The sequence below is a fragment of the Sceloporus occidentalis genome, unplaced genomic scaffold, assembly GCF_023333645.1.
Source record: "Sceloporus occidentalis isolate IW3139 unplaced genomic scaffold, rSceOcc1.0.p SCAF_195, whole genome shotgun sequence".
In the NCBI taxonomy this organism is placed as follows: Eukaryota; Metazoa; Chordata; class Lepidosauria; order Squamata; family Phrynosomatidae; genus Sceloporus; species Sceloporus occidentalis.
Window position 1 is genome coordinate 955,231 of NW_028317175.1, and position 72,089 is coordinate 1,027,319.

A 72,089-nucleotide genomic window follows, 5' to 3' on the forward strand; every position below is an offset into this window, starting at 1 on the left:
TTTAGAACAGATTGGGGAAGAAATGTAATGCAGGTAGGGAAGAAGAGATTTAAACTTGTATTTGAACATCCGTGCCAATCTCAGATTTATCCACTTGGCAGACACCCTTCTTGGTCTAGAAAAAGTTGTGGGGGCTTAGTGTTCTGCAGATGTTTTCATATCCATACACCATAGGGCACTGAAATGAATATTTAATTTGACGGAACAGTCCTGTCAAAAGATTATTTGTTTTATACAACAATTCCTATAAATCCCTTGAAGAACTCGGTTACTCAACAATTGGGAACATTATAGTATTGTGTTATTCATGATGTTCTCTGACGTGTACCATGTAATCATCAAGAAATGTTTCATGTAAATTAAATAAGTGATTCTCTCAAGTCACTGTGATGCAGTATCTTACTGCAGTGACCATTAAAACAGCTGTCAACTCCATTTCTTGTATATTACATGTTAAATTACCAAACTCCCCATGGAATACCCCAGAGTCTTTCCATGAACGTCAGCGATAGACATGTTCCTCAGAGCATCTGCACCATTAGTCAGAAGAAAATAAATTAGTCTTAAGAAAATGAAGGCATACAAAAGAAGTGAAGGCATTCAGAAGAAGTGAAGGCATACAAATTGTGTGTCTGGTATACACACCCAATGGAAGTACATAAGCAGATACCTGGTTCTCTTGGTTATTTGCATTGATTTGGTGTTGCCTGCTCCACCATCCTGGTGCCTCTCTGTATGGGTACAATACTCTACCATCACACTAGTTCCATCCGTTTTCTGCAGCAAATTATCTTTTTACATATACATGTAAAGTAACTCACAGAGACAGACATCACTTTAATTTGTTTTAATAGCAAGAGGCATTATCATCGCCCACCATGCCATGGTTTCTGTAAATGCTGATCAAATGTAATGTCTATTTGTTGATTGCGTGTCTTGGCCACAGGCTGCTATTGAGTCTCTGTCATTGACTCTGACAGTCTACTTTTCTCAGTAAATACCATAACAGAGTGATGTTCTGTATGCTTCTCCAACACTGGAAGGATTAAAACAATAGAAAAAGTATCAAAGTAAGACAAAAAGACGAAAGATACAGAGTGAATGGTGACTCTTTTTATTCATGAAACAATAATACTAAGTGCTTTGTGGGTGTAAACTGTTGCTGAGTGATGGATGAAGCTTTGTGTCCAACCTGTCTTGTGAATCAAAGTAATGGCAGACAGATCATCCTTATCTGAAAGTTTGTGGAAAATTTTTTATTAAAATAGTAATAATAGTGGAAACTGTAAATTTCTTTTGGTGGGGGTAATGCCAAATAAAAAAGATGAGGGTAACTAAATCCGGGGATGAAACTGGGAGAGTAATAAAACTAAGGCAGATGGGAACAATGGATATGGGGGTAAGGACATGTGGGAACTATTTGGGGTAACATATATTAAACAAAAGGGACAATAAAGAGGCTGCGTAAGAAAAGAGATAGTAATATTAGGGGTAAGTGGGAGAGCCCTGTAGGAAAAGAGCAAGAGAGGGAGTGGAAGAGAGAGAAGGAAACAAGATTGCAGGCAGAAGCAAAAGAGAGGGAGAAAACTTCTTGGCAGTTGAAATAATTCCCCTTCCGTTGCATATCTTTCCGACATTTAAAGGATTAAATATGTAAAATAAGCGTAATTAAATCCTAATGTATTGGTATGTTAAATGATTTTATGATTTAAACTACCCTGTACCCTTGTACAAGCTATAGGATATTATGGAGCTTACTTAAAGGGACACTCCAGTGCCTCATACATCCCCAGCAATAAAGAATACATGTCAACCCCGTCAGTCCTGTGAGTTTTCATAACCAAAGGACCAAAATATTTTTCAGTAAACCATGATGCCGCTTTTCCCTATTTAATAAACATATATTTCATTTTGTTTAGGAGTAGCAGGGACTTATACTAAAAAAAAAACATATTTTTGCAAACTTGCATTACATTTTCTTCTATACTGCAAGTGCCACAGCTGAACAATGACCAAATTCATGTTCAGCAACATCTCTTGATTACAGTCATACCCCTCATATATATTTTTTAAGTTCCAGAGGGCCACATCCATGCATTACATATTACCCCATATTATATATTTTTTAATACTATTGCCTTAGGGGTTTGGGGAAGTGATCATAATTTATGTTTTTTACTAATAGCGTAAGGGCTAAGGTGCACTTTTTAGAATCTGTTTAATTTTATTATTTTCATTTTTTGTGTGTATATTTTTTTGCTTTTGCACCGACTCTCATGGTGACATTACTGGGCTCCCAATCAATTTGTTTCATTTACCGTATTTGCCCCATTATAGGCCACACTTTTCCCCCACTTTAAGACTTTAAAGAGACAGAGCTCTGCAACGACTGAACAGATATTTTCTGCTGTGCTGGACTTCATCTATTGCACTAGCCAGCCAGCCATTAAGTCTAACAAGTTACAAATCATCTAGTATGAAATAAAACTTTACACAGCTGCACATACATGAATGTCCACTGACAGTAGGACATTGTAACCAGTTAAATCTATCTGTATCCAATCTTCACGTTACCCCCCCCACACCCCTGGTCCATTTTGACAATTAGAGTGTTTTAAACAGTTGTTATTTGGGTTTAAAAGCATGGAACTAGTGGTAATAGTAGAAAGGTACTGGAAATGCTAGTTTAGGACAAAGTGACTCAGGAACATCTACATCATTCCTACATGTTAACACTAAAGCTTTTCCAGAGTGTTTGAGGATATTCACGGAACTGATGTTCAATGGGATGGAAACTGGACAATGAGAAGAAAAATGGCCTTGGCCCCGAAAAAATTATTTCAAAGGGCTTCTGTAATCTTATTCATACACACTTATGCTCCTAGAAGCAAAAACAATGGGAAGAATAGATGAAAAGCTTTGTTACACCTTTGTCTAGCATAATCATTACTTTAAAAATAGCATTAAAGTGCAAATGCATGATATTAGATTTAAAGATCTTCTAAGCACCAGAGCACCACATTTTCAATACAGATGTAATTATCAGCATACACCTGTAGTCAACGGTTTACTGCAGCATCATTAGATTTTCCCTGCGTTCCATGCATCATAAAAGAAAGCAGTACATCATGTTTGGAACTAATTGTAACAGATTGCACTGAATAAATCTAAGATAAAAATCAGACGGGATATTTAAATGGTCCCTTGATCATCAACAAACGCTCCATAACTTATTTAACCAATTTACTGCTAATCATGTGAGCATTTCCCCTACAAATATGAAAATTATGTCATCGTTCACAGCCACAAACCTGTTGCTGATTAACAGATCATTTAGATAATTAAGTTTAGTGACTCAAACACCTATATTGAATTTGTCTATGTACTGTAATCATTTCAAAAACCACCTGCAAGTGAGAAACCTTTTTTTTAATTGCTCGGCTTTGTGGCCAATTACAGGGGTATTGATATTTATTGATAAATACTGCCTTTCTTTTTCGTTGAAAGGGGAGAGTAGCTTGCTGGATGATGATGATGTTTGGGTCTAGCCAAACCTATCCCTACGGCTAGGCATTCATATGAAATCACTAGCCAAGAAAAGGGAGGGCTCTGGGTAGCCTACCCTGCGAAGTTACCAGGTATGTTCATAATGTGCCGTGTACCTCAGCGATCCTCTATGATCATTTTTATGTTAATTCATAAATATGTCATCACAAAGAAAGTAAGTACATTATTTTTCCTCATTTTTCCCCAACTCACAAATGCTGCAACATTGTTTTGCTTATTTAAGAAATAGCTTCATAATTGGTAACAAATATGCATTACGAAGATTCACAAAATGAAACAAACAAAAGTAAAACACTGCATAGTTTTTTTGGTTTTTTTTCTATTTCTTACCTTGGATAGCATTTTCCCCCTCGTATTACATAACTCAGCTCTGATATTGCCATTTCCTTAGCAGCAATGTTTATTTTGGGCCGTGATTAGTGATTTATGAACGCCATTGAGCTGAATATTGGACTGCGAGTGAGTTTTGAAGGTGAAAAACAGTTACATGTCACTTTAAGTATTTTTATGATGGCTGCATAGCGTAAGGTCAATGTTCCTGTTAGATAAACCGAATGGAAAAAACATTTGAGACATTTGCATTATTGCCTCAACACGGCATGTCCATCCCATTGTAATAGTGATGGTGCAGAGCATTAATGATTTCAACAGGAACTGTCACAGCTGAGGTAAAACCATAATTGAATCTAGGAATGAAAACCATATATCACTTGTGTTGTTATTGTATATATTTGAGTTATTCAGATTTATGTATTCCAGATCTGGCAGCAAGGAATGTCATGCAAACTGTCCCGCCATTTTCCATAGCCTCTCAGCGATTCCTAAATTGCCGTCCTCGTGCCAGCCTAAATAGGTGGTAACATGCTGCTATTGTAGCTGAAGGGCATATGAGTCTATTATTCTTCCGTAAAGCTATTCTTACGATGACCTGAGTGAGAAGAAACAATTTAAAATATGTGGAGCTCCAAGATGACCCCCTTACCGCACAATAGAAAAACAATACAAGTATTTTTTTTATTAATGTTTTTATTTAATAAAAAAATATATTAATGATAACTGCGCTGTACATACAATAGTTGTGAGAGCCAAAAACAGGCAAAGAAAATTTTGCCCCATTAGTTGTAACTTCCACAGTAGATCTGACTTCTCATGAAGAGGATGTAGGAACACACGTGACTTTCTATACAAATTCCGAACTTTGTGTCACCCAATGTTGTTCATGGGCTAGCCATGTCTGTACCCCAGAATGCGCTTTTCCCAATTTCAGCAGGGTCAGTATGTACCCGGCAGGCATTTTGCTGTGGGAAAAGTGTCACAGTTTAAAATGCCCTCTCCATTGGTCTCCAAAAAATGACCAAGCTCTTTTGGAAATTACAACAATTAAACGAGCTTGAAGGTGGGTCAGATGATGCCTGAATATTAACAATGATTGTGTTAATGGCTGTGTTTGAAAGGCCCACAGGACGCCAAGATACAAAATCAAATCTGCACCACCTGCTGGGGCTCTCTATTCCCATCCTGTGCGTCTTGGAAGAATAGGCTGGCGGTTTTGGCAACTGAAGGCCGACATGGGGGAAGCGGCACCCCGCTGCACACCCGTGTCCCTCGTTCCAGATTGACATAGGGGGGCCAGATGTGCCTTACATCTCCACACTGCCGCTGGAAAGACTTTTTTCAGAAGAACTACTTATCAACATACTACATTTCATTCTAGTCATTCCCATTCATGTCAGAATAGTCAGATCTGAAATTCCTGTCCTTTTATCTTCTTTTTCATGTATGATGTTTAAAGTTGCATCCCTGGTTCTTTTGGTCTCATAAAATAGTCTCCAGTAAATCAAATGTACAATGCTCTGGAAATTCATCACGGTACACATACCTTTCTCCCTGCTTCTTCCAGTTTGGTGGCAGCAGAATTTCTATATTAATTCATTTGACTGAATGTGAGTTCCTTTCTTTATTATAGCAAGGAGCTTTGATTTTTTTTTTGTACAGTTACTTGCACAAGGCTTCTAAAATTGAGATTATCTAAAATATTACCTGACCTGTAGGCTTATACTATTTACTTTGTTCTCTGTTCTTTTGAAAGTTCTATCAGTTCATTTTTAGTTTCATGACGAGATAATCATCTCCCCTTCTGATGATAATTCATCCAGTCCTCTAAGGACGTTTCAATCTTTGTCAGATTACCTTGATGTCTTGTCTTTCATAGAGGTTGCTGCTCTTCTACAAGACAATTCACAGGATACCTGTCCAAGATTGATTTAATCTAGTATGATTTTTTTGTAAATTCCACACTAGTTTCACTAGTTTCAGCAGTCAAAAGAGTGATCTGGCAAATATTATATATACTGGTTTGTGGACATGAATAATAAAATATTTTTAAGGTGGTAAAGAATGAACACAATGAGAATTAAAATGGGATGTCATCTTTCTAGATATATATATATATATATATATATGCCTAGAGTTACTGTTTTTTGCTTTTGTAGGTCTGAAGTAATGGCTGGTAAAAAGCTGTAACAGTTATGGAGAAGGTCTTGCACACCATGGTCGTCCTTACCATGGGTCCAGATAGGTGTATATATATATATATATATATATATATATATATATATATATATATATATATATACACAGTATTTCACAAACGTGAGTACACCCCTCACATTTTTGTAAATATTTTATTATATCTTTTCATGTGACAACACTGATGAAATGACACTCTGATACAATGTAAAGTAGTGAGTGTACAGCCTGTATAACAGTGTAAATTTGATGTTCCCTTAAAAATAACTCAACACACAGCCATTAATGTCTAAACCTTGGCAACAAAAGTGAGTACACCCCTAAGTGGAAATGTCTAAATTGGGCTCAATTAGCCATTTCCCCTCCCCGGTGTCATGTGACTCATTAATGTTACAAGGTCTCAGGTGTGAATGGGGAGCAGGTGTGTTACATTTGGTGTTATCGCTTTCACACTCTCTCATACTGGTCACTGGAAGTTCAACATGGCACCTCATTGAAGAACTCTCTGAGGACCTAAAAAAAAAGAATTGTTGCTCTACATAAAGATTGCCTAGGCTATAAGAAGATTGCCAAGACCCTGAAACTGAGCTGCAGCACGGTGGGCAAGATCATACAGCGGTTTCACAGGACAGATTCCACTCAGAACAGGCCTCGCCATGGTCGACCAAAGAAGTTGAATGCACATGCTCAGCGTCACATCCAGAGGTTGTCTCTGGGAAATAGACGTATGAGTGCTGCCAGCATTGCTGCAGAGGTTCAAGGGGTGGGGGGTCAGCCTGTCAGTCCTCAGACCATACACCGCACACTGCATCAAATTGGTCTGCATGGCTGTCGTCCCAGAAGGAAGCCTCTTCTAAAGATGATGCACAAGAAATCCCGCAGTTTGCTGAAGACAAAAAGACTAAGGATATGGATTACTGGAACCATGTCCTGTGGTCCGATGAGACCAAGATAAACTTATTTGGTTCAGATGGTGTCAAGCGTGTGTGGCGGCAACCAGGTGAGAAGTACAAGTGTGTCTTGCCTACAGTCAAGCATGGTGGTGGGAGTGTCATGGTCTTGGGGAGCGACAGTTCATTGAGGGAACCATGAATGCCAACATGTACTGTGACATACTAAATCAGAGCATGATCCCCTCCCTTCGGAGACTGGGCCGCAGGGCAGTATTCCAACATGATAACAACCCCAAACACACCTCCAAGACGACCACTGCCTTGCTGAAGAAGCTGAGGGTAAAGGTGATGGACTGGCCAAGCATCTCCAGACCTAAACCCTATTGAGCATCTGTGGGGCATCCTCAAATGATGTCATCATGGAGGAGTGGAAGAGGACTCCAGTGGCAACCTGGGAAGCTCTGGTGAACTCCATGCCCAAGAGGGTTAAGGCAGTGCTGGAAAATAATGGTGGCCACACAAAATATTGACACGTTGGGCCCAATTTGGACATTTACTCTTAGGGGTGTACTCACTTTTTGTCACAAGCCGCAACGCAGCTGCTCTCCGGAGTACCCGTGTCTAGCGGGTACCCACAACTTACCCGCACCGGTGGCGTCCCACGTCCGCGCTTCTATGCGCCCTCGTGTAGAGGGGGCTCGCGATGCCTTACCCGTCCACCGGAGGGAGGGCGGCACACACGCGCGCTCACCACGCCCCCCCTCTTATCCTCTGCATCCAATAGCGACAGAGGGATGCTCACGGAGTGACGTCAGAGGCAGGGGGTGTGGGACATGAGAGCGTGGTAAGTTTAAAACCGAGCACTGACTCTCATTCAGTGCTCGGTTGTCGTGTTAGCCACATGCTCAGTGCCTGCAGCAGGATACATGACGCCAGTGCCTTATTGACTAAGTGAGGCTTAGCATTTCTGTTCCTGTTACTATATGGACTTTGCCTGCTCCAGTGCCTTATTGCCTAAGTGAGGCTCAGCATTTCACTTTTGTGAGATACTGTAGCGCCATCATAGCGCTGTATAATGGGTAGACTGTACATAACAAGTAGTATATAACATAAAAATCTGACATAACAATTTGGCAATCTACAATCATATCCAGGAGAATATTGGAACATTGGATAGGGTTCACAGGAGGGATACAAAAATAGCCAATTATTTGAAAAATAGAAATTAAGAGGAAGGACAAAGGGATCTTAATATGTACGACTTGGAGGAAATAAGAGAGAGGATAAGATAGAAACATTCAAATAATTAAAGGGATTTAAGTATAGGAGGGAAGCTTATTTGAACCGAGGAGAAATGTTAGAACAAGAGGCCATAGTCTAAAATTAGAGAGTCAGAGACTGTAATGTAAGCAATCTATTCTTTACTAAGATAAATGGGCCAGTCTCCCAGCAAAAGTGGTGGAGGCGAATACAGCGAGGAAATTTAAACCGGAATGAGCTATCCTAAGTATCCAGACTAAGAACTAATGGGGTTTGAGTCCTTCAGGAAAAAAGGGCAGACTACATGGACTGAATGGTTCATAAATATGCCTCAACTCAAATTCTGTTTTTATGAGAGGCACTTTAATAAGACATCTGCTCTGTGTATATTATTATATTGGCAATAGGAACGGCTACGGCCAGTACAGATGTGGAGTATTTACATGACGCTATGTTAGTTCTCGCAATTTATATTTGGGATCAGGAAAGCCACTTAAAACACATTCACTGGTGAGAGGGGACAGGGACCTCTGGTCACCCCAGTTAATAGTGGATTGGACAAATGTGTTTGTAATATTGCAATTAATATAACAGAAGTATATAAATATATACATATATTTATATATATCTTCCTTACAGCTAGAGATCGCAATAAATAATGTAGTTACATCAAGTACGGGTGTGATAATAAGACTAATAATAAGACTAATAAATAAGACTAAATAGTCGAAACCACAAACATCGATCGTCTTTTTCCCTACGGTAGGAATAGATTGTTAGGCAATGCTAATCGCCTGACGATGTAAACCGGAAGTGGGGTAACCGCTGGCGCTGGCATAGCGGGTAGACGCGTTTAGTAGCGGGCTTCCTATAGTTTACTGTGGGCTCGTAGGGCTTTCGGTTGCCAAACCCGCAATGTCGGAAGAGCGTGAAGTGTTTTTGAGAGCCAGAGGCAGGACATTTACCTCATTCCGCGAAGGTAGAGAGATTACACTGTTACTTTAAGCCTCTGCTGAAAGTGACTTCCTTATTTCTGTCATCCCACACGAATAGTATATATGTGCTGGAAGATATGGCTATAAACCTTGTATACCTAATCATAAAACACAACAACTCTAAATCCAGACCGTTATTAGGATTTAGCATAGCATTACAATACCCAATCCGGACCATCCAATACTACATGCAAGGCTTAGGTTTGTCATTATTATTCTAAATCCGGATCACTGACACAAACCCTGTTCATAGCAAGTCTGTCAGATCTAAATCCAGCCTATTAATAGCAGTCCCACACGATAAAGGTAAAGTGTCTGTGCTTTTAGTGCTGAAATAATAAAATATTAACATTTTACTTATAAACAAATTCTAAATAAATTACCTGTTCAGCACTGCATAATATTGTGTTGCGCAATATATATATTAGTAAATAATACATCAAAATACTAAGAAAGTAATTTACACTCATTCCTTTATTACCAGCCACAAACCCCTGATAACTGATTATATGTAACAAGGCTTCATATTATTATGTTACGTAAGTTACGTCTGACGTCATGTATGTATGGCGTCATACGTTAAAACAATTCTAGTTTAAGCTAGTTTTGTTACTTGAACCTACCTGGTATAATCTTATTATTATCTTTATTTACAAAGTGATAATTTGTCACACAATATGTGAAAATCCACACATTATTGCACCAGCTCTTGGAAATAAAAAAGGTTTTTGTATTTTTTTATTCATCGATAGCATACTTACTTGTGTGAATGTATCTATAAGTTAGAAGTCATCATGAGTATGTCATCAATATAAGTAATGATCCCATGATGAAGTGTGATGGTGAAGGGGAAAAGGGAGCTGTGATTTGTGCTACCAAGTCAAAGATCTCTTCTACAGTGCACCCTTGCATGGTGTAGGTTATAGTTGTTGGGCGGACCTTGTTTCTAATGTGCTGCTTCCCCCCCAAAATGTGTTCATCTCCCCGTGATCCCCTATGATTAGTGTCTATCTCTGTATTACCCCCTTAACTCCTCCTGAGCCCTTTTTAAAAAGAAAATGAAGGGAAAAGGGGAAAATCTCCATCTCAGCCAAGAACTGAAATGCAAAACAAAATGTGGGTATTTTCACTAAAGGTCAAGCATATTGACTAACAAATATACTGTGTCTCTTCTAGTTTGGTGTGTTTGTTTTAGCAGCTTTCATTTAATTGATTAACTGCTAAAATGAAAAATGAACTCACTGAAGTATAGGGTAGTGTTGGCTCAAAACACAGAACCAGAACTAACTAATGAGGCAGCCATATGATTTAGCCGCTATCACTTAGATGGGCAGTTGTACGGTATATATGTATGTACAGCCTGACTTTGGAAGGAGGTGGAGTATGTATAATTCATTAAATTTTCTGCCAGAAATCCTCCCTCCGTTCCCTTTACCTGTATCCCCTGGAGGACGAGCCCTCTATACAGTCTTCGCCAGCGACACTTCACTAGAATGCAACACATTTTTCTTCAATATTTCATACTGTCAGATACTCCCAAGGTTGGTAGATCTACAGCATATGTCTGTAATCCAAGACCATATAATTTTATGGCCCTCGTATACTGCTTTTGTTTCTGGTCAATGTAGCTATTTTTCTTTATGTAAACAATGTTGTATATGTATAACAGTATCTAACTGATAGGTTCACCACTTAAACCCACCCAACAGAGGAATTTTTTATTTGGTTTCCATTGGAAATGCCCGGAGGGATAGTGCAGAAACCCCCCACCTCATGCATTTGCTTCTTTCCTTATTCCCAGCTCCTAGGCTTGCAGGAGATGTGTTCAGGTGAAAGTGTCTCCTGCCAGCCGATGTCCATGCAGTATACTCCCCTCCGTCCATCACTGGGTTGTGTATGAGTTCCAGGGGGTCCAACAAGACCACTACATGCCTGTGCAGGAAGCTCTACCATTGCTTTAATACAAAGCATTTCCTGCCACTGATTGCTACAAGCAGCCACAAGTGGCAGGAAAGCAGGACCACAGAGGGGGGGGGTGCACTGCAGCTTCTACTTAAGGAAAGTAGTTGTACTTTTCGCTACAGGTTGAAGAATTCATATTAAAGCACTTAAAATACATTGTTCATTTGTATATCTGTATGGTATGCTAAAACTGTTCCTTAAATAAGGAGAGGGCCTACATTAGGTTCTGGCACTCAGCTTGCAATCACATACACAAATTATTATTAGTATTATTTATTGTTCTATATAGCGCCATCAAATTCCGTAGCGCTGTACAATGGGTAGACAGGACATAACAAGTAGTATGTAACATAACAAATAACAGGTCTGACTTGAACTTGTACATTCACTAAGCACTACAAGAATGTTTACTATTGAGATAGTTTATAGAGTGTAGAAGTAAAGAAAACTCTGGAACAAAAAGCAGGTGTCTACTGTGCTGTTCTCAAAAATGGCAGTACCCATATTGCAATTTCAAGGGCCTGTATTGAGCGCATCAATGTTTTCCTTTCCCTATGGAAACCACCGAGTTAAATAAAAATTACATTGCCTCGTTATGAGTTTAGAAGCTCATTAGGGAACATTACAACATCCCATAGCAAGCTCGCTTTCTGCAATCTAAGACAATTTTTGCTCCTACGCATAAAATATAAATGCAATTACTTTCTAATAAACCCATAATGAGAACTTTCACCAAACACTAACATGTTTTCCTAGAATGCTGTAATCCTTACCTTGCCAGAGGGTTTTGCAGTGGGTTGGATTGTTGTTGCTGACCCTCTGCCATAGAAAGGGTTATTTTCTAGGCAGAAAAAAAAATAAGACACTCGCCTTTGTTTAATGCCCCAGGAATTGTTTCACTTTGTTTAGCAGAAAGGTCAATCATTTCTCTTTCTTTACAAAAAAAAATTTGTGCTGGAAGTTCCTTGTCAAAAAAGTAGAATAACAATAATTTGCCTTTTTAGACTTGAAAGCTTAATAGAATTGAAAATGTTGAGATATTTGAAAGGCGCTTATTTACCAAAATGCATGGATTATGGATACCCAACAGGCTTTCTTAACGTCTTATATTATTTTTTCCAAGATGAAGAATCAGAATGGAAAGGCCCGTTCTACTTCATACAAGGAGCAGACCCACAGTTTGGCCTCATGAAATCCTGGGCTGTTGGTGACTGTGATCTTGGAGGAGATGAATGGGACCAGGAGATCAGATTAACCGAGGAAGCAGTGCAAGCCATTAATAAGCTAAACCCCAAACCAAAGTTCTTTGTGCTGTGTGGTGACCTCGTTCACTCAATGCCAGGTAAGAATTAAACAACTTTCAACAATATTTGACAATGGAAGAACGCTGATAGGTGAGTGGCTCAGCATTACCCAGTAAAATAAAGAACTTGTTAGTAAGAGCTTCAAATGATGTTATATCATAAAAACAATATTGTTGATCCACCCATAGCCAAAATATTCAATTTTAAAAATGTATTATACTCCAGAGTCACATTGTGCTTTGAAATGGGTAGAACATGAGATGAGAGAAAATTGCCTCACTTCTCCTCTCTGATGAAAGCTTTTAAACTAAACATCTCCAGAACAATTGAACCAAATGGCATAAACCATAAGCTCCAGGTGGTTTTATAAAAATTATGCTAAATTCTCATTTCAGGATTAATAAGTGATGGACCTACTTTAGGATATCTGTTTACAAATACGTTTTGTGACTCATAGTTTAGTGGTAACCCGAAATGAAATTATGTAAAATAGTGTTTGGACAAATTAATGAGGATATTATATCACTACTTATAGGAACGTTTATGAAATATGTTTCATTATATCCATAATACTGGCAGTTTAATTCAGCATACATTAATGTGCGAGGAAGTGGAACTGATAAAAAGGAAAATTGAAAACAGAAAATGTAACATGTCCGTACTGTATTATGAAATGCCAGCTTGAATAAGCAAGTGTGCACACAAGCAGATAACCAGTGAGCGTTTAATGTACTTGTCATACAGATGTTCAGAATGCTATAACAGGACATCAAATAACTTTGGAAAGTCGGTGTAGCTTTTTCCGAGTCCCCTGTATACTGAAACCCCTTCATCGTTCCTCAGGGGTACAAAATACAGTTCAGATTTTTTTAAATGTATTTATTAACCTCATGCTGTACGTAATAAGGGATTTGAAGGCTGAGGAGTAAATGACCTACATATGGAACAGATGTTGGTGGACCTTTTATGATTCATCCCCTCGGTATGGTTCTAAGTGCTGAGAGGTTAATCTATGAATCCATTATGCATTGTTAATTGTTCTGCTTCAGAGAATGCGGTAGAGAGAGATAAAGTTGTTGAGTTAGTATTCTATGTTGACACCAGAATGTATTCATAGTCTTATGACCTGTACGCAGAGTAAATAAATATTGCTAGATACCAAATTTACAATGTTATAACATTGGGATGTGTTTTTACTCTATGTGGTTCTTTTTCTCTTTGTCTTTCATATAGATGATATATATAGATATATACAGTTGTAAGAAGAGCTACGTAAATTATTTTCGCTCTTTATAAATAAAAGATAATAATGTATACACGACATGGCCAAAAGTATTAGGACACCCCTTCTGATTATTGAATTTGTGTTTTAGCCACACCCATTGCTAAGTATATATAGGCTGCCATCTCCATAGACAAACATTGGCAGTAGAATGGGTCGTACTGAAGAGCCCAGGATCGTGGCTCTGTCATAGGACGCCACTTTTGCCACAGTTTAGTTAATGAAATTTCTGCCCTGTTAGATCTTCCCTGGTCTACTATACGTTCTATTCTTGTGGAGTGTGAGTGTCTAAGAGTAACAGGTCAATGCACACTCACAGAATGAGCAACATTGGCAAACCTCAGACGGGCTGTACATGTGCTTTCTTGAGCAGGGGCACTGCAGGATTTCACAGCTTTGTGTGTTACCAGTTGTTTTCTTGGTGACTATGGTCTCAGCTGCCTTGAGATCATTGACAAGATCCTCCCGTGTAGTTCCGGGCTGATTCCTCGCCGTTCTCATGTTCATTAAAACTCAACGAGGTGAGATCCTGAATGGAGCCCCAGACCGAGGGAGATTGACAGTTATTTTGTGGGGTTTTTTTATTTGCAAATAATTGCACCAACTGTTGTCACCTTCTCACCAAGTTGCTTGGCGATGGTCTTGTGGCCCAATCTTATCCCTTACATCCTCGGACAGCTCTTTGATCTTGGCCATGGTGGAGAGTTTGGAATCTGATTGATTGCTTCTGTGGACAGGTGTCTTTTCTACAGGTAACAAACTGAGATCAGGAGCACTCCCTTGAAAAGAGTACTCCTAATCTCAGCTTGTTACCTGTAGAAAAGACACCTGGGAGTCAGACATCTTGCTGATTGATAGGGGATCAAATACTTGTTTCACCGAGTAAAATGCAAATTAATTCATAACTTATTTGAAATGCGTTATTTTGGATTGGATTTTTGGACTGGGTCAGAGCATCTCCAAAACTGCAGCTCCCAGTCTGCAGTGGTCCAAGGAAGGAACAGCAGTGAACCAGCAAGAGGGTCATAGGTGGCCAAGGCTCACTGATGCACATAGGGGGTGAAGGCTGGCCCATGTAATCAAATCCAACAGACGAGCTACTGTAGCTCAAATTTCTGCAAAAGTTAATGCTGGTTCTGATACAACCAGACGCATTGCATCACAGTTGGGGCTGCGTAGGCGCTGACCAGTCATGGTACCTGTGCTGACCCCTGTCCTCTGCTGAAAGTGCCTACAATGGACACGTGAGCACAAGAACTGGACCACGGAGCAATGGAAGAAGGTTGTCTGGTCTGATGAATCATATTTTTTCACACTATTAGGCAGGTGGTCATAATCGAATGGCTATATAGCTGTGTTTATGTAAATCAACATACTAGTGGTTAAATAAATTTGACACTTAATTTCCTCCAGGGACTGATAAATATTTAAAAATCTTTTTCAGTTTGGCAAAAACCTATATGCATCTAGTTTTGTGTCAGATGATAATTACCGTATTGACTCGAATATAGGCTGCACTTTCCCCGCCCCACTTGAAAGACTTAAAGTGGGGGGAAAAAGTGCGGGGGACATCTACGCAATACGCGTATGCAACTTCCGGTGCCGGCACTCAGCGGATGTTGTATACGCGTATTGCGTAGATGTCCCCTGTCAGCCCTGCAAGACACCCGGGAGTCTGCTCTGGTAAGTCGGGGGGGCAGAGTGGCAGCATATCTCGGGGGGGGGGGGGAGGCAGTGGCAGCATGTTTTCTTTAAAAAAGTACCAAACTTTTAGGGTGCGGCCTATATATGGGGGCGGCCTATATCCGAGCCAATACGGTATGTGTTCCCAAATAATTAGACATTTACTTTTTTTCTGGAGAGGGTGTGGGTTTGGAATGATGTTTATAATGCAGAGTTGGTGTAACATTATCTTTAAAGGATGATCACACTTCTGCAACAGAAAGTGAAAACAGAAAATAATAAACATTCAAACTAGTAAATGATGCAGAGGGGCGCTGGATTGTGGTGGACTTTTGGTTTCAGGGTGAAGACAGTGGAGACTTTGAAGGAAGAGTAAGCGTTTATATATTATTCTGCACCAGACTAACAGCACTTTGCCGTATGCTGTGCTATCTTAAGCCTTCAGAGTTTCTAAATATTACCTAGCTCATTAGCACAGAGTTCACAACCTTTCTTGAAGTGATTGTTTAAATGTTAAACCTCTAAATGCTGAGCCGTAGTTAAACTCAAGGAGGTTAATATGAAAATATAGACATTGTGATTACTTAATAGCCGTTAATCTCTCGTGTAGGCTCTTCATATCTGATCAAAACTACCTGTAGTAGTTTTCAGACAGAATACTTTTAGAGCTTCTGGGAATCTTGCCATGATGTGAAGTTTGGTGTCTTGATCAGCTTAGTTACAGTGGTGCAAATTAAACTCAATACTCCATACTAAAAAAACAATTAGTGCCTTTATTTCAGAAAGTTTTATGCTGAATTAGACTTTTGAGGTTAACAAATATCTGGTGCAAACGAGAAAAGATGCTGGGCTACATGAATTCTTTCTGATGTCCTGGATAGCCCACTATGAATCATTGGCTCCTATACTTGAACTGCATGGACAAAAGATAATAGAAAATATTAATTTTGCTCCCCCTGGCCCTTTCTGAGAATTAATAGCATATCTAGTGAAATACTACTTGAATATTTATTTACTAGCTCCCTCTTGACATCTGAGGTTACTGAAGAAACCCATTTGGTCAGGATTGTCAGGAATCTGTACGCAGAATTCAACAGCAGATATTCTTTTTCTGCTTTAAAAACCCATAACCCTATTCAGTCCTTGATCTTGTGTTATCTTCAGCATAGCGTTATGCCCATACCATGTATATTCAAATTCCCTCAATGTATTAATCAAATATAAGTTAATGCCAGTACATTTCACCCTGGCAGCTTAACCAACAGGCAACTAGTCTGTATAGGCAAGAGTTTGGATATCCTCATTTCTGTCCCCTTGTAGAATATATGAAGAAGAAAAAAAACATTTCAACCAGTGATGGCACTAAAATATCGGAGTAGCCTTTAATTCAGCTATAGAAAAATGTTAACAGCAGTTTTATGTGATAGTTGTTTGTTAAATTCAGCAAACTACATCAAATGGCACCTTTTATTTAGCAAATTAACAAAAATGTTTTTATGTAACAAACAATGCCAACATACAGTATTAATTTATTACCTGTGAAATTAATTATTTAAGGTGTTTATAATGGCTGATGAGACCTCAAAGACAAGATTGATATAAAAAAAAGACCAAAATATTTGTCTGTAAAAAAAACAAATGCATGAGAAAAAAATGTATATATTTTATCATGTATATTAAAACATCCTACTCAAGTGCCAAGAATCCAGGTAGAGGTATGCAACTAGGGAATTCTGTGTTAAAGAAAAAACCAAACCAATAGTATAAAATATATATATTTTTTTTTTACTATGATGCCACTTGACGAACACACCTTGTTTCTAGAATCAAACATTCTGTGCTCAGACTGAATTTGTGTATGAAGCTGGATTGAAACTAAATTTAAGAAAAGTCTTGAATTCTAAATACATCAAAACAGAATACAGCGAGCTTCCGATTACTTGATTTAGAATAAAAATAAGAGTTGCAGACTACATACTTTGTGTAGTGATGTTTTTGAATCATTTGCTTGTGGTAGAAAACAATTTATCCGGTTTTTTTTTTTAAATGAAGGCTTTCCTTGTTTGAGTTTTTCTTACATTTCAAGCACAAATTTCTCACAATCAAGGACAATTCATATGCAAAATGTGTTTTCATTCTCAAAATTAGGCATCATTATATTTTTATTGAACAACAGACTTCTGAAATCACACTACTATGTTATGTATGCTAAGTAGGGGGGAGATTAAAATACAGTTTTTGCAAAATCATAGTTACATAATCAGGTTGAAAAAACTTCCAAGTACCCATATCTGTTGATTCAGAAGAATGTATTTTTTAACAACTGTGTATCTATTAAAGATTAAGCACCACTTGGAAATACAATCACAGATTGGACCCTGAGTGAGGAGAGGTTATCTACCTAGCTCTTCACTGACAACAGCCCCTTTTCTCCAGAGGTTCAGCCTCTGGGTACTTTGAAGCAAAAGAACTTGTAAGACAAAGGATGAGACCGAATCTTAATAAGCACACCCGCAGTATGGGACAGAAGCTCATTGAATTAACAAGTAAGCGCTGGGGGCTCAAGGGTGTATACTCAAAATGTAGTGTCTGGATTGACATGCATTGCCTAACACGACATACGTGAGACTATGCGGTGAAGGCAACCACATGGGGGACCATTATTTTAATCATGCAAGGAGTCAGAATAAAAATTAACAAAACACATAGTGGTAACTCTACAAGACAGAGGTTATAAATGGGAAGATATACACCTGCTATTGAATGGTTGGGTTCTTATAGTAAGAAGCCAGTCTGCTTGGTCAATATTCTGGTGGAATTATTTTTTTTATTAGACATGTTCTGTAAAGACCTTGACTTTTTTTTTACCATCAAGTCTACTGAGCCTTATTTATGTCTGAAATGCAAAGTACTCTCAGACATAAAACAGTAGTGATCTATATAATTGTAACTGGAATTCTGAAGGATGTACCTCAGTAGAGTAAGTCATCAAATCCATTCATCCAGATAAAAAGTAACTTCCCTTTCGGCAGGATGCACCATAAAATGAAACTGCTTAGAATATGTAGTCATTTGTGTTTATACAATGTATTTAACTAAAATAAGTTTGCACCCAGATTTATCAGGTTTACATGTATGTTGAAGGTACTGTATATTAAACAAAAATTATGAAAGATAATCAGCCTCTGGATTATTACACAAAAGCATGTTTTTAAATAATGATGATGGCGTACAAGTAGATTTGGCTGGCTTTCAGAAAACAAATGCTGCAACCATTTGGCATATACGAAATAATATAATACCATTCATTAATTCATACTACTCATGTTAGAAGCATATTGTAATCCATTTCTCATAGACTCCAGTGGCTTTTATTGCTTGCGTATAGGTGTAGGCTAGAGCCCATCGCACACTACTTTTTTAATCCCGCTCCCGCCCACTCCCGCGGTTTTTAATCCCGCTCCCGCAATGTGGGTGTGCCGCTCCCGCCCACTCCGGCCACATTTGTGGCCAATCCCGCCCGCTCCCGCCACATTTGTGGCCAATCATGCCCGCCTCCTTACCTGATTTCCCGCGCAGTCCCGCGCGGCTGCCCTCGAGTTGTTCCCTCACGGCGTCTCTTCTCTTGCTCCGCCCAGTAACAAGGCGGAGTCACAGGAAGTGACTTCACATCACGGGACTCCGTTTTGGGCGGAGCAAGCTAGGAGACACTGTAAGGGAGCAGCAAGAAGGCAGCCTTGCGGGACTGCGCGGGATTACCGGGACCCGCAGGTACAGTGCCTGACCGCCCGCTCCCGTCCGCAGCCCCAGCAAGACCGCCCGCGCCCGCAAGTTTTTTGGCGGGTCCTGCGGGACCCGCCTCCCAGTGCAGTCCTCTAGTGTAGGCATTCTTTATTTCTCCTGTCTTATTTAACTCCTCCCCCAGCAGACTCATTGCTACTGTGGCAGAATACCATGGTATGTTTTTTGCACATGCTCAGTAGAACCCCCATAGTCTAATGATAATGTTGTGCTAGCATACATGGAATTGCACACTGCTTAATGGATTTAAGTGGGAAGGCTATTGAGCATGTGCAAGAAGTTTACTTACTAATGCTTCTTGGTTTTAGTAGAGGCAGCCAGGGGAGGGGTTTACTGATACAGACATCGTATTTGCTAACTTTAATAAGTAAAGAATGCATACTCCAATTTACCCACAGTGAAATGTATTTGGGTGTATGAGAAAACAAACCTCTAACATGCATTAAACTTGAAATACAGTTTTGGGGACTAGACTCTTAGGTGAAGAAAATATTGTTTGGGCTATATTTATTCCTAAAATCTTAAAAATGCCTTCAGTAAGTCTAAGTAGCATGGATAAAGATTGACTCCACTAAGGCCTTCTTCCCCTGTTTGAATTTCAAGAGGGTTGTTTCAAATGGTTACTATGCTCAAAGCTTTGCAGGGTCTTTTCTCCCAAAGAAAGGCAAGAGACCATAAAGAGAACATATAGCTAGTCTTTTTTTGTTTTTATTAAAAAAATAACTTCTATAAATAAAAAAATGTATGTATAACAAAAGTAACAAAATAGCATAATACATTGTTTCTATATTAAAATGCACTATAAACACACACACACCCAGGTAAAAGGAATATAAATGCATTGCACAGATCTGATTTTGGGAAATCCCCTATATGCTGTAAACCAAAGGCACTGTAAAAGCGCCATTCCAATTTATCATATTGGCTAAGACTTCCCTTTCTGCCTGGCTTATCACGGAACTCGCATGATGTTCAAAGAACGTCTGCTCTCTGAGGGGCTTTAAAGTTATCTACAAAGCCAAATGCTCACATCCGTTTCTTGGCTTATTCTTCCTTTTAGTTATTGCATGAATACATTGGACGATGGTCTGACTTACGATATTCTTGTAGAATGTTTTAAAAGATATATGGAGGTTAATGTTTATTAACTTACATAGCACTGTCATATTCTGCAACTTTGTACAATGGGTAAACAAGACATGTAGTACTTCATATAACAATATAGACATACATTAACAAAAGGTCAGGAAGGCCCTGCTCAAAAGACCTTACAATTTAGACAATAACCTTTGTCGAAGAAATATAAATGTTTTTGTAGCTCGGGTCACTTCAGATGTCCTATTCTTTTTAGGAAGCCAATATTAGGTTCCTGATTAGATACCGGATGTCTAACCAGCATTATTACAATACATTTGTGAAAACACACTCTTTGAGACTACACAAATATCAACCTTTTTTAACTTAATTTAACCCCTTGATGACAATTGCCGGTCCGGGCACGTCACGGAAAAACATGTCGTTAATGAGAAATGACGTGCCAGGACCGTCATTTGTTAAAACGGGTTAAAAAAATCGATCCGTGATCGATTTTTTTTTTTTACTCAAACGGCGTTGCTGTAATGCCTTGACCTCGAGGCATTCAACAACGCCATGATCGGAATCAGGGGCCATTTCTGGCCCCTCCCCGGGGCGTCAACATCCACCATACAATGTATGGCGGCGGATGCCCCTTTTAAAAGCGTTTAGGAGGCGATCAACGATCACCTCCTAAACTTAATGGTGTCGCTGGAATGCCTAGATCAGGAGGCATCCAGCGACACCAAACACTTACCTCTTGATGGACTGTGACCGCTCCGGAAATGTTTTAAAAAAGGCAAAAAAAATTAAAATATATATATAAAAAATATATTTTTGTGAGCAAGTCCTAAAATTAGCACATTAGCTTAAAACAATTCTCGCATGGAAAGAGTTAAAATACTGGCATATTAAATGCCCATGGGGTGTCTACTTTTAAAAAATGTACGATTTGATGGGGTAAATTGAATTGGCCGGGTTCAACAATGTCCCAATTAACACGGGGGGGAAGGATGGCCACACATCTAATTTCCAATTAGAAAAATGCACACGTACCAAATGTGGCCTTTTAGTTCCCCCCAAAAATGACAAACCCATGCATGTGGGGTATCACTGTACTCAGGAGATGTTGCTGAACACATTATGGGGTGTCGTGTGACAGCGGCATAAACCAGGAGCTGTAAATTCATACATAAAGTAGGTGTGTGGGAGAAAAATACACACACAAAAATACTACTGCAAACTTTGAAAAAATGCTGGTGGTAAAATGTGTGCATGCAAAGAGTTAAAATACCAGCATTTAAAATACCCTATGGTGTCTAGTTTTCAAAAATATATGGTTTTGTTGGGCACACTGAAATGGCCCGGCTCAAAGATGTACCAAATAGGGCATGGGCAGTGGATCCCCAAATGCCAAAGTTCAACATTGAAAAATGTGCATACCCCAAATGTGGCCCTTTTGCCCCCACACAGCCAGGCAAAATCATTCATGTGGGGTATCACTGCGCTCATGAGATGTTGCTGAACACATATTGGGGTGTTTTATGATAGTGACATATACCAGAACCTGTTTATTCATACCTAAAGTAAAATGTGTGTGAAAAAACAAATGCAAAAAAAAATGACTACCATAAAGTTTGACAAAGGCTGATGGTAGAATTAGTGCTTGGAAAGGGTTAAAATACTAGCATTTGGAATACCCTGGGCTGTCTAGTTTTCAAAAATATATGACTTGAAGGGGTAAATTGCATTGGCCGGCTTCAAAGATACCCGAAATGGCACATGGGGGAAGAATTACCAGATTTGGAAAAAATGGCTTTGAAATAGCAAAACGCTACCTGTACTTTTTGCCCCATAATGTGTAGAAAAAAGCAAAAAAACATTGGGTATTTCTAAACTCAGGACAAATAGTAGAATCTATTTAGCAGGTTTTTTTTATTACCTTTTATAGATGAGTAAAAGATTTTTCAACTATAAGTTAGAAACAGTAATTTTTTTCTAAATTTTTCACCATATTTTATACTTAATAATAAATAATATGATACAATCAAAACAATGTCATCTAAAGAAAGCCCTTCTTGTCCTGAAAAAAACAATATCTAATGTGTGTGGGTTCAGTAAACGGGAAAGAAGAAAATTATAACTAAACACGAGCAGCGCAGAAATGTTAAAACGGCCATTGTCACGAAGGGTACAAAAAGTAAAATCAGCCTTTGTCACGAAAGGGTTAATGAGTAAGAAGTTCACAGTTATTGGAGTCATCTTTGATTTAGCTTATGCCCCAGTTGTCTTCATTCGTAAAGTGGATCTGTCCTTTCACAAAGCCTACATACTACTGTTCGGTTGATTAAAAACCACCAAGATTATATTATTTACTAAATAAATTTAAGCAACATTTGGATCTGAATCATTTAGCCTTCCTATTGCTCTACTTAAGTTATTGCTCACACACAGTTTATTATATGAACAGTTAAGCAGGCCATCTCATAGTCTAACTTACAGAAAAAATGTGTTTGATGTCTATAGTAATAAATGAGTAAAAATAAATAAATTTTCACTTTTGTTTCTGTGATAAATTACACACCTACTTCAGCTGAAGTAAAATGCCTCTTAAATACTAACCTAACAATGCCCCCCAAAAACACAACAAAGGCACAAAAGCAATATACACACTACAGCAAATATCATTGTAGAAATTGCTTTGATTGTATCCCTTAATTTGACTAAAATAATTATTTCATACTATTTACCATAAAAGGTCCTGCAAAAAGCATCATCATGTAGATTAACATAGCAGAGATATGCCCCTTTTCCATAATTACTTTGGTTTGCACTACTTTAACAATAAATAACTGGTAGAAAAGAATAAGATACATTTAATTTAAACTGTTTACATGGCATTGTATTTTATAAAGACTATTCCTACTGAATGTAAAATTCTGTGTTGGCCATGGGGATCTTCATATACCTTCAGGACCAGTGGTGGCTATTGAAGATACTTGTACATAAACATGCTGATACCATGACATTTTAAGAACAAGAATAGATGCAGAAATGTAGCTGCCGGGACAATTAGATATTTCAAAGACAATGCAGAAAGTATAGGCTAGACCCTTAGAAATGTCACTTTGTACAAATCATTCCATTTTGACAGCGCTGAATATCCTTTAACTGTCGTGGCCATAGCTAAGTCTCCTTTTTATATTCCGTGATGTACAGGGGGATTGCCGGTACATAAAGATTGATGATGTCAGGGCATTTTCAGTACCTAGAAATGTAGACGTCTCTGGATTCTCTGCCTGTATCAACCGTAAAGTCTAAAACATAATGGGCAGACATGTCAGATATACATTCTATCACAATAACATTATTTGCATAGATTACAATGAGCACAGCGTTAAAGCAATACTGTATATTGGCTTTTATTTACTAACTGAGATAAATGCTCTTAATTTTAGCTCATTTTGTTTTTCATTGGGAAATAAGTGATGCTTGCTATTTAGTTACTTGTGATTTATCTCTAGCTTTAAATGCAGCCCTCTATGTTCTTGTATGTAACGCATAAAATGTACGCAGTACTATGCATCCTATGCATAGATACTTCACAAAACCTCTGAATTTTTAACATTTTCTGCAACTGACATTTCTTTTTCTTTCTTTCTTTCTCTTGGCGTGTTTTTCTTTTTTAAAAACTGTATTCATGGGAAATTGCAGAATGATTGTGGGGAGTGATGGATGAAGCAATACTTTTTTTGAGGAGCATGTTCTCAGTTTGGTTTGAACATGTGCTGAAATGAAACATTGAGGTTATTTTCGCAGTGAAAGGTGAACCAATAATCCTCACAAAAAGGAAGCTAAATGGACACTGGTGTATTTCAGAGATTAGAAAGATGGCTCATCTTGAGACATTGTTTAACTGTGGAAATAAACCCTGGGATTTGAGCTGTGTTTTCCTAGTTGCAGTATAATTTATGTCCTGTGATTTCCTGTCCTACCTGTTTGCACCGAGTTCTACAAAGTGATTTGTCTCTTTTTCTCTGTAACCAAACATTTCATCAAAGAACTATGCTTGTTTCCTTAACTTGCAATCATACCGTGCAGGGTGTATGCACATGCATGCACAGAAAACACTTGGTATGGATTCTATCCCAGCTAGGTTCAGCTAGGATTGAACCATCAGTACTGTCTGCACACCTGCTAGACAGATTAGTGTTCCAGTATAACAAAAGGGCTAGCTTCAAAAAAGTCTTACTCATAAAAAGACTATGCTTATATGGAAGATACACTGATCGGCCATAACTTTATGACCATTGGCAGGTGAAGTGAATAAGACTGATAATCTTGTTATCATGGCACCTGTCAGTGGGTGGTATGTATTAGGCAGCAAGTGAACAATTCGTCCTCAAAGTTGATGCGTTGGAAGCAGGAAAAATGGGCAAGGGTAAGGTGTTGAGCGACTTTGACAAGGGCTAAATTGTGATGGCTAGATGACTGGGTCAGAGCATCTCCAAAACTGCAGTTCTTGTGGGGTGTTCCTGTCTGCAGTGGTCAGTACCTATCAAAAGTGCTCCAAGGAAGGAAAATCGGGGAACCGGCTACATTGTCATGGTCGGGCCAAGGCTCATTGATGCATATTGGGGTTAAGGCTGAGAAAAAGTTAGACACATCACAGTTTGTTGCGTATGGGGCTGGGTGCCCATGCTGACCCCTGTCTACTGCTGAAAGCGCCTGCAATGGGCATGTGAGCATAAGAACTGGACCACAGAGCAATGGAAGAAGGTGGCCTGGTCTGATGAATCACATGTCTTTTACATCACATAACTGGCCAGGTGCATGTGCATCGCTTACCTGGAGAACACATGGCACCAGGATGCATCCATGGAATACACACCTCGCAACTTAAAAGATCTGCTGCTAACATCTTGGTGCCAAATACGACAGCTCACCTTCAGAGGTCTAGTGGAGTCCATGCCTCGACAGGTTAGGGCTGCTTTGGCAGCAAAAGGGGGACCTACCAATATATTAGGCAGGTGGTCATAATGTTATGGCTGATCGGTGTATATCAATATTATATATAAAGAAAACCTGTTTTGGGAATACATATAAGGTCTCCACCATTTAGTGTTTTATTCACTTAAGTAAGTGCACACCAAAGAGCTCAATATGCATTATAAAGGACAAACCATAACAGTGTCTTCAACACAAAGAACTTGACTGGTCTTGTGTAATGCAAAGTTAACTCTGTAAGCTGAGATGTAAGAAATGTACCTAATTGATTGAGCTATGCATTATGCAAGACAAGTTCAGCTCTCACTGCAGGAGAATCTTCCCAAGGTTTCCCTTTTATTACAGAATAAAGTGTTGGTAAGATGCAACTGCCACTTTCCTGCAGAGTTCCATACACACTAACTCTTACCTTGGTGAATAAAGTAAGAAAGTAGACAAACTTGATTAATAATCACATCAATTTTCTAATATATGTTTCTAACTTTTCAGGTATCGATTTTAAGGAAGATCAAGAAAGAGATCTAAAAAATGTTCTCCAGAAGACTGACGGAGATATCCCACTGGTGTTTGTCAGTGGAAATCATGACATAGGAAATGCCCCAACTCCTGAAACCATACAGACTTACTGCAACAACTGGGGAGATGATTACTTTTCTTTCTGGGTTGGGGGTGTTTTATTTCTTGTGCTAAATTCCCAATTATTCTTTGATTCTTCGAAATGCCCGGAACTAAAAGAGAGTCACGACAGATGGCTTGCTTCTCAGCTTGCCATAGCCAAGCAGCAGAAGTGTAAGCATGCGGTCATATTTCAACACATCCCCTTATTCCTCCAAAATCCAGATGAAGATAACAACTATTTCAACATAGAGAAGTCGTTGCGGCAAGACTTATTAGAAATGTTTCATAAAGCAGGTACAGTGCTTTAATACTGATAAGTAACTCATATTGACATGTTCTTTTTTGGTATAGAAAAAAAATATTTTATCATGAGTATATTCCTATGATATTTACAGAAATATATTTCTGGTATCTGATTGTCTCCCCATCTCAGAGGAACAGTTTCCCTCAAGAGTTTTAATGTGACCTTCCCCGGCTGTCACAGATCAGAGTTCCCCGCACCGGTGCAGGAAATTATCTCTGACACTTGTGGAAGGTCTGCACGATGAATGCAGACAACCCCCGCTGCTAACCGCACCTCCCGGCTGCAGCGGAAGTTGTCTACACGAAACGCGTAGAGCTCTACACGCTGCCCGGACCACGCGCCGGGGACTCAGAAGCTCCGGTAAGTGTGTGTGTGTGTGGGGGGGGGGGGGGAGACAAGAGGATCCAGGTCCCCTGCATCGTTGCGGGGATCTGGATCTTAGTCTCATAGTCAGACCTATTTGAGGTCTGATTATAAGACTACCCTGATTATAAGACGAGGGGTATTTTTCAGAGCATTTTCTCTGGGAAAAACGTCTTATAATCGAGCAAATACGGTAATTGGTTAATTTAGCCTACAGATGACCACCACAAAGTATCTACATTAGCAAATCAACAATTTTCTGCGCTATGGTCCATGTTTTCCTTTATGTAAAATTGTTTTTAATTGGTACAGGTATCTTCTCAAGTACAAAGGGCTGTGTAGAGCCATTGATTACAAATGTATCATCTACACTAGCTATTTCATGGGCCTGTAAGCACGATTCTGGGGTAATAGATAACTGTATGATTGCATTTCTCATTTGAGTTAGAAAGGCAATTTACCAAATGTATTTATTAGCTTATATAAGTAGGATTGGGTCACCAAAAGAGTGCATTTAAAAGATTTGTGCGAAAGCAGGTTACTCTCTTTATTTTTACTTGTTTCCTTAGAAACAGCTGGTGTGTATTTTTTTTCACTCCGTCCTCTTAAAAAAAACCTTTGTCGAATGCCTAGAAAATATTGTGATAATGTACAAATAAGAAGTTATCACGGCAGGACAGATACGCAGATGTGCAGTGACACCAGTTATTTTCTCTTTTAGTGTCTTGCCCAGCGATAATCAATTTTCAGCACATCCTTGGTTATGAAATTGGCTTTTTTTTTTCCTTACATCAACTCCTGCATACTTAGAGGACGAGAAAAGACAGACAGTAGATAATGAAATCCATCTCATGACGTTCAAATTTTCTTTCCCGTTTTGACTTTTTGAAGTTTAAGGAGCTTAACCTTTTGAACGTTTAATATTTATTCCAATTTTGTGAACGTAATGAATACAGAGAAAAATTATTCTGGCTCTTTGATGAAAGTTTTTCTCCTTACGATCTGTTGCTTCCTTGAATCTCAATATGCTTAGTTGAAGTGTGTTCAAAATGCAAACTAGGTCAACTGGTAATTATGTTACAGGAAAGGTGGAATAGATTACATTTGTAAGCTGCATCGAGAAATTGTTGGAAGTGCAGTTTTTAGACATGTCTGGCTGATGCAAGCATCTGTTTAAACACAAGACAACTCCAAAAATATTTTGAATACGGACAAATTTCTTAAATGAAATTAAATAAGGAAAATAGATCTAGGCGTATTAGCCTGAGAGAAGATGGAGTCTTTATTGAACATTCAAATCTTTTTGGTCACATAAGCTTTCAAGACCTCAGAGGAATTGCATCTGAAGAAAAAAACCCTGATGTCCTGAAAGATTGTGACATCACATGTTTTTCTACGTTGACTAAAAGGTATCACCTTCGACTACATCAAAATTTATACTGTATTTACTCGATTATAAGACAAGGGGTTTTTTTTAGAAAAAAAAAATCATCTGAAAAAACTACCTTGTTTTATAACCGAGGTCATCTTTTATTCAGACCTCAGATCCGTGGCACCACCACACAGTCAACTCTGGGGGCTTGTCTCTCACTTACACTCCCACTCACTCTCTCGCTCTTTCACTCCCTCTCAATGTCTTCCTACCTTCTCTGTCATCCACTTCCGTGTCCCTGTCTCCTTTTCCACAGCTCTGTTTCTAGTCTTGCCTCTTCTTTGCTCTTCTGTCTTTTTTCTTTGTCCACTTCTCCCCGTATCAGCTGCATTATCCAGGTACTGCTGCACCTTCTCTGCAAATCTGTCTGCGATTTTCTGGCCTCTTGGAATACTTCTGTAAAAGAGGGGAACAACGGCACGCACCTCTGGGCCAGCCCCGTTCCTCCAGTTTCTCCAAATCCAAATTTTGCTTGCATTCAATATCACTATTTTATTAAATATCCTAACATTTCAGGTGTCCAAACCAAGTCACCAGTGTTTGAGGGCTAGAGGCAGAATGTGCTAATGGGTTGAGTGTATGGAAACCACAATATTTCTAGTTTTCTTCATCACAGGCAGATAAGTCAGTGCGAATTTCCAACCCTTCGTGTCCATGTTGGCTTAAACAAAAGCCATCCCTTTAAAGTTAGCAGCATTTGGAAATAAAAATAAAATTTACAAGTCATAAAGGCACAAGTAACAGGTATAAAGTAATCAAGCTGACTTATTTTTTTATAGTAGGTTCACACCAAAATAACAAGGCATATTTCTCGTGAAGTTCATCCTTTTCTCCAGTCGCTTATAAACAAAATGTATCCTGTTAAAACTGCAGCTTTGATTTTTTTTCTCCTAGTTTTATTATTATCTCGCTTTATCAGATTTATGGATGTAATTTAAACCCTTTCTCATTTTGCCACAATGAAGCCACACAATTTATATAGTTTGATATGATTAGTACCACTTATGCTTAGAGAATTTACCATGCCCTCCTTAATCGGCCTAATGATGCAAAGATAAAATATCTGTTTTTTGTGAACTATAAAAGTACATTTAGAATCTGTTGGCAGTACCTAACAATAAAATCCAGTCCTTCTTAGCATACTGTTTTGCTAATGTGCTATCATTTATCCTTAGCTTAGATGAAAGGCCAACTGCAGATGCTACATCTGTTGTTCTGTAATGAAACACATTTCTCATATTTTAGGTGCATTTAAAAGCTAACTTAATTGAATAGAGAATAATACCCTATATTATAACAGTATAGGAGTTTAGAGTGATGGGATGGGATGGGGGGGGGGGTTGGTGTTTTTAGGCTGTTCAACCTACTACTGAATTAACTTTGTAACTAAGTGTAGCATTAGAAACCGCATTCCTTGTACCCCTCCCAGAGGTAATTCTTTAATCATGTAAAATGTAGTTGTTGCAGAACCTAGAAGTACTTTTTGGGTGCTTTAATGTGATTAAACCTTCAGTGAAAAGAATAAAATGACGAATCTATGATACTGTTGGGGAGAAGATCTTTGAAGAATTTGGCACACACCTAACAGTCATAAAGTTTTTTTTGGTGATTTTTGTAGTGGCACTAGTGGCTCCAGTTCTGGTGTTGTAGGCAGGGGCAGTTTAATCTGGTGTCACCCTTTTGCAGTTTATAGCTACTGCTATTGCCTCTAAATCTCTAGAGGCTTGTAATGAACTCTTGCACGAAGTAATCAATAAATAATATCAAACATATTGACTGATGTCAGTGTGCAAACACAGCACGTCTTGGTGTCATGTCACGCTGCTCCATGCAGAAGACAATTGTTGGATTGAGTGTGCATTACATGCTTTAGCTGGTATCGCTGCTGGTATATGCTGAATGTTTATTCCAATTATATTGTGCTTACAAACGCATCTGCAATTTTTATATCGGCTACGCTTCTGATTTACTTATTTACACTACTTCCTCAGGACTATGATCAGATAGTTTCTTTCTTCAGGTATGATCTCTTGCACTGATCCTGCGCCTCCTTATTAACTCTCCATCCTACATCCTACAGACTTGCCTTACCACTCCTTGATCTTATTTTCCGCAAGATCGAGTATCTTTCTTTCGGCAACCAAAGTTCATCATTATGACGATCTCATTCCTGACCTTTTCCTCTTGGATGACACTGAATCTCATTTTGAGATTTTCTCTCATTCCTTACTTATTTAATGACAGTGGGACATTTTACTCTTTTAGCTCTCCAAGCCATCCTTCTGTGGCTTGTCACTTGTGTTTTCATTTTCTCGTCCTCCATGGGGTCTCCAGTTCATTTAACAGATAAAATGACTGTTCACTAGATACATTAGAGGCATGACTAGGGTCAAGGCTTTACATACATTTTTCATGTCACTATGACTTTTTTGTAACACAATCGGAAGAATATATTTTATTTACACAATTTAATTTGTAAACAGATTTTCTTTGCTATTTATATACATTTTTAAAAATCGTGGTTCACTAGTATCATTCAAACAGTGTTTTCATTATTTAAATTTTACCTTTATTTGAACACCATTCCAGATATTTGATACACTATATGACCAAAAGTAAGTGGACACTTGACCATCAAACCTATATGAGCTTGTTGGACATTTATAAAACTGTGGGCATTAATCTCACTTCATGTTAACTGGCAATTACATTCTTCTGTAATTTTCTTTGGGCGAATACAAGCATATCCATTTTTGTCGTGTCTAGTTCGCGTAATTGCAGGGTATATACATGTACTGATATGTAATCTCAGGACATGTGATATTAAAGCATTGTGTAAATCACTGGTTCCATTTCTGGGGCACCCAATGGCTGTGTAAAGCCAATTAGTGGCAGGAAAGCACTCCTATTCAAATTAATGGGAGAGCTGTTGGTGCTTGTCCAGAACCCTTGGGGTGCCAGTGCTGGAGATGACTGGCGGTTGCATATACCATGTGGGGGCATATACCATGTGGGGGCATGTTCCACTGAACACATCTCCAACAAGTCATGGAGCAAAAAGTGAGGAAAAGGGCAACTGGATCTGCAGATGTGTGCACCTGGGATCATGTAAAAATTTAAAGGGACCACTCCACATGAAAAAGTATATGTGATGACTGGAGTGTCCGCTTAAGGCAAGATATTTTTGTACCAAAAGAGGGCCTCAAGAGTGTTGGTCTTAAAAGAATAATAAAGCCCTAACTGTTTTTCTGTCATATCTCTTGAACTGACTATAAGCCGACACCTGAGAGACTACCTGCTCTTGGAAGTTTAAATAATTACTTTCACATTTAAGTAAGATGTTGCAACAAGCAGAATGTTACCCATGTAGGACTGTCATTTTCTAACACCTGTCATCATATTTAACATATTGTTAAATGTTAATTCCAGACAAACACAGATTTATTTAAAACTTTCTAAATTTCATCACGATAGAAATGAAAGCATTTTTTTCTTGTAATATCCTTTATAGACAAACAGTTTCCAATAATTGATTTCCCCCCCTGCTCTGGCCTTAAATATTCTAAAACAATAAATCAATGCAATGTTTAATGCAGATATGAAAAGCTTATGGCCAATAAGACAATATTAGAAACCCAGCTTCATTTTAATATTTAATAGAGGATACTGACACTTAATGAAGCTGGCACTACAGAATTCCAATACAAATAAATTGAACTTTAATTGCATTTTTTTTCACAAATGCTGTATATAGAAATGCCAGCTCGAGTAATGCAGAAATAGTATTCCCATCTTCTGTGTTTCTTATTATTTGTAGTTAGTGTAATCGTATCAGCCTTGCCATTGGCATTAGTAGTATTGGGCAGAATCTCTCTCTCTCGGTAATACAGAAAACTAGAAAATACATGAAATGTTTTATCTTCAAGTCTAAAATGTCCAGAATAAAGGCATATTTGACTAATTTTACACCAACCCTTGCTTGTGTAAAGATGCTTGACACCATTTGCACCATAAATATCGTGCTTCGATCCCCAAACAGCTTTCCGTTGTCGAGAACTAGCTTAACATATAGCAGAGGATCGTGTGCAGGTGAGCGGTCACCTGAAACAAAGAAATAAATTATAAATACATGAGATATATATATATATATATAATGACTTTTCTGTGGTTTTTTCAACATATGATAATAACTAGATCATATTTAACAATGATGGGAGTTCCTTTAAATCCAGTAACCATAAATGAGAACATAGTCCAACTGTTGATGGACTACTAAAACATTTATTGCAAGAATACTAAACTATATACCCTTACAATGCCGTGGTTTATATATAGAGATAAGCTTAAGGCAACCTGTTTTTCGACAGGCCAGCTTACACAACTTCAATAATGCCCTGCATTGGAATTCAAGCCATACATTATCTGGATTCTCTTTCAGGGTAACGTTGGCAGAATACCAAGTTTTCTATTTAGCGCTGCTTCTTCTTTCTTCCCAAATTCTGCTTTAATCCTAGAAATATGAAAAAGTTTTGCTAATACTTTTTCTTTTTTCCTTCTTCTTCTTAAAAATACTTTGTTGGAAAGCTCTAGCTCTGCCAGGAGAAAAAAAAAGACTTTTGAAGTTTAATGTACTGAATTATAGATGTAACTTGTACCCTAGGTAGATATTCACAGCTTGTACAGAATAAAGAAAACTTTATCAGGGAATGAAAAGCAGTGAATCACATTCAACTGACAGAGGATTTGCTGTAGAACCAATCAGTTTCATATTTTAGTAATTGTTTTACCTCTTGAAATTCTTTCTTAAGTCAGTTATATCAAGTAGCTGTTCAAACAAAATGCATAATGCTATAACACTCACTGAATGATTTTAATCATAATGAAGGGCCTTAAATCCTGAATTGGAAGACATAAAGGGGCCAATTCCTTTAGAATATGAGATGCAGAATTATAATACCTGTACAAAGACCCCATCAGTCCCACTCATAAGAAAGCAATTGGGGCTTTGATTTAAATTTCATTCTACTGTTAAGCCTGGCTTTTTTGTTTGCCGTGTATTACCGTATTTGCTCGATTATAAGACGACCCTGATTATAAGACGACCCCCCAAAATCTGAATATTAACTTAGGAAAAAAAGAAAAAGCCTGAATATAAGACGACCCTAAAGGAAAAAAGTTTTACCAGTAAATGTTAATTCATGTAAACTATTTTTTTAAATAAAAGCTATGATTGAGAAAAATATTTTTTTTGTTTTTATTTCCTTGTATTTTCCAACCTGTCCCCCAGTTACGCACATCTGCCCCCAGGCTTGCCACACCAATATGGCACTGTGGCCCATGATATGCCTTTTAACCCTCTATATGCCACTGTGCCCCATGGTATGCCTTTTGACCCCCTATGTGCCACTCTGCCTCCAGAAATGCCTTATACCCCTATATCCCATTCTGGCATTTAGGGGGTTAAAATGCATATTATGGGGCAGAGTGGCATATAGGGAGGTATAAGGCATTCCAGGAGGCAGTGGCATTAAGGGAGTTAAAAGGCATTGTATAGAGCACTCTATAAGGCATTTCAGGAGGCAGAGTGCTCTATTAAATGCCCCCTTAACGCCACTCTGCCTCCTGAAATGCCTTATAACTCCCTATATGCCACTCTGCCCCATAATATGCCTTTTAACCCCCTAAGTGCCAGAGTGGCATATAGGGGTATAAGGCATTCCAGAAATGCCCTATGTCCCCCATTTAAAACACACGCACACACACTTACCGGTGCTTCCAAATTCCTGCTGTATTGCCGGGGCAGCGGGTTGACGTCTCCTTCCGCTGCAGCCGGAAGGAGGTGGAGTTGGCAGCGGGGGGTTGTCTGCGTCCGTCGCGGATACCTTTCCCGGCTGTCAGAGATCAGAGTTCCGGCACCTGTGCGGGGAACTCTGATTTCTGACAGTCGGGGAAGGTATCCGCGACGGACGCAGACAACCCCCGCTGCTAGCCACACCTCCTTCCGGCTGCAGTGGACGTTGTCTACGCGGGGGATCTGGATCTTAGTCTCATAATCAGACCTCTATTTGAGGTCTGATTAGAAGACGACCCCGATTAGAAGACGAGGGGTATTTTTCAGAGCATTTGCTCTGAAAAAAACCTCGTCTTATAATCGAGCAAATACGGTACTTTGCTCCAAAGTTTGGCATGTAGAATACCCTCAAGATGGCTGCTATCACAAGCGTGTATTTTGCTCACATGTACTTGTATGCAGCCCTTGTATACAGTGGTTGTTCCTTATTCATCAATTGTGTTTCAGTCACTATAGAAGAGGGTTATTTTTTCATCCAATATATAGTTCCAGCACTCAAGCAACAGTGACACTGTGGGGTATATTCATACCTGACAACTTCCCAGTGCTGGCTGTCTGGAGCTCCTTGTCTTCTGCTCGTTACAGGAGGAAGGGAGTTATTCTCTGATAACAGAGCAGGGGCTATCCCCATTTACACTTTAAAGAGGTGCGCATTGGGCAAATAATAGGTGGAAAGTGAACAGGGCGTGGTGGGACCAAACACAGTTCTTCTTCCTTGAGATCAACGGCAATAATACTGAGTCTTGGAGAGACTCCAGGTAGAACTTGGTAAGTTTGTAATATATACAATACACATATACACACACACACATATATATATGTATATATATATATATGTGTGTGTGTGTGTGTGCTGTATTTAAATAGATACAGTAACAGCTTTAAAATTCATCTTCTAAAGGAGTTTAAACATTGGCCCTATTTTATTTCTGAAAATAGACAGAATTTTGATATTTTGCTCCCGTGATCATGGTTTCTACATGTTATGTAAGAAGTCTGAAAGACAATTTATGTTTATAGATGAACTCATGCTCTGCGTGGCTGCTGTAACATAATCATAGATCCAGTATACAAAATTCAAACACAAAATGTTTCATTAGGAAACGCCACGGTAAAGATTTCTGTAGACTTAAACAAGGTTTCTCTTTGAAAATGACTGGATGAAGGTTAAACGGCCTCTGTTTACTAATAGGAAATTGGCCCAATTTATAACCCAGCGCCAGACAAAACAATTGGATGTGAATATAGCTTTGTTGGCACATTGTGTCTTTATTTTCATTTGCTGTTATAAATCAACAGTGGGTGACCAATTTACTTTACAGAGCATACATCTCCAGAAAATACTGTATGTTTCTGATGATCATTTTTAGCTAGAACAACTGCATTTATAGTTTAATGTCAAAATGGCTTTTATTATCCACAATAAACCAACAAAGACTGGCTGTTAAAGTATACAAAACCACAACTCATCATTTTGGAAGCATAAAGGTAGAAATATGGTTATCACAATCGTCCTGCACTGGCATCAATGTCCTTCACTGTACATTGATGTGACCAAGCCTTTGGAGGTAAGTTGAACGTTTTACTTCATTAATTTCACAATGGATTACAAACTCAGCTGATCGGCTTAGTTGACAGCATTTCTAAAAAATAATTTCCAAAAAATAGTAGGCCAGCTCAGCCTTTCTTTCAGGTGAAGCCCACTGAAGTTGGCCCTTTATATTGGACAGTGAAGTTAATGATTTGAAATACTCGACTCGTCTGCAGGCCATAGCTGGGAACTTCCTGGAGTCCTTCTCCTTCTGGTGGAGTGACTATTTGAGTGGGCGGGACTAGCCCCAGGCAGCCTTGAATGGTCTGGGTTGGAGGGGTAGTGTGTGTGGCCGAATGCTGCTCCCCTGCTGGGAGAGAGAGACCCAGAAACTCTGGGTCAAACCTGGATAGTTCCTGAGAATTCTGCAATCAACTGAGTTACGTTGCCGGATGTAATTGTTTTAAAGACCCTTTAAATACAATAACATTTCTAAACCATAGAGGGAATCTGTTTTAGCAGTCATTTTGTTTATAGAAAAAAAACATTGTTCCAGCTATTCAGGTTTATTACTCAATGGAACACTTACGTGCCTTAAATCTCCCTTTTTTGTTGATGCATAATTTGTGAATGCCATTATTACTAACATTGTTAATGTGGCCTCCATAACGCAATAAAGAGCACCAATGAGGTCTAAATCCGTTTTTGGCATTATTCCTCTGTGTAAACATTATTCTTTAGTGAAATTTACTTAGTAAATCTAGTTGTTTAATCATTTGTATTTTGAATGGTTTTGGTATTTACAATATTTATGTGTACTTTTCTTTCTTGCAGGCGTCAGAGCAGTGTTCTCTGGACACTACCATAGGAACACTGGAGGCATGTACAAAGACTTAGACATGGTGGTGACCTCTGCCATTGGATGTCAGCTTGGACAAGACCAACACGGTCTTCGCGTGGTGGTTGTCACTGAGGAGAAGGTTGTTCACAGATATTACAGCTTAGATGAACTAAATTCCAAGGGGCTTGATCAAGACCTTATGGATTTAATTAATCAGAAATAATATAATCAACATGTTACATACACTGATATCAACATACTATTGTTGTGGTGGAAAGTCTTTTTTGTTTGTTTAATAGAAAACACTACAATATCAAAGGTGCTACTACACCCAGGTCTGATCAGCTTCATCATCGGTCTGTGTATAATTTTTTGATTAAGTATTTTATTTGTGAGAAACATGCATCCAAAATGCTAAGACTAAAGATTAGTTCTTTCTCCTAAAATATCATGATCTTTTTTTTCTATCATGTATCATTATGCACATACACTATATATTCTATTGCCCACATTGAAGCAAAACACTTACTGGTATGATAATTAATCTAAAGGTACTCTAAAATTGACATTTTGTGCAAAAAAAAAAAAGTTGTTCTATAACACAGAGGTATATTCTTCAGCCAGGCAATATGCCAGACAGTTCAGAATTTCAACACTGTATTTGCATTACGAAAGCCCAATCCTACTGATCTTCTCCAGGAAGGAAGCCATCGCAGGCCCTACATAATGCCAAGGTAGTGTAGGAAGTTCAGTAATTTCACTGAATTAACTATGTATTATGCAGAACCTTGTGGAAGGGGATGCCAACTAGCGCACAATGATGCCAGGTTGATGAAATGCTGAAAGGCTCCCTCCATCCATCATATGCACTTCAATGCTTATAATAGCTGCGTGAGCCTTTAGCCTTTCTGCTGTGTCCCTTGCATGAGAGGATTTTGCAGAATACACCCATATGCATTTGCCCCTTTGCAATATATGTGTTCTGCCAGAAATATCTTCCTGCTTGTGATATACTTACCGCTCAGCTCTTGCCCAGTACTCAGAGTACTTTAATGTGAATCCTCCACCCACTCACAAATGAAGCTGAATGTCTGGTCTACATTAAAGCAATACCTTTGCATCTTCCCATTTTTATATCACTGTTGTGCTTGTATGTGAAGCACTTGTTCATTTAAAATCTTTTTTGAAGAGTTATTTTAAACCAGTTGTAAAGTAGTTTTATTTGAAAAAAAAAAGTTTAAATCATCTGCAAACCTGAAGGCTATTAAATATGACCCCATATTTTTGAGCATTTATATGTGTCATTTATTTCCAAGGACTGTTGTGTTGACAGATTGCAAATTGCTACTGGTTACTATATATATACACACTAGTAGAATTGTATATTGGTACAGAAAGCAAAAACAAAACTATTAATAGAGTTATTCCATTTTAGAACAACATATGGGTTACTTGGAAATATTAAATTTGATTTGAGGTTTTTTTCTGTAAAGTAATTAACTAAAATAGACTATGAATGTTGGGAAAGTGCCATTGTGAGGTTATATTTAATCCGTAATGCCTCTTTGTTCAATTCAAATTGAATAATCAAATGTTCTGTATAATTTATACAACTTTGTAATTATATGTTTTTTATATGCAAGCTAAACCTTTCAGATAAATAGTGTTAAAATAAGTTCTCAATGCGTTACTGTTGCAGACCGTATTTCGACAAAGACAGAATAGGAAGTTGGTAGAATTGGAGAATAAAATCAACTCGGCAACTTGAATATTAGAAATTAGCTGCACAGACTCTGATGGTGTCTACAACCATCTCAATAAATAGAATAAAAAATATAGGAGAATTAGAGACCTTAGTGTCAAGCTATCTTGGAGCTGGTGCTGAAATACATATACACCATAAATATCAATGATAAAAACACAATACAAAAATATGTATAATAAAGACAATGAAATAGGTATCAAAAACGTATTAGCCAATAGAATAAATAAGGCTTAATTTAAAATAAATAGATACATCACTTAATATCTTTCAAGACTGTAGAATTCTTGTTATGTTATATGTAATATAAAAGGGAATTAATAATTAAAGCAGTGAAGGGAATCGTCTACCTTAGATTCTTAAGAAGTAATGAAGTTACTTTGTAACGGTTTTATGGCATCTGATGTAGATTTTAAGCAAAAAGACCCTTTCCTATTCTAAAGCTCCAAAAGACGTAGTATTTTAGAATTTTGTTGTAAGGCATAATACGCATGCTCACAGCACTATGATAGTCCAATGAGACAGACTCGCTGATGTAATTCTTAAGAAGTATGTTTAATATGCACTATGAGAGACTGGAATCTCAGATCAGAGCTGATATATGCAGGACCTAAGCACTAAACGTTAATTTTTTTATAATTTTTCACAAATGTCATTTAAATCTGCATGTTGGTTTTGGGTTAGGTGTAAGCTTTTTCTCTGTGAATCACATTTTCCTTTTTATATTTCTGTTCTATATTTAGATTTTTGTAAAAGTTTTAAGGTTAATAAAATTTTTGCATATTAAACATTGCGAAAATAATCTTTGTTGTTTTCTTAAATAATTTCAAAGATTTGGATTGTAAAGTTTATATAAATTTTAAATACACATCCATTCATCTAGAAACAATAAAAATGACAGATTAGCTATTTTTAGACCTATAATCCACTGTGTTCAAAATCTACATTTTACAAAAAAGCCATATCCGTTTACAACCCTCTCTCAAAGGGCAACCATTTGTCTATTTATAAATAGATTGCATCAGGTTTCAATATTTCTGGTTTATAGTTTAGTGGAAATAAGTAAAGTGCAATAGGAGTGCAAAGCCCAAATACCACCCAAAGCCAAAATCTACATTTTAACACTTATTATAGACCCCACACTCCATCATGTTTGTTAACAGACAATATACCTACATCCACAGTTATTTCACCATTTTTTTTGTCTATAATTTTGATATATATTTTAATATAATAATATAATTTAATTGGTAAATAAAATAATGAAATTGTTTCATTTAGAAAAGATTAAGATCCTGAAAAAGGCAAGTATTAATTTTTCTAGTTTCTTTTGTTGGCCAGCACAATGTATAGATCAGTTGGGGGGGGTTTAGATAGGATGGTCGACTACTTTTTAAGTTTTTTGTTTTTTTTAAATAAGATCCTCTTTTGTTACTGATTTCTTAATAATCACACATGCACAGTAGTTATGGAATGTTTATTCACTGCAATTGTTGCATGCAAGGATGCTTAATGTGTCTATTATATTATTATATTAATTAATGATATATTAATATATTTCATTGACTAGCAGGTCCTTCATACAGGATTAAGCTGAATGCACGTAAGCGATGTTTGGCAAAATCAAATGGAATCCCTGCCATCTGTTACAACGCAATCCCATCTGCTTTCCTGTAACTCTCTGCTGAACATTTTGTTAAAGTCAAATAAAGATAGCATTAAATATATGATGGTCTTAAAATAAAATTCCATTTTGGTAAATACAAAATGTGATTCTTAACATGACTTGTAAAAATGATGATTTTGAATACCTTTTCTAAACCTTGCAAACTACAAACATTCTAGCCATTTAACTGACTGGCAGTTTACATAACACTGCCTTTTGGGTCTCTTTCTCAATATTTTCATACTGTATCCAAAATAATGTTATGTGTATCCATAGAGAGTTTTATTTTTAATTGAGATGTTTGTGCACATTGTGACATTTTTGTGGCCCTCGGGACAGGAGCTATCCCGATGGTACCATCCATGCCCTTAGCCTGTTGCACTATGCAAAACTTACTTCTACTCCTGCCATCTTTCTCTCCACAGACGCGGAGAAGGCCTTTGATAGGATGGACTGGTAGTTTATGCTAGCCACTCTCTGGCATATGGGTTTTGGCTCGGGTTTTTTTCTTGGGTCCAATCCCTGTATACGACCCCGTCAGCACGGCTAGGCATCAATGGCTCCCTCTCTGACTCTTTTCTCAAGAAAAGAAATGGGACTCGTCAGGACTGCCCCTTGTCGCTGCTGCTTTTTGTGCTTTCTTTGTGCTGAATCTGGATATCACGGGGTTGCAAGTCGGGCGGACTTTTCCCAACATTACGCATTCAATTTCACGCCCTTACGGTTTCCAGGCTGGGCAGAGTCAACAATATCAAAATGATTATTACGCCCCAGCTCCTATATCTCTTTCAGACTCTCCCTATACATATTCCTCCTCCCTTTTTTGCCTCTGTTCGCTCTGCCTTTTTGTTTGGGGCCGCCCCTCCCCGTGGGGATCTGCGCCTACTTGATGTCTGACGGCCTTAAGCCAGTGGAGGGCCAGTCCTCTTGAGAGATTCAGATATGCACAGTTATGTAACTTTTTTGGTCGTTGGAGCAGACATATGTTTTGAGGGTCCTCACCAAATTTGAAACTTTATGCGCTTCCGAGACACCTTCAGCTCATGGTATTTCCTTGCTATATGGCCTGCTCTTGTCCATTTTGAATCCTGCTCCTCCACCATATATGGGCAAATGGGAGGCACTTTCTGATGGCAACAAAGGCACTGATTCCTTTGCATTGGGGTGATCCGGCCCCCCCTTCGGATCCAGAATGGATCTCACGTGTAGAACAGAAGCAAATTCTTGAGTTAGTACACACAGCTACTGATGCAGTTAGTATCACTGGCTGCAGTTCCTCTCTAGCTCTTGAATCTGCTCCCTGTTGAGAGCTATGCCCACATACGCCGAGGAAGGCCTAGGGACCTTCCTCGGCATCTCTACTGTTACCCCTTCCATTTCTTTTTTCCCCTCCCCCCTTTTTTTCCCTCTCCCTCTCTTCCCCTCCCTTGTCTGCTTTCTTCTTCCTTGCCTCTGTTCCCTTCCCTTGAGGGCAGTTACTGTATTGTATGAGATGTAGTTTAGTAAATCCTTGCTATTTGCGTGGTCAGTAATCATGGGTTAGCTTATTCGCTATAAAGTATTTTTATTCGAGATAAAGTAAAACTCATTTTTATTCGAGATAAAGTAAAACTCATTTTTCCTATTCACATGCACCTCGCAGATATCCCGCGACCATGTGCATTGAGACGCATATTGCGCGATAAAGGGGTTCAAGCGTAGTGCATGTGTGTTGGCGATGAGGTATAGTGACAAAGAGTGTTAGATAAATGTTTTAAGTGTTTTCTTGGCCTTTTGTAATAATGTATGTGTGTGTGTTTGCATGTGGATGAGTGAATGAGTAGAGGCAATGTGAGTGAATGGGTGACTGAATATTGGTCCACCAAGAGATTATTCATACAGTACTATAACAAAGAAAACAGTGTATATAAAATACATTTATACAATGCATAGTACTGTATAATAAATAAGCTTTTTTTTGTTTGCATGAAATGTGTTTATGGTCAGTAGCAAAAACGTGTATGGTGAATTGGGTCCAACAGGAACCTGTTATTCCCATAGCATCAATGGTTCAGTACTCATTCATAAAATTTTCAAGGATCCTAACCACTGCGAATAAAGATTGTGTGCAATAATTTTTGTTTGAGATATTTTCCTTTCAAATGATCCTCTCTGTCCAGATTTTGAAAGTATACAAAACAGAACAAAAATATGACATCCGCATACTTTATGTGAACATTTATGTCCCTACGGGACAGAAGAGAAGCAATTGTCATAACATCAAAGGCATATTTTCCTAAGTAATGACTGAATTCCACCTAGGGGTGCATTATTTAATAATCTGGCCCAGTATGATATATTTTCTCATCTCATAAAACTCTGTCCACAAGGAATAATGCCAGGGCTAATTAAAAAATCCATCAATATTCCCATCTACGAATAAGCAAACTTATTTCTTCTATGACAATGTATTACGAATAGGAAAAATACTTTAATAATTAGAAAAATGCTGATACAAAATTCTTACTACCACATGCTGCTTATTTAAAATAACTAACACAGAATAAGACAGATATATGTTATTTTTTTTTACAGGGGGAGTCCCACCATATATTTATACTTTTGTTATTGTGCTGTGGTTGTAAGGAATATGTACTATATGGACAAAAGTATTGGGACACACCTCTTAATTATTGAATTCAGGTGCTTCACTCAGACCCATTGCCACGAGTGTATAAAATCAAACACCTAGCCATGCAGTCTGCATTTACAAACATTTGTGAGACAAATGGGTCCTTCTGAAGAGCTCAGTGAATGCAAGCATTTATAGGATAGGTTTTAGGCTATCCTGATTATAAAAAAGGACCAAAGGTCAAATAAGGTTTAATGTTTTTACAGCAGGAACAAAATGGGCAGACTAGTTCTTAATCTACCATCAAGTTTTGTATTTCTATGTCGATAGATATGTTTATACTCCTGTGCCCGATACAATATGATAATCATTGAAACACGAAAGGGCAGCAGCTGTGCAAACAGACAATCAGGGTCTGTTCTGGCTCTTAATGCTTTATAATGAGAATCCAGACTGATACTTGGTTAATGTGCATAGTAACTCATGAAAATATGAAACTTCCCATTAAAACACCAGCTTTCACCTTGAAATCAATGCATCACTAATCAAGGTACGGATAACAGCAGAACTATATGTACAAGGGTTATAAAGTTTTGTTTCATGTTATGTTGTGTGTGTGACCTTTTTATTTTATTTTTACAATTCTATTTTCTAGTAGAATCTATAATTTGCTTTGGTCAGAATGGATCTTACCTTTCCAGATTCCAATTATAAGGACAAGTAAACCCCAACATTCTAGCAATAGGATTCCAGCAATAGGATTAAGCAGAGGAGGATCTGAGTATCTTGGTCTCTACGTAGGACCAGGTTACAAGAGGGCAGGCATCTATAAAGTCTTACAATAAAACTTAACTTTGATGAGTTAAAATTACACTAAATGTGACAAAAGCGGAAAACATAAAATAGTTTAAAGCCCAGTGTTGCTGAACAGGAGTTAAGAACCTCTATATTTGCTCTGAGAAACTCACCCATAATTAAACCTAAGCTCTAAAAGATCTATCACAGTCCCGGTGTCACTGAAATTTAAGTAGACTTGGTCAGGAGATTGTGTGTCCAGCATACCTAAGAAAGATGAACAAGTCTCTAACATTAACAAAATTGATATTGGTGGAAAGTAGGTGAAACCAATATGTTTACGTCATCAGGGGCCATATCTCAAATACAAGAGATGACAAAGGTGAAAATGATGGGCCACAGGGAACTCTTGTAGCTGTGAAGAAAACTAAAAAAAATAAAAATAAAATAATAGCTAGAAGAACAAGTAATAACTGATCTGAATAATGCTTTAACAAGCTTCATTATCATAAAATTTCATATATGATAACCACAGAGTGTGACATTTTATTCAGCAATACAATTAATGACAAGCAATTCATCAAATTCAATTTTATGAGGAGAGCAGGAAATCACAATTTCATAATTATTATTTATAAAATCAGAGTTGTAAAAAAGTCTGTATGGATGCCTAATAGAATGCTATTTTTAAATGAACTGATTATTATGGGCTATGTAAGATCTAACAAAATGATTTTGAGATTTTGAGTGCAGAAGAAAAGAGAATGGATGATTTCCTTGGACGAGAACAAAGGATGGCTGGCAAGATTTGTAACTATTTGAGGCAACTGCCTGGAGCTTTTTCCATTTGATTTACCTGCAATTCCACATACAACCACCAGGTGAGTAGATTAGATAAACATGTAGGAAGTACTTGCATAATGAACGTATCCTTTCTATGCTTTTTTTTAATTTAAGGCTACTACTTACATAGAGCAAGAGGTGCAGCTTGCCCTGGCATCAAAAAAGGAGGGCCGCACTTGGGTAATCCAGCAGCAATGCCCTTGCAAATCCTTCCATTGATCTATCTTCTACCATGCCCGATAGCTTTTGTCTATTCATCTCCATTCTGGACAGGACTAGCGAGAGTATTGAGTTTGTTGTCTGCCAAATGTTTTTTGTGCCACTAACTTCCCCCCGCCCCCCACACAGATATGAGCCCTAGTCATTCAACCAAATATGATCAAACTATGTGTGAAGAGAGAATGCCTCTCTTAAACACGTATAATTACTTTTAACCTATGTCTTGGATGCAGTTCCAGTATTTTCAGCATGTATTTTGAGCCTGTTGTACTTTCTACAGTAATCGCTAGCTCTATGTCCCTACTGGGCAGAAGTAGAATGAGTTGCTGCCTCTTGGTCTTGTAAACTAATGTGCGGAATTTATGCTGGAAAACAAAGGGCACAAGAAGCTCACTCAATCAGAACATTACAGAAAATACTACTCAATGCTACCCAACCTTATTCCAGTGGAAATGTGTTGTGGTATTTCTAGGTCGGTCCCTAGATTTTGTATATTAATATTTATTGTTATTTTTAGTGTTAGTCACTTTGTAGGATTTGGTTACTGCAGATATGTCTGGAGACCTGTCTGGAGTTACCCATTCTGTAGTTCTTAATCATATAATGGCAAAGGGATGGGGCGAAGGTAAGTCTGGTGTGTTACTGAGCAAGGAACCTACTGAAATCAGCAACATAATCTGTAATTTTCATATAAAAATCCTCAAATCAACATTGCCGTAAAGCGGAAGGCCCCTATTAGGGAACAGGGTAAAATTTCATATATAAGCATTTTTTCTATTGGCTTTGCTTTCAGTTCACAGTAATAACAATGAGCCCAAGTTCTCTTATAGCATGTGATATTCTGAACACATTCCTATTTAGGCGGAATAAAGAACAGAATGTAAAGTACTACTCAGATACTACTGAGCAGTGAATAACATAAAAGACAGTAATTCTATGCGGCTCTACTGTTGTTATTTTCTCCATGACCTACTTGATTCTATTTCTCTCATTATCTTGTTTCAGATAATAAAAGGGAATCAAATTCACATTCTGCTTCTGTCTGAGCCTACATTTCCCTACCATTAGCCGTAATTCTTCAAACACTTTTGTTTGAAAGGTGCTTAAAGCCATTATTTTTTTTTTAACATGAGGAAACAAAATTGAAGTACAGAACCATTATATATACATTTTTGCATTATGAGTTAGTATAAATTTCAAATAAATGGTGATGGTGTGTTATAAAACAATTAACACCAAACTCTCCAAACATACATTCTTATACATGCATGCTTGCTTCCATACAGTATGTATACATGTACTTCTAATACTGTATTTGCTTGATTATAAGATGACCCCCCAAAATATGAATATTAATTTAGAAAAAAAAAAGCCTAAATATAAGACTATCCTATAGGAAAAAAGTTTTACTAGTAACTATTCATGTAAACTATTTTTCCATATTTAATAAAAGCTATGATTGAGAAAAATATTTTTTTTGTTTTTATTTCCTTTTATTTGCCAACCTGTCCCCCAGTTATGCCCCCAGGCTTGCCACTCTGCCCCCAGAAATGCCTTATACCCCCCCTATATGCCACTCTGCCTCCCGGATATGCCTCAGACCCTCCTATATGCCACTCTGCCCCATGATATGCCTTTTTAACTTATCTCTGTGGGGAATTCTCCTCTCTGGCAGCCGGGGAAGGTCTGCGCTCGGTGATGTCCCCTGCAGCGCTGCGCGGGATTCTTGTAGTCAGACCTCTATTTGAGGTCTGATTAGAAGACGACCTCGATTATAAGACGAGGGGTATTTTTCAGAGCACTTGCTCTGAAAAAACCTCATCTTATAATCGAGCAAATATGGTATATGTTTCTTCATATTAGACATACTGACATACTAGAGATGGTATGGGGAACTTTATCATTGGTAAACCAAACAAAGGCTTTTTTACAGGCAATTTTTCCACCTTTTGATCTCAAAGGGTTAATTCTCTCAGTCATACTATGGCACAGGCAAACCTTAGAAAAAAACCTCTTGCGCTATTAAAAGACCTTTTAATGATTGCGGTAAAATTAGGGCTGCCATCAGGGGTGTACAAACTGTACCCGGGTATAGGGCTACGGGAATCCCTGATCTGTCACTGGCCTTTTCATTTACGGTGCTGGCCCTTGTGGTCAGCCCAGAGGGCCCCTTTGCAGAGATTGAGGTCTGGTGGAGCCTGGTAGCCCCCCAACTTTTAACTAAAGCTCTTGTTTTTTTCTACCTATATTTTATGGTGCATATAGCCTCTAAGTAAACAAATGAAATAAATAATTCAGCAAAGACACGGCTCAAAAAGACATTGTGAAAGCGTAATATAAGCTTTATGTTTGAGAATTAAAAAAGTGTGTTTTTTTAATTCTGCAAAAAACAAAGTTGTTTCATAGCAACCACAAATTCTGCTAACTGCTTCTAATACGCTGCTAACGTCTCATGTATGTCTCAGACTGAAAGCAACAGGAGCACGATCTGCAGGCAGAGACCCAATAAACAACCTGATTATCAAGGAGGGGAACTACACAAAAACTGTCCAATTTATTCAATATTATACTTTCTTTCGTATTTTGAACAGTATTTGTATGCTATACATTTTCCAACGGCTATAAATGAATCATAATGGAATATAAAGTATCAAAGATTACTGATTTGATTTGAAGTAAAAAAAAATCTACCATAATGTTTAGAATTTTATTTGAAATAAAAATTCATTTTGATTTATTATATTTCTCCTTTATGTTTTATATATCTCTTGCCGGTATGTGCAAAAAAATATATTTATTTATGGTTGCCACTGCTGTGAGACTTTGGGATATATGAAATATATATCTAGGAAAGTATACTGTGTATGAGCCGTGAAATAAAAAGAAAAAACGAGGGTGAAGGAGAGAGCTGAATCTGAAGAATCTGAGTTGTGGACAGAAACGGCTCTTTTTGTAATTCTTCTTTATTCAAAGAGGGAATATCATAGAACGTGTTAATTTATGTATTAAAAACAGATTGCAAAACTGACCAATGGAAACATCTAGAAAAGTTTAGAAAGGTCTAGAGTTAACTTTTAGCCAAAATTGTCTCAGAGATTCTTCAAAATGATTACTAAATTAATTAAATTAGTATCTGTACATGCAACAGTCTTGGACAAAATAGGGCTTTGGGATTTCAAGAACATCAGCCCACAAATTAAATGATTGCCTTGCTCTCTGTTATTAAAAAATAGAACCAGAAGGCCAGTGACCCACTTGTATAACGCATGATCAGCCCAGGCCTGCTTACTGATTATCTTATCTAAAGACCCCTTAATGTTCTTTAGGACCAACAGTGTATATGAAGATGTAATAATCGGGTTTTAAATTATTGAGTAAACAGTAAGTCATTGTGAGTTGTCAACTCCAGCAGATCTATTCTTCATGATGCATAGTTATTGCTGTAATAAGATATTTGTTATTTTACTGTAGGATCAGCCCCCAACAATATCAGAAAAAATATTATATGCCAAAAATTGCATCTCAAAAAATTCTCAAGCTTCTGAAACAAACTAATTTTCTGTGAGCTACCACATCTATGGAAAGATTCAACTCACAAGTTGGTTTATTTTATTGTATACCTATTTGTTCCATTCAGTACCATATTTGACTTGTATAAACGTCAAACGAAGAGAATTGGCTATGGTACTTTACAAAATAAGATGAGGCTAAGAATTGGTATGAAGTAAGTAAAAATATATTAAAGTGCAGGTTTGTTGTCATAACGCAAAACACTCCAATCAGTGAAGACTGATTAGTTTCGGAAGAAACTTGGTAGTAAAAATCTATTTCCACTGCAAGTTTATATCATTGGAGATGCTGTAAAAAAGTTGACAGTGAAAGTTAAAAAAAAAAAAAAAAAGTCTAGTCTAAGAATGTTTGATTGCTAGGTATGGAGTTGAATGTGGATGAAGTCAGACATGTTTGTGCTTAATATAATTTAACCAGTATAAAAACATAGCAGAACAGTTCATCTATCACGCTTTACTGCATTTATGGATCTGGTTTTATTCTAGAAAAGCAGTGTAGTTCTTACCATACTGCTGGCACAATATATTCTTGTAGTCCCTTGGTTTGACATTTATACCTGTCTATGCCAGTGTGGACTATGGAGACTGTTGGAGCCTTTATATATGGAATAGATTTGTTGAGCCTCTCTTCATAAAGTATGGATTCTACTGCAACATATTCTGTATTTAATAATGCAAATACCCACAGGCAATAAATATGTATTCTGTTCTCCGTACAGGACTGGAGCAGTGTGCGCATGTTAACTAGATACCTGTGCTTGGGAGGAGATATATGCTATTGAAGTTACATCGTATTACTGCAAACCTCCAATAATTAGCTCCAGCCAAGGATGGACTCACTCACTGGGATACGTAAAAGATTCTAGGTAGGCTGCTTGCCCTGTGACCAGTCTCCAAGCCTACGCCACATTGCCAGCAGTCACAGAGTTTTATGACCTGGCCCTGGGGGCACATAAGGTAAGCAGTGGAATGCTGGAAACTTGAGGAACAAAAGGAGGGTGTGTGTTTTTGCATGTGTGTATTTAACACTACAGTGAGTGTGCTTGAGTGTCGATGAAAGTAGTGAGTGTGCATCAGTGTGATTAATATGAGCAATCATCTTATTAAGAAGTTGTGGGATATGATGGAGGTCATGGGGCTATTGTGGTAAGATTAGGGAGAGCTAACCCTAAAAAAAAAAAATAGGTGCTAGGACCCAAAAATAAAATTACATTCAATATGATATGCGGGATTTAGTTATTTCCTAGGCTGTTTTTTTTCCAGTCCAAACCTGGCCCCATCTCTTTCACATTTTCCCTTGGAAATGTATAGAAAGAGTGGCATTAATATGGGTGGATGGAACCAACACCTTATAAGTTGTAAGCCCACAATAGTTGGATCCTTTTCTTTTTCTGTAAGAGTATGTATTATGTTTGGTCATGTTATTGTCAATTTTGTGTCAGCAGTTGTTATGAAGAAAATGCACTTGTCTTGGGCAAGGAAATATAAAGAGTGGCGTACTGGCGATAGTAAAAAAGGTGATTTTTACTGACAAAACACATTTTTTGGTTTTCATTCAAGGCTACAAACAGCTAGTATCAAAAGTAGTCCTGGTGAACCTGTAAAATTTAGGTGTCTTCAACAGAGTGCCCCCTTTGAAGGAGTGTGCTAATTAAGTGGTGAACGCTCATAGATAGACTAAAATGTCATAACTTTTACTTTACCCTAGAAATAAAGTTAAACATGGACTTGTGGGCTTGATTTGTTAGCGTCAAGACTGTATAATAAAGTTACTGGCATTATCACAAAGTTCTAAACTTAGACATAGTTTTGTTTCACGCAAAACATGAAAGAAATATATGATTAACTTGTGGGTTTCATAAATGTACTATATGCATTTTGTTCTTGACTATCAACAAATGATATTGATAAGTAATTTTGTAGCGACTCCCTAATGGTGCCAACCAAATAGTTCTAAAACAGCCCTTATAAAATTCATATCTTGCCAAGAGGTTTTGTTTTTATGTTTATAATCATAGCTAACATACACATTGTGTTATTTTGATTTATAGTCATAGTTAACTTACTTTATTCTCAATATCTAAAATTCCAGTAGTATTTTTCCTGTAGAACAATTAATTCACTCATATAACTCTGAAATTTGTTCGTAGAGGACACTTAAAGGGAGTTAATTTACTGAACAAAGCAATAGCAGGAGAGTTGCCGTTTCATCTTACTTCACTTTACAAGGCGAAGGGCCAATCCCCAAATTATTAGGAAAGGCTAAGGATCTCAATATGTATAGCTTGGAAGAGAGTGTATTAAAAGAAGATGAAATATGAGGACAAGAGGCCATGATCTAAAACTAGAGAGCCAGAGGCTTATATGTAGGGTGAGGGAGTTTTACTTTACTAAGAGAGTGGTAGATAAGTAGAATAGCCCACCAGCAGAAGTGGAAGAAGTAAATACGGTGGGGGCTAGCATAAATATAAGACAAAGACCAAGGACCGATTAAGGTTCTTTCCACCTGTATTAATCGGCAGACTAGATGGGCCAAGATGAAGAGAGATTTGTCATCGATGGACCTTAAAAATTCATATTTCATTCAGTTAATTTTCTGTGTGAAAACACAAAATACGTAACTACAGAAATGCAAAAAGGTTTATTTCCTCAACATATAGTACAATTAATGTTTTTTTTATAAAGTGGAACATTAACTTAAAAAGTATTAGATGTATTATAGTTAGGACAGGTATTGATAAGGAGGCAGTTTAGATGTGGAAGAATAACATTTTGACAATTGATTTTAAAACGTTTATTACAGTGAATATGGGTAGATAGAGCTGTACATAACTGCATAACCCATAAAATTCCTGCTTTCCATTAGATAAAAGTTTTAGAAGATATAGCAAAACTTCCTCAAAGGTAACTTGCGCGACTTATTGAAGGGCGTCTTGCTTTTTAAGTTCACAGCTTCAAAATATACAGTAGTTTAAACACAGTAGGAACTATGTACAAAGCCACGCTTCTAACCGTGTGGATGTTAAAATCTAGAAGCCGTTAAACAAGGTATTTTTCCTTTCCAATTTATTTCCATTGTAACCAAGATAATGAAAAGATTTAAAGCTCAATGTCTTCAGGCATGCGGTTTCTAAACGAATTCACACATAGCATAGAAATGTCTATACGTCTGTTTATGTCCAATAAGTAACAGTGATCTGTTTAGGGGATGAATACAGATGCCACAAGGATCAAAGTTATAAAATTAATAATAAAAACATGAACTTTTATTACAACAGGAGTATTCTGGCCTATGGCAGCAGGTCCAGAGGGGCAGCAGCCCTCTGCCACATAACAGGCGTGTAAAGCCAGTCTTCCAAGGCAGATCCTTAAAAGACCAAACATTGGGATATGGAACTAGAGTATCAACCTTCTTTTGGCAGCTTGTACACACAGTTTTTGTTCTGAATTGTAATCTAATTACCTTATTGTACAGGTAGCGAAACAGAAATCCCAGAGTTACCCTGATTGCTAATATTCCAGAAACAAATAGATTTATTTAGGGCTGAAACAACGAATCGATAAAATCGATAATAATCGATAACGGAAATCGTTGTCGACGATTTCCGTTATCGATTAATCGAGTGATCGATTCGTTGTTGGAGCACTCGGCTCCTTTTACTTACCTCCGTGAGCGTTCCCCGCTTCCGCTACACGCGCTGCACTCTCCGCCGCCTTCTAGTTGCGTGTGGCTCCGTTCGCACAGAGCGGTTCGCTCTGTGCGAGTGGCTCCGTTCGCACAGAGCGGTTCGCTCTGTGTGAGTGGCTCCGTTCGCACAGAGCGGTTCGCTCTGTGCGAGTGGCTCCATTCGCACAGAGCGATTCGCGGGGGTGGGGGTGGGGTTTCAGGGGATGCAGGGCAGAGTGGGGGTGGGGGGGCAGGCCAGGGTAGGAGACTGAGTGCAGGGCAGAGTGGGGGTGGGGATGCAGGGCAGGAGACTGGGTGCAGGGCAGAGTGGGGGTGGGGGTGCAGGGCAGAGTTGGAGACTGGGTGCAGGGGCACAGTGCCAGGGCTGGGTGCAAAGTGCCAGGGCTGGGTGCAAAGTGCTGGGTGCAAAGTGCCAGGGCTGGGGCAAAGTTCTGAGTGCTGGGTGCAAAGTGCCAGGGCTGGGTGCAAAGTGCCGGGTGCAAAGTGCCAGGGCTGGGTGCAAAGTGCCAGGGCTGGGTGCAAAGTGCTGGGTGCAAAGTGCCAGGGCTGGGGCAAAGTGCTGGGGGCAAAGTGCCAGGGCTGGGTGCAAAGTGCCGGGTGCAAAGTGCTGGGTGCAAAGTGCCAGGGGTGGGGCAAAGTGCTGGGTGCAAAGTGCTGGGTGCAAAGTGCCGGGTGCAAAGTGCCGGGTGCAAAGTTTCTTGAACAGTAATAGTCCACCTCTTTTCAGAATGTTTGGGGTTATTTTGTTTCATAAATATTGTGTTTGGGTTTTTGTACTTTGAAAATATTGTTTTTTATTACATCATAACAAAATAAGAATGTTAATGTAAATTTTAAGTTGTTTTTTAACATCCAGTTCATTAAATTATTTTAAATAAACAAAAAATTTGCATATTGTTTATTTTTATCCGATTAATCGATTAATCGAAAAAATAATCGGCCAACTAATCGATTATTAAAATAATCGTTAGTTGCAGCCCTAGATTTATTAAAATGTAATCAACTAAAGTTAAACAACAAACTATAATCAATAGACTTTTAATCTAGGTTACCTTTGCCTTCCAATCTGATCACCATAGTCCGGCACAAGAGCCAGCTTGTGTGGTCTTAATGGTTCGGACACTGGGCAGTTGCCCCTTTTGCCCCACTTTACAGTCTCCCGCTTCCTGATCCTGAGTGTGTATGTAAATAGTGAGCAGTGTGCGATTAGTGAGTGGGCTGTGTTAAGAGTTGAACTTACGATGTGTGGGGTACCTACAATCTGGGTAATTAACTTTTTTCAATGGGAAGGGTGGTTGTACTTTCCATTAATAGACTACTTTGTACAAGTGGTGTAAGGTCCCTGTAAATACACTTGTTTTTATTGTGCCTCCCCCCTCCCAAATCCTCATATTTGCCCTTTAATCTAATGGGGGCTCTAAGAAGCTGCTTCATCTGCTTATGTGTTAGCGCCGTCTCTGCAAACATTATCCTGAGTTCCAAAATCCCATTGTACGATCACTTGCAGTTTACACAGTTTTTGTACATTTTAGAATTGTGGATCAATCTACAGGCTGGCTTTTAATCAGTGGGACATTTTGCCACACCACTTTAGAAACCTCGGGCTACATTCTAAGCCTGCTGTATTCTGTTCCGTAGAATCCTTATCTATCCAGTTTCATCATGTATAGAGCTGTATTGATTTGGATTTAAGCAGGGGGTATCTTTTTTCCCCATTGAAGTACACAGAATAAACTACAGTAGCTTTGGAAATAAGAGAATATAAAAGACATACACAATAAATCGTTTCAAGATAATGAGGCATTTTTTTGGAAATATACAAAGAACAGGATCATAAATAGTGTTATTGATAAAATGAATTAAGTACCCCCTGTTGTCTATAATAAGGAGGTAATTGTCTGGAGTCTTCAACTGACATCATAAATCACCAGACAAAAGGTTGAACACCTTCTAAAATGTCACTAGAAGACTAGATGCAATTAGAGTCTAAATTAAATGCAGTAGGGAGCTTCATTTTTTTGTAGGAAATATGTTTGTAGAGTTCTCCCTCTATTTTGTGGTAGTGATTAACCTTTTTGTCTGTATAGCTACCTAGTGTTTTTTTTTTAAGTTGCCTACAAACCTAGACCTTAAAAATATCCACATCTAAGCAATGGCAGGGACTGGATCTATTTCGAGAGGAATGCCTACAGATAATATTTTACTAAATACAGAAAAATATCTAAAAAATATATATTTATATATATATATAATATTTAAAAATATACTTAAGCTTTTTATCCATTCTACTTGAATTAGAGCTTGAATTATAGTACCATAGTGTTTAGATAAAAATGTAAAGGTGCCAGATTTCATTATATAAAATATTTTTCTATTTACAAATTGTTTTGAACTATTTCTTTCTTTCATCTTTAAAAAAAAAAAAAAAAAAAAAAGTACCCCAGCCACCCCCTCTTCTGCTGTTGTCCTCACTGGCATTTGATGTCATAGATGCATCTTTTAATGCATCCGGTGGTGTCTACAGTATAAATGGGTTGGTTTGGGAGTTTTGAGGTCTCCTTGTAACTGGCCTGTTGAGCAGCAATGCATAAGGGTCTGATTGCCCAAGAGGATGATTTGTCTGAGACCCCCCCATACCTATTGTCCTCTGCACACTAAAAAGTTTGGGAGGAAAAAAGTATACCAATCTGTACATTACCTTCCTTTTCATTTGGATGCTACATTATATTACTGTACACAACGCTATTTGATACTCAAGGGAAAGTTTTTTTTTCTTCCCTAGGACTTCCCTTACAGACAGTCATAATGGGACCATACTGTAAAAATCATTTCTTATTGTACTCATGGTTCAAGGAGGACATGACTGCATCCAACAACTCCCCTCTCTCATTTTTCTTGGTGTGGGCTCATTCATTATAATTTATTGATACTGAGAATTAATTTCAGTTACTTCGAAGGTCATCCATTTTTTCCAGGATGTGTACATCATCAGTACTCAAGGTTGTCATTCATCCCTGGTCTCCTTAGCCACCGCAATCAATGCATACTCATGGTGACAAAATAATTTCTTCTTTTATGTGTTCCGGTATTTAAAGTTAATGTGTAAATAATTGAAAACAATTATCTGTCTTTCTGTTGATCTATCTGATGGGTTTATGTATGGCAATTATTATTATTCCTTTAATTATATATTGCTAACAGCTTATTACAGTACATACATTCAAAAGCTATAACAAAACTAGACTTGATCAATTATTAACAATAACAATTATTTACAATATATGTATGTGTGTGTATATATGTATATATATATATATATGTATGTATATATATATATATATATATATATGTTTGTATATATATATATATATATATATATATATATATATATATACACACAGAGTATTGTACAAGGGTTTTAGAAAGGTAGAAAGGTACTTGTAATGTCAAGAAAAATCTAAGACTTGAGGAGGGACCCTTGACACCATACAGACACAAAAATCCAGGTAGCTTCCTTCTGATGCAGAGATAAAACAGAAAGGGCCGAGCAATGTTCATGTTTTGGAGATGAATATAAGATGAAATAGGTTAATAAAATATAAAGGATCTGGACACTGATGGTTCATTGCACAATTAGGGTTTAACCAGGTTTATCTATGTTAAAAGAATTTTCAGGTTTAATTTAATTTAAAATTAGAATCCCAGAGGGTTCATTTAACATTGCTAAAGATAATATTATGATTGAAATTATGTAAACACTACCAGATATATATGCCAATTTTGCAATAATTCTATCTATCATTATAATGAACAAAAATAATAGTGTAAATAGAAAAAACTATTTTATGTTTTGTTTTTTGTAACAGTTCAAATTTATATATTTCTAGATAGAAAAGATAAAGATATTATAAACTATAACTGGAACTTTTGTTAGATTGGTGTTGTTATAAAGTTGGAGAAATATTATATATAACTGATATTACGTTCAGCCAGAAACCAAACGGGCTAAAAATATAAAAATCGTCACTGCACGATGTAGAGATATATGACGTAAAATGCTGGCCCTTCAAACCATGCAGCTACTACTGCTAAAGATGCAGAGCTCTCTGTCAGAAGCAGGGCAGTCATCAAGATGTACGACCAGTACAAGAGGAGCCTCCAGGCACACCCTCTCCCGATTGGATGAAATGGGGAGAAGGGGTGCCAGGAGGCTCCGCCCTTTTGTAGAAGTGTACTGGGAGGCTAGAATAATGAAGACAGATTCCCTGAGAAAGAGAAGAGTTTCTGTACCTATCATTCTCTGTGAATCTATCTGCATTAATCTGGCCCCTCAGAGTGTGCCCAGAGGCTCTGCTCTTTTTGCAGAAGATCACGGGGAGGCCATGCCCATGGAGAAGCAGATGAAGAAAGAATATACAAGGAGCAATGAGCAAAAAGAGAAGAAAAACAAGAACACGCAAGAGAAAAAGTTGAGCTCCTCAGCAAGAAGGCTGGGATGCGGAAGCAGTTGGCAGAGAAGGGTAAGGAGACATTCAGATAGCGTGAGGGAATGAAAGTGTAAAAGACTAAGTGAGATTGTGAAAGCACATGAGAGAGTGAATGAGGTTGAGTGACAACGAATTTTGTTTCCTAATGTAAAAATCTCTTGGATTTTCGTCCCAGCGGAAAGAGCAGGAAACATCCAGATATTAATGGACCAAAGTCGAAAAAAAATGTATCCGATCGTTTTTGGTCTATTTGCACAAGTCTAGTGTGCATGTATATAAGAGGGTGGTGTATGTTACTGAATGGCATTAGCATGTAATGTTAAAGTGTCTATTGGTGTATGGGGTTAGCATTCCTGTGCATGAGTGATTTGTGTTAGTGTGTGTGTGTGTTAATCTTAGTTTGTTACGGTATAGTGCTAGATTGTGTAAGTGCATGGTATTAGCATGAGTGTATATATGTTAGTATTTGCTGTTAGCATATGTGTCTGGGTGTCAGTGTATGATGTTATCATGAGTTTGTTATCATGGTATTGGAGTGTGAGGGGGAGCTTAGGGTTAGTGATGCCTGGGAGGAGGAGAGAAGCATGGATGTTGCAATGAGTGGGACAGTAGGATGGATATGGGGCAGGCTGATGGGAGTGTCATGGGGGCCCAGAAGTTAAGTATGTACTGTGCACACAAATCAATGCAGAAAAAAGTGTTTGAATGCCTTTTTAAGTAAGTATGTACACTCATCAGCCATAATATTATGATCACTGACAGGTAAAGTGAATAACACTGACAATCTTGTTATCATGGCACCTGTCAGTGGGTGGGATATATAAGGCAGCAAGTTAACATTTTGTCCTCAAAGTGGATGTGTTAGAAGCAGGAAGAATGGGCAAGCGTAAGGTTCTGAGTGACTTTGGCAAGCGCAAAATTGTGATGGCTAGATGACTGAGTCAGAGGATCTCCAACACTACAGCTCTTGCAACAGGGTCATGGGCTGTCAAGGCTCATTGATGCATGTGGGGGGCAAAGGCTGGCCCATGTGGTCAAATTCAACAGATGAGCTACTACAGCTGAAAAAGTCAATGCTGGTTCTGATAGAAAGGTATCAGAACACACAGTGTGTCACACTTTGTTGCGTATGGAGCTGCGTAGTTGCAGACCAGTCAGGGTGCCCATGCTGACCCTTGTCCACTGCCGAAAGCGCCTATAATGGGCACGTGAGCATAAGAACTGGACCACGCAGCGATGGAAGAAGGTTGTCTGGTCTGATGAATCACATTTTCTTTTACATCACGTGGATGACTGCGTGCGTCCACATGGCACCAGGATGCACTATGGGAAGAAGGCAAGCCAGCGGAGGAAGTGTGATGCTTTGGGCAATGTTCTACTGGAAAACATTGGGTCCTGCCATTAATGTGGATGTTACTTTGACACATACCACTTACCTAAGCAGTGTTGCAGACCATGTAAACCCTTTCATGGACACGGTATTCCCTGATGGCATTGGCCTCTTTCATTGGGATAATGTGCTCTGCCAAGAAGCAAAAATGGTTCAGGAATGGTTTGACAGATTTAAGTTGTTGACTTGGCCTCCAAATTTCCCAGATCTCAATCCAGTCAAGCATCTGTGGGATGTGCTGGATAAACAAGTCTAACCTATGGAGGCCGCACCTCGCAACTTACAGAACTGAAAGGATCTGCTGCTAACGCCTTGGTGCAGATACCACAGCACACCTTCAGAGGCCTAGTGGAGTCCATGCCTCAATGGATCAGGGCTGTTTTGGCAACAAAAGGGGGACCTACACAATATAAGGCAGGTGGTCATAATGTAATGGCTGCTATATACATGTGAATAACAATTGGCTCTCCTTTGACATTGTTAAGTGTTAAAGTTGTCATATCTTTATTGCATCATATATGCATTCATGGAGGCTGCAATAACTAGGTGTCCCTAGCCAGGCCCAGACTTGGTAACTGGCCTTAACGTGCCAGGAACGATTTTAATCCCCAGACTGGCCCTGTCCCTATCTTTCATTTAACTTGGTGTTGGTAGTTTAACAATGTGAGAACCTATGCTGTTTCCATTGCAGATGTCTGCATCTTTCAGCACTAGCAGCTGAGCAGTGTGTAGCGTTAGCATATAACATCCTATCCTGTGTCTCTACATTGGGCAGCGACCCAAAAGTTCCTATTATTTAAAATGTCTCTTAATACTTTATTTTCAGTGTCGAAATATACATATATCCTTCTTAGCAATCTATTTCTACATTAAAAAAAAACCCATAAGGTACTTTTTTTTTCTATGATTCATTAATTGTATTGTAGATATAATTATTGCAAAATCGGCTAATATATCTAGTAGTGTTAACATGATTTCAATTATAATATTCTCTTTAGCAATGCTAAATGAAACCTCTGGGATTCTTAGAAAGCTATTCTCAACTAAATTAAACCTGAAGATTCTTTTAACACATACAAAAGCATTAATCATGGCAAAGATATCAAAAAAGCTAAACCTGTAAATGTAATTGTGTATTGAACCATCAGCGTTCCTTTGTATTTTATTGAGTTATTCCAAGGCTCAACAATAATTTTTTTTCACCATGTTTGATTCCTAAAGAAATATTCATCTCCAAAGCATGAACATTTCTCAGTCCTTTCTGTTTTATCTCCGCATCAGAAGGAAGCTACCTGGATGTTTGTGTCTGTATGGTGTCAAGGACCCCAGATTTATCTTGACATTACATGTCCTGCTTTGTAGGGTAAAAGCACTGCTCCTCACAGATAAAAAGAACAAACATTTGTTTTAGAAGCTCTCACATCTTCAGCTTTTTGAGGAATCTCTTCCCCGTATGTAGCATCACTGCAACGAAACCGAGGTCCCTGTTCTCAGAAAATATACAGAGTTTGCCTTTCTCCTTATTCTATTACATTTCTTTATAAAGCGCTATTCCATGGAAAGAGTAAAAATTAACAATAACATTAAATTGTCAATATACCAAAATGACAATAACATATTGGTACCGATGGCAAGAAAGCCCTATTCTTGAGAGCTAACAATCTATTAGGAGGTTGAAGGGAATGAGGAGCCGCTTGATTATGTGATCATAGCAATTAAAATCAACGGCCTGGAGATCTAAAAGGTGGGGAGAACAGATGTTTTCTTTGGAATTCGAGAGTTTTGTATGTAGAGGATAGACTCCAACTTTGCCCGACAAATCACCATACAAAACTGAATCAAGTACTATCAATGTAAAGCTTACAGACATCAGTACAAAGCATGATCGCTGTGCCCAAGAGCAGAATGGGCCAGGGGTAATTGCCCTGAAAGGGCCAATGATTTTGTATTAATCATTTCTAAGAGGTAGATATTGCTATAGCTCTAGTTATTAAAAAACTTTACTTGGAATATAAATCATTAAGAAATGTAATCTACTGAAGGTAGATAAAATACAGAAAAGGTTATTATATGGAACAAATATGCATTTCATTGTGTTGGCTATTTACAACAAATATGAAAAATAGCTTCAAAACAACATTGAAACAACATTGAAGCTCTATGTATTCAGATTCACACAATGGCAGAAGAAGATGAATTTATAGATATGTACTTTCTACTGTAAAAGAAATAATTAAAACTGATTTTTTTCACTACTAACATTTTCAAGGTTAAAATCTCCAGCAATTTTACTGTAGGATGTAATTGTCCTAGATTCAAAGAGTCGAAACATGAGCAGGCTGCGGGGTAAATGACTAGAACATTATTACGAGACATTCAGATTTAGGGAAAGAGTTACAGGTCCTTTCTCATGCAATCATTTATACAATAGGAATCTTGAAAGTTTCTTTGATGAGAATACACATTTTCATAAATCTAATCAAATGCTGGAATTTAAACCTATTTTAATCTTGGTAAAATGCAACATAAAGGGGACAATGTATTCTTCTTCACTGATATCTTAATGTGATATTTAAGACTATATAATGTAAGCATTACACCAACAGTGTGATAATTATTCCATGAGCTACTTTTATGTAACTTGCACATTTGCAAGGGAGAGCAAAGGAAAGAGGACTTCTCTTTTATAGCCAAATTCTGTTGAATCATCCTCTAAATTCAAGCCACTGTACCTACCCATATGTGTCACTTTAAACAGTATGATTACATTAATTTGTAGGACTTCGGTTAAAGCAAGATTTGTGGAGAAAGCAAACGCTTTATTTAGTTAATATGTATCTAATTGCACTAACAGAGTTTACTAATTGCTAGTATGTTTCAATGTGTATGTGTGTGCATAGATATGTGTATATATATATATTCCTACCCCTATTAATTAATCAACAGGTCCTGTAGAAGTACACCAAACTAACAGGCTTCTTCTTTAGAAGGCAAATTTATTGTTTCAACACCCAAAAGTTTTGGAGGCTTTAGATGTTCAGCTGCTTTCATTCAGCTCCTAGTGAATACAGTTACCTATATCGGCACGATCAGACGATTAGCCACTGGAACCACTTCTATTCTGTGCTGATTGAATGGAGCTTGTTCTGACAACATCTGCCCATGTCTTCGGCTGATCTGCTGTAATTGCAGGAGCGATAGAAAATATGGCGTAGTTCCCTAGTTCTATTCTATTTTTATAAAGTCATACGTATAATATAAAAATAACTATGGCTTCTTTCAGTTCTTTCCTTATGGTAAAAAGCCTGTTCTGGCAGTCTTATTAAGAGTGCGGTGAATTGATGGGATGACTCTTGTTAGTTTTGATCTCCTCTCTATTGAAGTAAGAAAAATCTTGATGATTGAAAAGCAAGAAAATAGGTTAATTGTAATAAGAAACTTGGTAGGTGATTATTTTTTCTCAATATGCCTCCATGAGAACTGTTGAAATGCGATGCCAGACACAACCTCTTGAGATATATTTACGTAAAATATATTAAAAAATAAAATACAATAATTACATGCCTGTTCTTTTTATGATTCATATTTAAGCTACACAATATATGTAAAATATTAAGCGTTATTTGTGTGAATATCTTCTGCCAGCTTTGAAATCATTGCTCTGTAAGTTTAATTTAGCATGAATGGAAACCTAAACCTTTAAATAATTGAGCTCTGTAGTTGTACAATGGCCTCAACAAACAAGCACTAATCAGAACAGGCAGATAAGGCCTTTCCAGAGCAAATACATGCTGTTACACATGTTGTAACATTGTGCAACAGAACTCAACACTGCCGACTATTAGGAAAATTAGTACATTTTAGGATTTTTTGTTGTCCCTAAATTGCACAGCAATTTATAAAATATTCACAGTGTGCAAGTAGCTAAAGGTAAGGGCTCCAGGTAAGGGAAGTTTGTGAGGTGTGATTGAAAGAGTGAGGTCTGGTGATATATGACTTCTGGTGATGTGTGATAGAGTGAGGTGTGGTAATGTGTGACTTGTGGTGAGGTGTGATGTGTGATTCATAGAGTGAGGGGTGGTGATGTGGTACTTGTGATGATGTGTGATAGACTGAGGTGTGGTAATATGCGACTTGTGGTGGGGTGTGATGTGTGATTGATAGAGTGAGGTGTAGTAATGTGTGACTTGTGGTGAGGTGTGATGTGTGATTCATAGAGTGAGGGGTGGTGATGTGGTACTTGTGATTATGTGTGATAGACTGAGGTGTGGTAATATGCGACTTGTGGTGGGGTGTGATGTGTGATTGATAGAGTGAGGTGTGATAATGTGTTACTTGTGGTGGAATGTGATGAGGTGATATGTGTGGGGTGTGGTAAGGTGTAGTGTGTGACTGATATTATGAAGTGTGATGGAGTGAGTATGTCTGAGTGAGTGTGGGTTATTGTTGTAGTGTAAACTTGCGAGCAGAACCTAATGTATTGCTTTGTCTAGTTTTAGTTTTGTCAAACCCTATAAATGTATGCATTTTAAGAAGTGATGCGGAAAATCTTGGCACGATATAAATACATTATAATAATAGCGAGTGTGTATGCTAATGTGTTTCCTACAGAAAGGGGAGACAAGGGGCCAGTATGGCCACCCAGCCCTCCCCTGGCAGAGTTGTTATAATTAATAATAACCACTTAATGCTTTTGCCTTACCAGCCCAATCTATGTAAATAAACAAATGCATACAACATACTCCCATAAATTATTTATTAACCCATCAATTATCTATTAATTACTATTAGATTATTTTAATAGGCTGATCAACAGTGAGATCTATGTTTTCCAGAAAAAGAATAAGAACCATTTATCCATGATTACTTTTAAAACATATTTAGCCTTTATTTATAAAATGTACAAAATGATATTTCCAAATCAACTATTATGATTTATCGTTAGAACAGTCATTTGAGACAATTAAACTTTCTAAAACATGTCTTGCCACTTGTGAATTGCTTCCCTGGTACCCTTTTAACACATTTGAATCTCCATATTCTCAGTAGAGGGATATGTTGTATTTCCTACAGTGGGAGTCCTGGAAATGGATAGTACATTGAGAACATTAAAGTAATTAGAGGATGATCAAAGCAAGGTCTGAGGGAATCTCTCTGTTCTCCCCCACTGAGACATCTATCGTACCACAGTATGGAGTCTCTCTGTAATACGACCATGGAAAGCAGAAGGATCATCGGCACCTTGCCGGCATCACATAAACTGTCTTTACAGTACCCAGTATTTTGTAATAGCTCTTCTATTGACTCAGGTTTTTGAACTTTATGACTAGTACCTATTCTTCTGACAAAGGCCTAATTTTCCATCTGAAACCTTAAAGAGTTTCTTGACATTGCAATCACAAAGTCTGCCACTTGCAGACCTAGATGCTCCTTTGATTGTGAAATTAGCATATGATAAGTGATTATACGGGCTCTTGACATGGAGTACATCGCTGCCCTTAACAGTAACGTATAATTTGGGAACTCATTACGAATTCAGGTGCGGTAACGTGGGTAAGAAATCTGTATTTTTAAAAAAAAATTAAGTAAGATTAACTCCTAGAGTTGACATGTTAAATGAATTATAATAAATTGCACGATAATGGATTATGTTCTTGGTGTCAGAATTTTATTTTTCTGTCACCTGGATTTTCTTATTTTCATTTCGTTTGATTGCCCCTTTCCAGGGCTGAAGATGAGGACTTGTGGACATCCTGGATCTTCCCCGGATGGACCTTTAAAAGGTAAGATGTGACTTTTTCCCACTGGTTACACCCTTTAAGTAGCATTTGGTTGGACCCGCCATATCTGATTGGCAGGTTTTTATTGGTTGATGTCATACATGATCTGCTGGGCTATAGATATGAATAGCCTGATAAATCGCATTTTACATTGGTAAAAATGTCTGATTGTCAGTGGAAGGACATCAATAGTATATACATGTCTATAAATAAATAATATATCCTCTTTAAATACTTTCATGGTTTTTATGCATCTGAACATTCATTAAATGGCATGGCTACAACCATTCAGAGTGTGCTCGCTATTCCAACTCAGCCTTGAAGGTGTTAAAGACACATGTCAAGTCTTGTAACACTCAAAGCTAAAAATTGCTAGGTTGCTGGAGGGAAACATATTCCTAGAGTTACATTAACTGGTACGGTGTTATTTTTATGGTCTAATTGCTTTATTGAAGGTACTTGCGGTAGACAGTAATTCAAAGTCATTCCTTTGCCCTAATAAAACTGTTCGCTTTACCTTTGCAGATATTTATTCATCAGTTCAAAATATGTCGTGTACTTCTTTTTAAGCCTTCAAAGCTAAGATTTGCTTGAAACCCAACCATTACCATGGAAGGTTTTTGTTGGTGGAAAGTGTGTCTAAACACAATTGAATTGTGTAAAATAGAAACATGGCTTTTGGGAGGAAGTTTAAAACTATGCTTACCATTCTCCGATGCTGTACGTTACAGGATACACCAACCGCTGCCCACTGGTATGGCCCAAGGAGGCAAAAATGTAGAGCTTGGGTTGCTGTTCTCAGCGTAGCTAGTCTCATACCATTTTGTATGTATTTTCACTATTTGGGAATCACTTTGGGTTCTCCCCATGTTTGAAGATGAGTCCAGACATGGATCCCCTCGCTCACTATGACTACCAACTGCACCTCATTCATAAGGTGTATGAAGGCTACACTGTATAGTTAGGGTGTCTTCTTGTTGAGTTACCTACGCCTCTCTGATAAGCACCAGAAAGGCTACGATGTCCAGGTGGGTTTCCTGGTTCTTTCAGCAGGTGTAGTTGCTGTTTTTAGTTGAGTTATCAGACAATGGGAAGGCTTCCTACCAAAACTCCTACAGGTTTCAGATGGGTAATCAAACTTGAACACCCCAAACATGAGACTAAATAGTGTTAATTATGTTTATTAATGTACACTAAAATGCTGTGGTACTACTAAGTGACATAAAACATCAATTATACATATATTGTATGTGCAGTCCCTATCCTAATGAGGTTCCAAGTGGCAGGAAAAAAGCACTAAACTGGTCCTCTCTTCTAGGTAATCTATTTATTAGCACACTTTGTTCCCTCACCTAGTGCCCTAACACATCATACCCTGCCTGACCTACTGGTATATTGCGCGTTTCTACATAGCATTGGATATGTTATCATCAGAGGACTCTACAATCCCTAGGTTAGGGAACACTGTGTGCTTATAAATAGATTAAGGAGTACAGAGGACCAGTATAGTGTTTTGATTTTTTCCTGCCGTTTGGAACCTCATGATAGGGACCGCACATACAGTATATATAATGAATCTTGTATGTTACTTAAGTAGCACCACAGAATTTTAGTATATATGTTTTATATACAGGATTCTAGCTGTTTAGTCCCAAGTTTCAGATGAGTTAGACTCACTTGTTTTTGTATGTAATGTCTCCCTTTGGGAATCTCTTGAGGTAAAGGTATGCCACGGTATGGAGCTCCTTGCTCAACGTGTCTAGAGAGACACTACACGTCACCGATGAGACCTATGCAGTTTGAAACAAATATCTGGTGGTTATTGGTGCAAATGGGCCAAAAAAGATTTGGACAATTGTTTTGCCGCAGAACCTGACCTTTCTGCATAAGTATAGTGGGATTTTATTGTTGGATGGGAAGAAGAAGCGGCAAGGCTTCTTACACATTTCAAATGCTAATATGCTAAGTCATATCCTTCTTCCTCTACTTCGACTGTTTTATTGTTATGCTAATGGTAGCATACATATTTTCCCAACAATCTTGGTTTTAGAAATGCCTTTCAAATATACACTTAAAATTATTCATTGTTGGATTAGCCAGACAGCTTGTTATACAATCTCCCGTATGCTGAAGGAGACATATTAAACAAAAATATATATACATTGAAAAAATATATACGGTATATCTGAAAATAGTATTCGAGGACATTAATCCTACTTGGAGATAGGGCTGAAATTGTCTTGGCAGAAGTTACCAAAGATACCCAGCAATTTTTACCCACTTCATCGGTGACTCTTGCCATTCCTGATATCGTGCATGCAATGTAAAGGGACTATGTGGAGTATCATGATTGTTTCCAAAGAAGTTTCCACTTTTTGATATGGGTGTCCATTTGTACCCACTTCTAGTTAATGCATCATACACCGTAAGGGTTCTGGAAGTAAAGGGTTACATTTGCTTCACTCTGTTATCTGATGAGAGTTTTGGGTCTATAATTAGGTTCTATAATTAGGTGCTGTCTTTGACGTTGATAACAGGAACTAAAGAATACACACCAAGTACATCTTCACAAGTGTTGTATAAGTGTCTTCAATAATTGACCGAAAGGATTATAATTCGACTTGCACCAGCCTATAATATTAACAAGACTGTGTCTTGGAGAATTGATATGAAAAATATAGGTGATTTTTTTACTGACCTGAAATATTTTCCATAACGTATTGATGCACTTATGTTGTTATGGTGCATCCAGAGATCATTAAATTAAGCGGACAGGCACTTTAATGCATATGATAGCTAAATAGTCCCTTTACATTTACATGGTGTACCCTTGCAAACATCATCCCACACAAACCCCAATTACTATGCAATCTGATGGCTCGAACTTGGAGCTAAAATGTTATTTATTCCATCTTTCTTGTCTCATTATTATTTCTGTTTATTGAGATTGTAATCCAAGTTTAAGACTGGTTGCTCAACTCAGTCTCTGCTATGTAGGTGGATTTCTTGAGTTTCCAAGCAATTACAACTTACCTGTGACAAATTTTTTGCCTATGTTATAATATACATCATAAAGCTATGACAGTGGTGTTCTTAGATTGTGAAGGCTTATAATTACCCAACAAAATAATGGTTAAAGTCAATGATGTCCCGATGACCTCTACCAGAGCAGCCAGTTGATGAAGTCTTCTCATGAGGCTTTGATGAGAAGCAATAGGCAACATTGGCTTTTGTGGGAAATGTGTGTCCGTTTGATTTGAGAAGAAATACAAGTTACCTAGAACACTAATATAATAGTGTACTGGTAAAAAAAACAGTGATTAAAAAATACTTAATTGAAAAAATATTCAGGTTTGCTTATTTAGAACTTTTCAAGTACACGAAAACACATTTTAAAAAAAAAATCCTGTTAAAGTTAACACAGGCAGTGACTGGTATCTCTGCTTCTCTGTTTTTCTCAAGCAAATCAACCCAAACCTAAAAATTAGGTCAAGAAGGAGAGATTTCAGTTTGTGTTAAAATTACTTGAATGAGCCATTTCCATTTAAATCCTTCTCAGTTCTTTTCTGTGGCATCAATTTTATGCTTCATATCTCCTGACATTGGTAAATTATTATAGGTATTGTAGACTTTCTACTAAATTATTTGTCCGTCCAATTTACATGTTTCATGAGCAATTATCAAATGACTTGCTTTTCTTAAAGCAGAGAGTGCGAAGCATGATTTATGTGTCTTATTTTTGGGGGGAATTTTCCTACTGTTAAAAGAAGCACTTTGAACACCAATGAGTCATTTTAATTAAAATGCATTTAATTTAAAATTCAACATATATAGGTGTTACCCTCGCCAACCCTGCCAGCCCCTCCGCTGTGCTGACCGGGGAGGCCTCTGGGCAGTGTTCCACGCGTCCGGCGTCCTTATCAGGCACCCTTGCACACAGCTGTGCCACTCACAAGATGGAACAACATGAACAGAGTGATGTCACTCCATTTCGAATGTGGCACCAATGTGGCTTCCTGTTCCCTAAAAACACCATCAGAGAATCACTACACCTTGCCCTCTGATGGTCTTACCATAGTGTTTTCTATTTCAGTGTGTTCCATTGCTCCTGTGTGTGACCCTAACTATCCTGAATTCCAGCTGAACTCCAACTTCGGCTGCCTGACCCTGGCTTGTTACAAGACTTCCCTGGTCACAGACTCCTGGCTTAAGACCTGTTCGATCTACCTGTGTGCACACCCTTGGAGTTAGTCCCCAGTCTTGGAAAGTCATCACAAAGTCCCACAGCCAGTCAAGGGGGAATCCGTTTGAGGGCGAAGAAATGTTTTTAGACGGACGGGCTTTCTCCCATGGGTGGGGACACACTGTCCTACCCTGCACCAGCGTTTCCTCTGCTAGGCTCTACACGACTTTAGGTGTATCATTTAGATACTACTATACAATTGTTTTTAACTGTTAACCATGTGGCAAATGTAGCATAGATATTATTCTTGTACATTGGTCAGGACACCTCTTAGGGTCTAAGCTGTGCTCTTTTGGACAACATGTGTCCCAATATAGATGAAATGTCTCATCTTGATTTTATTATTTGAACTTGTGTTGGTAATCAGTCATCCCAATACTGCAAATATAATGTATTGCAATCTAGAGCCTCTGAAAACAATGGTATGGACAACCAACTCTCCAAACCTATGTCTTGTCCAGGTGCAACCCTTGGCTACCTCTGCCAGGATCCCATAAATGTAAACCGTTGACTACGCCAACAACAAACATTCTTGTGTGCAATTTCAGGCTTAAGTCCTTTTAATATGTAAATTATCCTTAAATCGGTTAATTTTGGTTTCACATGCTTCTATTAGTAGAAAAGTCACCCCTCTAGGCTTTGAATAGAACCTATCCAAATGCAATGATACCTTTCAGTGGTTATCCTTAATTTGTCCTTTTTAGGAGGTAAATCTGCAGTTAAAGTGACAATATTATAACACATAAATATAGGTATATTATCCTCCCTTACCTTCAATAAAATGAACAATGACTCATCTGCCAAGTCTTTGATTTTACACAACTCGCGATTTCAAAGAACCTATAGAAAAATTCACTTGACCTGTTTTAGAAAATAGTTATCTTCAAACATCCTTTGGGGTATGCAAATAGATTATTGCTGTTTCTGGGTACAGAGAGACCTGGGGCATATTAGTCTTTTAAGACCTACATTTCTTTTTTCTAATTAACCGCTTGTACTCCACTGTTTCGTGAAATCTGTTAGCCTTGCAAATGATTTTTGTTTTGCATGTTGGGACTTCACTTAATGTTAGCCAAAAGGCTACATGTAATGCATTACTATAAACTAGATCAAGAATCTGTAAATTACTTCAAACTGTGAAGCCATTTTCATTGTTCTTTTATATATTTTAGTGACTTTTTGTCATTGTAGTGGTTTAGTTGACACTGATAATCCAGCTAGCACATGGCTCTTTGTTTTTACAAATTTTACATGTCAGATAGCTACAAAAGGTGTAAAGGTATAAAGCCATGCTAAAAAGAGAATTTTTATTAGTACGGTTGTGTGCATATGGCTTGGGAACTTTATATGCTATGCTTACTTTAGAATCTAATAAAATTTGATCAATGCAAAAATCAAAGACTTAAAGATATTTTGTTAAATATTTTTTATGGAATTGATAGAATTATGTTCTTATGTTAACAAATTAAGCATCTCCTCCTCCATACGTAGATTAGCAAAATAACGCAACTTGTGTTTCTTGGGTATATATGCCACTGTGGGGTCAATTAAATTAACCTTTATAGATCTTCACATAATGCCCATAATATAATATTTATTGTCTTGACAATGTAGTAAAGGAATTCAATTCACTAGTCTATGACACATCCATGCTTATGCATAAGCTTCTCTATGAAGAAATATAGTATTTTGCCCTTTGATAATCTTTTGTGAGTCCAGCTCATTTGTGCCAAAAGGGATACCAACTGACAGGACCATATATTGGCCCATGAAGACCAATATATACATTTGGGGTTGCTGGCTCTCTCTGGCACAGGGCATTTACCTTGCATTTTTGGTTCTGGGCTGCCCTTGTGGCAGAATCAGACCGATGTGTCAATTTTTCCTCTATTAAAGCACAACAGAGATGAAATTTGAGATTCTCCTGTGTGGAGATGCACCATAGGACAGGCTATTAAGCAGCTGTCTATCCTTGGTGAGCTAAGCTCAGAACTTGATGATAAAAAAATCTCATCTAACCAATAACCTGCAATAACAGATCACGTTACTTAAATACTATTTTAGAAACATTTCCAAAGTTACTATGTAGTAAAATGTATATTATTTATTTATATGATGAGTTCTTTTTACTCCTTTATTATGTCCCCTGTGTAACTGATATAATCATTTGCATTGGGGGAAGGGTTTATGAACAGTGGATAGCCACGGTTGTTTACATTCTATAGCACAGTATTATAATAGAACGTATTGTGTGTGCCCTGTCAATCAAAATGCATGCTGAAATGATATGCTTGATTAAGTTACACTTAATTTAATCACGCTGGTGTGAATACAGGGTTTTTAGCCAAATCAATACAGAATCACATTAAAATAAATGTGGTGTCAGTGATACATTAAAGTATTGACCAGACAACGAAAAACACAATTGCCCTTAGAAGAGTAATCCCAGCCAGCTAGTTAATGAATGCTTTAAAACAGAGTCCATCACAGTGCTATCAACATAGAACATAAAAGGGGATATAACACCTATGATGCATTTGAAAACCACGGCTTGCTAGTCTTACATATACATACAGGGATTAAATAGCTAATATCGTATAAACTGGCTTGGCATCCAATGCTGTATAAAATAACTAATCTGCCAGCAGCCAGTTTGATGAATGCATTAATGCCTACAACGTTGCTGGATGGAATCGTCTTTTTTGTAAATTCTTTTCCATCCAAGAACTCCATTTTAGCAGTTAATGAAACAGGTTGATCCCTGCTGCCGGCTACTGCCTTGTCGATTTAGGCCAAAATACTGATTATGCAAGTTTTTCACCAGGTTCCTATCATGTTCCCTCTCATACCTGCATAGAAGATTTTTATTTCCACTCTTGTTTCCAATTTTTTAATTACATTTTGCGTACAAGTGCCTGCATGTAAATTGGACAATGTGTAAATTGGGCAATGTGTAATTCAAAAAAACCTAAAAAAATACATTTTTAATATCAACCTCAGAGCAAAGGTCTTCAGATGTTAGATGTGAAAGTGAAGTCCATGCATTCTCAATGTATAATGTAGTAGAGTAACGTGGTTTCTTCATCGCACACTGTTTTCATTACTTGCAGTTGAAGACCTTAGTTGGATTATTTTGTTCATCATTTCAATATTCTAGGTTCCTCTGATTAATGAAAACAAGCAAGCAACGTGTCATCTTTCTATCAGTAGTTTGTGTTCTCCGTGATCTATAAGGATAGGTCTGGTGACAGCAGTACCATTACGCATTTCTTCAATAGTATTATTATTATATTTTTTTCTTTTTTGTCTAACAGTGTGTGGTAGGACACACAGAGTGTGAGTCTCGTCATAGATGACATTTCGCTGTGAGGCTTGGTTGTTATTTTCCTTAAGTGTGTCACAATTAACTATGCATCAGCTTCACTTAATGACACTAATAGTCAACAATGTTTCACAAGATGCCTCTATGAATAAAGGAATCCTCTGTGCTAATTGCACGGGTAATTTCATTTTTTTTAACTTGGCATCAAGTCTTATATTATCTTCAAGTCAAAATTTTTAAAGTACAAATATTTAATGCATATGTTCAGACCGTGCTTCTACTACCCAAAGAACAGAATAATTTATACATTAGTCTTATGGCTGTGTTGGACATCCATTGCATTCGAGTGAATATATTTTTTGTAAGGTGACAATTGTATTAAAATTGGAATAAAAAAAAACCCTTAAACATATTTAAACCCAGTACTCTAGAAACCCCGTTTCATCAAATGAATTAAATTGTCCTAATGAGGATACACCATACCTACCATTGGCCTACACTTGGGAATCCTTAGATCAAAAATGCCATGCTGTAGATCTGTTGGAAGATGTAGAGCATTCTACAGAAGTTATTTTAATAGACAAAATGTTAAGATTAAGGCACTGTTTAGGAATATATATATGTATTGGCTCGGATATAGGCCGCACCCTAAAAGTTTGGTGCTTTTTTTAAAGAAAAACATTTTTTAATAGACATGCTGCCACTCTGTCTCCCCCCCCCGAGATATGCTGCCACTCCCCCCCCGAGATATGCTGCCACTCCCCCCCCAAGATATGCTGCCACTCTCCCCCACCCGAGATATGCTGCCACTGTCCCCCCCCGAGATATGCTGCCACTGCCCCCCCCGAGATATGCTGCCACTGCCCCCCCGAGATATGCTGCCACTGCCCCCCCCGAGATATGCTGCCACTGTCCTCCCCCCCGAGATATGCTGCCACTGTCCTCCTCCTCCTCCCCTCCGAGATATGCTGCCACTCTCCTCCTCCCCTCCGAGATATGCTGCCACTCTGCCCCCCGCCCCCGACTTACCAGAGCAGACTCCCGGGTGTCTTGCGGGCCCGGCGGGGGACATCTACGCAATACGCGTATACAACTTCCGGTGCCGGGACTCAGCGGATGTGCCGGCACCGGAAGTTGTATACACGTATTGCGTAGGTGTACCCCGCCGGCCCCGCAAGACACCCGGGAGTCTGCTCTGGTAAGTCTTGGGGGCAGAGTTAAAACTCATCGTGCGGACATTCACCGCTGCCGGTGAACGTCTGCACGATGCGCTTAGACAATCTCCCGTGCCAGCACTCCCCCCGTGGGAAGTGCTGGCAGGGGAGGCTGTCTGAGCGTATCAGAGAGTAGGATACGGGTCCCCTGCACCGATGCGGGGGATTTGTATCCTAACCCTGCTGCCTGCCCGGCGTCCGGA

At 38.1% G+C, this 72,089-nt stretch overlaps 1 protein-coding gene across 1 annotated transcript; it reads left to right on the plus strand.

Annotated features, from left to right (window-relative positions):
• The first annotated feature begins 9,164 nt into the window (after positions 1–9,164).
• Positions 9,165–36,520, plus strand: CPPED1 (calcineurin like phosphoesterase domain containing 1). The gene is made up of 4 exons (XM_089502150.1): positions 9,165–9,228; positions 12,330–12,548; positions 25,847–26,269; positions 36,291–36,520. The coding sequence occupies exons 1-4, from the start codon at positions 9,165–9,167 to the stop codon at positions 36,518–36,520; spliced, it is 936 nt and encodes a 311-aa protein (XP_089358276.1).
• The last annotated feature ends 35,569 nt before the right edge of the window (positions 36,521–72,089 follow it).

Bases quoted from the DNA above. Each gene is read 5' to 3' on its own strand.
- CPPED1 (XM_089502150.1), top strand. From the start codon at position 9,165: ATGTCGGAAGAGCGTGAAGTGTTTTTGAGAGCCAGAGGCAGGACATTT. The intron at 9,229-12,329 runs GTAGAGAGATTA...ATTTTTTCCAAG, and splicing joins ATTTACCTCATTCCGCGAAG to ATGAAGAATCAGAATGGAAA. The intron at 26,270-36,290 runs GTACAGTGCTTT...TCTTTCTTGCAG, and splicing joins AGAAATGTTTCATAAAGCAG to GCGTCAGAGCAGTGTTCTCT.